Below are 72,089 nucleotides of genomic sequence, written 5' to 3'. Positions count from 1 at the left end.
ATGGTTCTGGCTTCAGTCTCAGTTTATTACCAATACTTTCTTCGACCTACATTCTTTTCCTTTCCTTTCCAATACGGATTGCCCAATACCTTGAAAAATATGTATCCATATTTTAAGATAGCTAGTCCGCTTTTCAGTCACTTCCGCTACAAACTGCTAGCTAGACCCTGATCAAAAATTAGACGGTTGTTGTTGTTGAAGCGATAAGGATACTCCCCGAAGCCCTTGGGGAGTGTTATCGATGTTGATGGTCCTTTGCCGGATGCAGATCCGGTACTTTCCAGTATCAAGCACCACTAAGGCACCAGCCCGACCATCTCGGGAACGATTTAGTATGACCACATTAAACCTTCCAGGCCATACCGCCCCCCTAGATCCATGAGGAACTTGGGGTCTCCAGAGCCGCGCTGTTAAAGTAACATGATTCGCCACGGGTAGGTGAGGTTGACAATTGGGTTGGATAAGCTATATTTTGCGCTGGCAACACCTTGAAAGGGTTGCGCTACACAACCCCTCAATTTAGTATTTTAGTCGCCTCTTACGACAGGCCCCCTAACCCGCTGGGGAAAACGGTCATAAACCTTTGCACAACACAGTCCATATATACACATATACATATATATATATATATATAAATTTTTTTCGATCCAAGAGTTGTTATATACAAGAACACGAGATTGGCGATGAGCCGCTGTGGCTCGGCTACTGGCGTTTTTCAGGTATTCCATAATGACTGGCAGAGAAAAAAATAAAGCCGAACATTCAGTTGCAGAAATAACTGAATACAGGAGCTTAGTCAAATACTGCGATATTACATTATACATTTTATGTTGTTGTTGTAACTGCAAAATTTGTCCCCAAAGACTTAGGGGAGTGTGCTGACTTCCGCTTTTTAGGTGCATAAAATGCTTACTGTAAATACTTACAAATGTACGTCATTTTAAATTCAAATAAAGTCTACTAACCTTTTCAATGTATTGCAATTTATCCTCTTTTGCCATACTCATCCACTCTTTAGCGCCACGTTTAATTGTTTCCACAGCGGAGAGTCCTGTATTACGTTGACGAAAATCGCTCACAAAATTCAAATATGGATTACGATGTATTGTTCCACTGGGATGTTGGCATTTGCCAATTTTCGTCTTGTGGATTGCAGTTTTGGAAACATTATACATTTTATGTTGTTGTTGTAACTGCAAAATTTGTCCCCAAAGACTTAGGGGAGTGTGCTGACTTACGCTTTTTAGGTGCATAAAATGCTTACTGTAAATACTTACAAATGTACGTCATTTTAAATTGAAATAAAGTCTACTAACCTTTTCAGTGTATTGCAATTTATCCTCTTTTGCCATACTCATCTACTCTTTAGCGCCACGTTTAATTGTTTCCACAGCGGAGAGTCCTGTATTACGCTGACGAAAATCGCTCAAAAAATTCAAATATGGATTACGATGTATTGTTCCACTGGGACGTTGGCATTTGCCAATTTTCGTCTTGTGGATTGCAGTTTTGGAAACGCCTTTATTGGTTTTCGTGGGGGGGCGTGAAGTTAATGACGGTTTCATTATCTCCATTAATGACTATCGTTAAATTTTTTAATGGTTAAAAAAATTATTCTTTGCGTTGGGACGCACTAATTTAGATTTGGCTTAGTAATATTTAAATAATAACTATAGAGTTAATAGAAATTCCAGTGTTTTTGCAAATACAGCTAATTTTTGTAAAATTAATGAATTTTAATCTTTTCGACTTGAATTTGTAATGATTGGAAAAATTCTATAAACTCGACAGGTTTACGAAATTATTGAAACTATTTCCAAAAGCTTTTGTGGTAAATGAAATATGAAAGTATTCAGTGTTAAATATGTAAAGTGTAATAATAAGTTACATGAAACCAAGGCGAATTCAGTACCAGTTGTTGTTATCCCAACTGCTGATTGCTTCTTCTAGATTATTTTCCATACAACGCGTGGTACTAAAATATGTCAGTTAATCGAAATCAATAAACATTTTCTTTTGACTTGACATTCTTCTGCACGGCGAATTAGTCGAATTCGCTTTGCCACCACCTGGTATGGATTCGCCTTGCATGAAAATAAGCCTTGTACAAGTAGAGTTTGATGTAATGATCCAGAAATTCGCCACCACCAACAAGCGATAAGGCAAGGCAGACTCTCCCATCTAGTAGCGTGACTCTTAATCCCTTCATGATATGGATTAAAAAATCTGAGGAGGTACTCAAATACATTAAAAGCCTCCACACACAGCAATAGACTGACTGAAAGGTCAAGAACGATGGATCAAAATAAAGATAGCAGTGCATCGAGGCGGGTTAGGGGGTTAGAATATACCCGCGGTAGGTATGCCTGTCGTAAGAGGCGACTAATATACCAAATAGACAGGTTGCCAGCGCAATATATAGCTTCTCCAAAAACCCAATTGTCAACCTCAGCTATCTGTGGCGAATCCTGTTTCATTTACAGCCGAGGCTCTGGCGACCCCGAACTCCTCATGGATGTAGGGGGTGGTAGGGCGGTATGGCCTAGAATGTCGCATGTGGTCATAACAAATCGTTCCCGCGATGGTCGGGCTTGGTACCGGATCTGCATTAGGCATGGGACCATCATCTCGATAACACTCCCCAAGGCCTTCGGGCAGTGTCCTTATAGCTACAACAACAACATCAACAACACCGAGGCCTTATAATAATAATAATAATAAATACAATTTAAGTTTGGCCAAGGTCACTTTCGATTCAGATTTAAATTTCATGTTTGACTGAGAAATCGATTTTGTCAGTATCAATTTTGGTTTCAACTTTGATTATGATTTCAGTTTTCGCTATGGTTTCCGTTTCTGCTCGGGTTTCGCCAATGACTTATTTTCTCCCTTATATTTCTGATTTACCTATTTTGTTTCAATATCAGTCTTGGGTTTGACTCGAGTTCGGTCATTGTTTCAGTTCTCGTTTCTGACGGGGCATAGCTTGGGTTTTGGTTCCACATCCGATCTGGGTTTGGTTATGGTTTCGCTCTGTTATGTGTTCGTGTTTCGATCCCGGTATCGGTCTAGGTTTCAGATTTGGTTCTGGTTTCAGAAATCCGTTTTAGCTTCTGCTTTGGTTTCTAGATTTAAATTCGGCTCCGAATTCGTTATGGCTCGGATCGGCCCAGTTTTGGTTACAGGCATGGTTCTGGCTTCAGTCTCAGTTTATTACCAATACTTTCTTCGACCTACATTCTTTTCCTTTCCTTTCCAATACGGATTGCCCAATACCTTGAAAAATATGTATCCATATTTTAAGATAGCTAGTCCGCTTTTCAGTCACATCCACTACAAACTGCTAGCTAGAGCCTGATCAAAAATTAGACGGTTGTTGTTGTTGAAGCGATAAGGATACTCCCCGAAGCCCTTGGGGAGTGTTATCGATGTTGATGGTCCTTTGCCGGATGCAGATCCGGTACTTTCCAGTATCAAGCACCACTAAGGCACCAGCCCGACCATCTCGGAAACGATTTAGTATGACCACATTAAACCTTCCAGGCCATACCGCCCCCCTAGATCCATGAGGAACTTGGAGTCTCCAGAGCCGCGCTGTTAAAGTAACATGATTCGCCACGGGTAGGTGAGGTTGACAATTGGGTTGGATAAGCTATATTTTGCGCTGGCAACACCTTGAAAGGGTTGCGCTACACAACCCCTCAATTTAGTATTTTAGTCGCCTCTTACGATAGGCCCCCTAACCCGCTGGGGAAAACGGTCATAAACCTTTACACAACACAGTCCATATATACACATATACATATATATATACATTTTTTTCGATCCAAGAGTTGTTATATACAAGAACACGAGGTTGGCGATGAGCCGGTGTGGCTCGGCTACTGGCGTTTTTCAGGTATTCCATAATGACTGTCAGAGAAAAACATAAAGCCGAACATTCAGTTGCAGAAATAACTGAATACAGGAGCTTAGTCAAATACTGCGATATTACATTATACATTTTATGTTGTTGTTGTAACTGCAAAATTTGTCCCCAAAGACTTAGGGGAGTGTGCTGACTTACGCTTTTTAGGTGCATAAAATGCTTACTGTAAATACTTACAAATGTACGTCATTTTAAATTGAAATAAAGTCTACTAACCTTTTCAATGTATTGCAATTTATCCTCTTTTGCCATACTCATCCACTCTTTAGCGCCACGTTTAATTGTTTCCACAGCGGAGAGTCCTGTATTACGTTGACGAAAATCGCTCAAAAAATTCAAATATGGATTACGATGTATTGTGCCACTGGGACGTTGGCATTTGCCAATTTTCGTCTTGTGGATTGCAGTTTTGGAAACGCCTTTATTGGTTTTCGTGGTGGAGCGTGAAGTTAATGACGGTTTCATTATCTCCATTAATGACTATCGTTAAATTTTTTAATGGTTAAAAAAATTATTCTTTGCGTTGGGACGCACTAATTTAGATTTGGCTTAGTAATATTTAAATAATAACTATAGAGTTAATAGAAATTCAAGTGTTTTTGCAAATACAGCTAATTTTTGTAAAATTAATGAATTTTAATCTTTTCGACTTGAATTTGTAATGATTGGAAAAATTCTATAAACTCGACAGGTTTACGAAATTATTGAAACTATTTCCAAAAGCTTTTGTGGTAAATGAAATATGAAAGTATTCAGTGTTAAATATGTAAAGTGTAATAATAAGTTACATGAAACCAAGGCGAATTCAGTACCAGTTGTTGTTATCCCAACTGCTGATTGCTTCTTCTAGATTATTTTCCATACAACTCGTGGTACTAAAATATGTCAGTTAATCGAAATCAATAAAAATTTTCTTTTGACTTGACATTTTTCTGCACAGCGAATTAGTCGAATTCGCTTTGCCACCACCTGGTATGGATTCGCCTTGCATGAAAATAAGCCTTGTACAAGTAGAGTTTGATGTAATGATCCAGAAATTCGCCACCACCAACATGCGATAAGGCAAGGCAGACTCTCCCATCTAGTAGCGTGACTCTTAATCCCTTCATGATATGGATTAAAAAATCTGAGGAGGTACTCAAATACATTAAAAGCCTCCACACACAGCAATAGACTGACTGAAAGGTCAAGAACGATGGATCAAAATAAAGATAGCAGTGCATCGAGGCGGGTTAGGGGGTTAGAATATACCCGCGGTAGGTATGCCTGTCGTAAGAGGCGACTAATATACCAAATAGACAGGTTGCCAGCGCAATATATAGCTTCTCCAAAAACCCAATTGTCAACCTCACCTATCTGTGGCGAATCCTGTTTCATTTACAGCCGAGGCTCTGGCGACCCCGAACTCCTCATGGATGTAGGGGGTGGTAGGGCGGTATGGCCTAGAATGTCGCATGTGGTCATAACAAATCGTTCCCGAGATGGTCGTGCTTGGTACCGGATCTGCATTAGGCATGGGACCATCATCTCGATAACACTCCCCAAGGCCTTCGGGCAGTGTCCTTATAGCTACAACAACAACATCAACAACACCGAGGCCTTATAATAATGATAATAATAAATACAATTTAAGTTTGGCCAAGGTCACTTTCGATTCAGATTTAAATTTCATGTTTGACTGAGAAATCGATTTTGTCAGTATCAATTTTGGTTTCAACTTTGATTATACTTTCAGATTTCGCTATGGTTTCCGTTTCTGCTCGGGTTTCGCTAATGACTTATTTTCTCCCTTATATTTCTGATTTACCTATTTTGTTTCAATATCAGTCTTGGGTTTGACTCGAGTTCGGTCATTGTTTCAGTTCTCGTTTCTGACGGGGCTTGGCTTGGGTTTTGGTTCCACATCCGATCTGGGTTTGGTTATGGTTTCGCTCTGTTATGTGTTCGTGTTTCGATCCCGGTATCGGTCTAGGTTTCAGATTTGGTTCTGGTTTCAGTTATCCGTTTTAGCTTCTGCTTTCGTTTCTAGATTTAAATTCGGTTCCGAATTCGTTATGGCTCGGATCGGCCCAGTTTCGGTTACAGGCATGGTTCTGGCTTCAGTCTCAGTTTATTACCAATACTTTCTTCGACCTACATTCTTTTCCTTTCCTTTCCAATACGGATTGCCCAATACCTTGAAAAATATGTATCCATATTTTAAGATAGCTAGTCCGCTTTTCAGTCACTTCCACTACAAACTGCTAGCTAGAGCCTGATCAAAAATTAGACGGTTGTTGTTGTTGAAGCGATAAGGATACTCCCCGAAGCCCTTGGGGAGTGTTATCGATGTTGATGGTCCTTTGCCGGATGCAGATCCGGTACTTTCCAGTATCAAGCACCACCAAGGCACCAGCCCGACCATCTCGGGAACGATTTAGTATGACCACATTAAACCTTCCAGGCCATACCGCCCCCCTAGATCCATGAGGAACTTGGAGTCAACAGAGCCGCGCTGTTAAAGTAACATGATTCACCACAGGTAGGTGAGGTTGACAATTGGGTTGGATAAGCTATATTTTGCGCTGGCAACACCTTGAAAGGGTTGCGCTACACAACCCCTCAATTTAGTATTTTAGTCGCCTCTTACGACAGGCGCCCTAACCCGCTGGGGAAAACGGTCATAAACCTTTGCACAACACAGTCCATATATACACATATACATATATATATACATTTTTTTCGATCCAAGAGTTGTTATATACAAGAACACGAGGTTGGCGATGAGCCGCTGTGGCTCGGCTACTGGCGTTTTTCAGGTATTCCATAATGACTGTCAGAAAAAAAAGAAAGCCGAACATTCAGTTGCAGAAATAACTGAATACAGGAGCTTAGTCAAATACTGCGATATTACATTATACATTTTATGTTGTTGTTGTAACTGCAAAATTTGTCCCCAAAGACTTAGGGGAGTGTGCTGACTTACGCTTTTTAGGTGCATAAAATGCTTACTGTAAATACTTACAAATGTACGTCATTTTAAATTGAAATAAAGTCTACTAACCTTTTCAATGTATTGCAATTTATCCTCTTTTGCCATACTCATCCACTCTTTAGCGCCACGTTTAATTGTTTCCACAGCGAAGAGTCCTGTATTACGTTGACGAAAATCGCTCAAAAAATTCAAATATGGATTACGATGTATTGTGCCACTGGGACGTTGGCATTTGCCAATTTTCGTCTTGTGGATTGCAGTTTTGGAAACGCCTTTATTGGTTTTCGTGGTGGAGCGTGAAGTTAATGACGGTTTCATTATCTCCATTAATGACTATCGTTAAATTTTTTAATGGTTAAAAAAATTATTCTTTGCGTTGGGACGCACTAATTTAGATTTGGCTTAGTAATATTTAAATAATAACTATAGAGTTAATAGAAATTCAAGTGTTTTTGCAAATACAGCTAATTTTTGTAAAATTAATGAATTTTAATCTTTTCGACTTGAATTTGTAATGATTGGAAAAATTCTATAAACTCGACAGGTTTACGAAATTATTGAAACTATTTCCAAAAGCTTTTGTGGTAAATGAAATATGAAAGTATTCAGTGTTAAATATGTAAAGTGTAATAATAAGTTACATGAAACCAAGGCGAATTCAGTACCAGTTGTTGTTATCCCAACTGCTGATTGCTTCTTCTAGATTATTTTCCATACAACTCGTGGTACTAAAATATGTCAGTTAATCGAAATCAATAAAAATTTTCTTTTGACTTGACATTTTTCTGCACAGCGAATTAGTCGAATTCGCTTTGCCACCACCTGGTATGGATTCGCCTTGCATGAAAATAAGCCTTGTACAAGTAGAGTTTGATGTAATGATCCAGAAATTCGCCACCACCAACATGCGATAAGGCAAGGCAGACTCTCCCATCTAGTAGCGTGACTCTTAATCCCTTCATGATATGGATTAAAAAATCTGAGGAGGTACTCAAATACATTAAAAGCCTCCACACACAGCAATAGACTGACTGAAAGGTCAAGAACGATGGATCAAAATAAAGATAGCAGTGCATCGAGGCGGGTTAGGGGGTTAGAATATACCCGCGGTAGGTATGCCTGTCGTAAGAGGCGACTAATATACCAAATAGACAGGTTGCCAGCGCAATATATAGCTTCTCCAAAAACCCAATTGTCAACCTCACCTATCTGTGGCGAATCCTGTTTCATTTACAGCCGAGGCTCTGGCGACCCCGAACTCCTCATGGATGTAGGGGGTGGTAGGGCGGTATGGCCTAGAATGTCGCATGTGGTCATAACAAATCGTTCCCGAGATGGTCGTGCTTGGTACCGGATCTGCATTAGGCATGGGACCATCATCTCGATAACACTCCCCAAGGCCTTCGGGCAGTGTCCTTATAGCTACAACAACAACATCAACAACACCGAGGCCTTATAATAATGATAATAATAAATACAATTTAAGTTTGGCCAAGGTCACTTTCGATTCAGATTTAAATTTCATGTTTGACTGAGAAATCGATTTTGTCAGTATCAATTTTGGTTTCAACTTTGATTATACTTTCAGATTTCGCTATGGTTTCCGTTTCTGCTCGGGTTTCGCTAATGACTTATTTTCTCCCTTATATTTCTGATTTACCTATTTTGTTTCAATATCAGTCTTGGGTTTGACTCGAGTTCGGTCATTGTTTCAGTTCTCGTTTCTGACGGGGCTTGGCTTGGGTTTTGGTTCCACATCCGATCTGGGTTTGGTTATGGTTTCGCTCTGTTATGTGTTCGTGTTTCGATCCCGGTATCGGTCTAGGTTTCAGATTTGGTTCTGGTTTCAGTTATCCGTTTTAGCTTCTGCTTTCGTTTCTAGATTTAAATTCGGTTCCGAATTCGTTATGGCTCGGATCGGCCCAGTTTCGGTTACAGGCATGGTTCTGGCTTCAGTCTCAGTTTATTACCAATACTTTGTTCGACCTACATTCTTTTCCTTTCCTTTCCAATACGGATTGCCCAATACCTTGAAAAATATGTATCCATATTTTAAGATAGCTAGTCCGCTTTTCAGTCACTTCCACTACAAACTGCTAGCTAGAGCCTGATCAAAAATTAGACGGTTGTTGTTGTTGAAGCGATAAGGATACTCCCCGAAGCCCTTGGGGAGTGTTATCGATGTTGATGGTCCTTTGCCGGATGCAGATCCGGTACTTTCCAGTATCAAGCACCACCAAGGCACCAGCCCGACCATCTCGGGAACGATTTAGTATGACCACATTAAACCTTCCAGGCCATACCGCCCCCCTAGATCCATGAGGAACTTGGAGTCAACAGAGCCGCGCTGTTAAAGTAACATGATTCGCCACGGGTAGGTGAGGTTGACAATTGGGTTGGATAAGCTATATTTTGCGCTGGCAACACCTTGAAAGGGTTGCGCTACACAACCCCTCAATTTAGTATTTTAGTCGCCTCTTACGACAGGCGCCCTAACCCGCTGGGGAAAACGGTCATAAACCTTTGCACAACACAGTCCATATATACACATATACATATATATATACATTTTTTTCGATCCAAGAGTTGTTATATACAAGAACACGAGGTTGGCGATGAGCCGCTGTGGCTCGGCTACTGGCGTTTTTCAGGTATTCCATAATGACTGTCAGAAAAAAAAGAAAGCCGAACATTCAGTTGCAGAAATAACTGAATACAGGAGCTTAGTCAAATACTGCGATATTACATTATACATTTTATGTTCTTGTTGTAACTGCAAAATTTGTCCCCAAAGACTTAGGGGAGTGTGCTGACTTACGCTTTTTAGGTGCATAAAATGCTTACTGTAAATACTTACAAATGTACGTCATTTTAAATTGAAATAAAGTATACTAACCTTTTCAATGTATTGCAATTTATCCTCTTTTGCCATACTCATCCACTCTTTAGCGCCACGTTTAATTGTTTCCACAGCGGAGAGTCCTGTATTACGTTGACGAAAATCGCTCAAAAAATTCAAATATGGATTACGATGTATTGTTCCACTGGGACGTTGGCATTTGCCAATTTTCGTCTTGTGGCTTGCAGTTTTGGAAACGCCTTTATTGGTTTTCGTAGTGGAGCGTGAAGTTAATGACGGTTTCATTATCTCCATTAATGACTATCGTTAAATTTTTTAATGGTTTAAAAAATTATTCTTTGCGTTGGGACGCACTAATTTAGATTTGGCTTAGTAATATTTAAATAATAACTATAGAGTTAATAGAAATTCCAGTGTTTTTGCAAATACAGCTAATTTTTGTAAAATTAATGAATTTTAATCTTTTCGACTTGAATTTGTAATGATTGGAAAAATTCTATAAACTCGACAGGTTTACGAAATTATTGAAACTATTTCCAAAAGCTTTTGTGGTAAATGAAATATGAAAGTATTCAGTGTTAAATATGTAAAGTGTAATAATAAGTTACATGAAACCAAGGCGAATTCAGTACCAGTTGTTGTTATCCCAACTGCTGATTGCTTCTTCTAGATTATTTTCCATACAACTCGTGGTACTAAAATATGTCAGTTAATCGAAATCAATAAAAATTTTCTTTTGACTTGACATTTTTCTGCACAGCGAATTAGTCGAATTCGCTTTGCCACCACCTGGTATGGATTCGCCTTGCATGAAAATAAGCCTTGTACAAGTAGAGTTTGATGTAATGATCCAGAAATTCGCCACCACCAACATGCGATAAGGCAAGGCAGACTCTCCCATCTAGTAGCGTGACTCTTAATCCCTTCATGATATGGATTAAAAAATCTGAGGAGGTACTCAAATACATTAAAAGCCTCCACACACAGCAATAGACTGACTGAAAGGTCAAGAACGATGGATCAAAATAAAGATAGCAGTGCATCGAGGCGGGTTAGGGGGTTAGAATATACCCGCGGTAGGTATGCCTGTCGTAAGAGGCGACTAATATACCAAATAGACAGGTTGCCAGCGCAATATATAGCTTCTCCAAAAACCCAATTGTCAACCTCACCTATCTGTGGCGAATCCTGTTTCATTTACAGCCGAGGCTCTGGCGACCCCGAACTCCTCATGGATGTAGGGGGTGGTAGGGCGGTATGGCCTAGAATGTCGCATGTGGTCATAACAAATCGTTCCCGAGATGGTCGTGCTTGGTACCGGATCTGCATTAGGCATGGGACCATCATCTCGATAACACTCCCCAAGGCCTTCGGGCAGTGTCCTTATAGCTACAACAACAACATCAACAACACCGAGGCCTTATAATAATGATAATAATAAATACAATTTAAGTTTGGCCAAGGTCACTTTCGATTCAGATTTAAATTTCATGTTTGACTGAGAAATCGATTTTGTCAGTATCAATTTTGGTTTCAACTTTGATTATACTTTCAGATTTCGCTATGGTTTCCGTTTCTGCTCGGGTTTCGCTAATGACTTATTTTCTCCCTTATATTTCTGATTTACCTATTTTGTTTCAATATCAGTCTTGGGTTTGACTCGAGTTCGGTCATTGTTTCAGTTCTAGTTTCTGACGGGGCTTGGCTTGGGTTTTGGTTCCACATCCGATCTGGGTTTGGTTATGGTTTCGCTCTGTTATGTGTTCGTGTTTCGATCCCGGTATCGGTCTAGGTTTCAGATTTGGTTCTGGTTTCAGTTATCCGTTTTAGCTTCTGCTTTCGTTTCTAGATTTAAATTCGGTTCCGAATTCGTTATGGCTCGGATCGGCCCAGTTTCGGTTACAGGCATGGTTCTGGCTTCAGTCTCAGTTTATTACCAATACTTTCTTCGACCTACATTCTTTTCCTTTCCTTTCCAATACGGATTGCCCAATACCTTGAAAAATATGTATCCATATTTTAAGATAGCTAGTCCGCTTTTCAGTCACTTCCACTACAAACTGCTAGCTAGAGCCTGATCAAAAATTAGACGGTTGTTGTTGTTGAAGCGATAAGGATACTCCCCGAAGCCCTTGGGGAGTGTTATCGATGTTGATGGTCCTTTGCCGGATGCAGATCCGGTACTTTCCAGTATCAAGCACCACCAAGGCACCAGCCCGACCATCTCGGGAACGATTTAGTATGACCACATTAAACCTTCCAGGCCATACCGCCCCCCTAGATCCATGAGGAACTTGGAGTCAACAGAGCCGCGCTGTTAAAGTAACATGATTCGCCACGGGTAGGTGAGGTTGACAATTGGGTTGGATAAGCTATATTTTGCGCTGGCAACACCTTGAAAGGGTTGCGCTACACAACCCCTCAATTTAGAATTTTAGTCGCCTCTTACGACAGGCGCCCTAACCCGCTGGGGAAAACGGTCATAAACCTTTGCACAACACAGTCCATATATACACATATACATATATATATACATTTTTTTCGATCCAAGAGTTGTTATATACAAGAACACGAGGTTGGCGATGAGCCGCTGTGGCTCGGCTACTGGCGTTTTTCAGGTATTCCATAATGACTGTCAGAAAAAAAAGAAAGCCGAACATTCAGTTGCAGAAATAACTGAATACAGGAGCTTAGTCAAATACTGCGATATTACATTATACATTTTATGTTCTTGTTGTAACTGCAAAATTTGTCCCCAAAGACTTAGGGGAGTGTGCTGACTTACGCTTTTTAGGTGCATAAAATGCTTACTGTAAATACTTACAAATGTACGTCATTTTAAATTGAAATAAAGTCTACTAACCTTTTCAATGTATTGCAATTTATCCTCTTTTGCCATACTCATCCACTCTTTAGCGCCACGTTTAATTGTTTCCACAGCGGAGAGTCCTGTATTACATTGACGAAAATCGCTCAAAAAATTCAAATATGGATTACGATGTATTGTTCCACTGGGACGTTGGCATTTGCCAATTTTCGTCTTGTGGGTTGCAATTTTGGAAACGCCTTTATTGGTTTTCGTGGTGGAGCATGAAGTTAACGACGGTTTCATTATCTCCTTTAATGACTATCGTTAAATTTTTTAATGGTTAAAAAAATTATTCTTTGCGTTGGGACGCACTAATTTAGATTTGGCTTAGTAATATTTAAATAATAACTATAGAGTTAAATGAAATTCCAGTGTTTTTGCAAATACAGCTAATTTTTGTAAAATTAATGAATTTTAATCTTTTCGACTTGAATTTGTAATGATTAGAAAAATTCTATAAACTCGACAGGTTTACGAAATTATTGAAACTATTTCCAAAAGCTTTTGTGGTAAATGAAATATGAAAGTATTCGGTGTTAAATATGTAAAGTGTAATAATAAGTTACATGAAACCAAGGCGAATTCAGTACCAGTTGTTGTTATCCCAACTGCTGATTGCTTCTTCTAGATTATTTTCCATACAACGCGTGGTACTAAAATATGTCAGTTAATCGAAATCAATAAAAATTTTCTTTTGACTTGACATTCTTCTGCACGGCGAATTAGTCGAATTCGCTTTGCCACCACCTGGTATGGATTCGCCTTGCATGAAAATAAGCCTTGTACAAATAGAGTTTGATGTAATGATCCAGAAATTCGCCACCACCAACAAGCGATAAGGCAAGGCAGACTCTCCCATCTAGTAGCGTGACTCTTAATCCCTTCATGATATGGATTAAAAAATCTGAGGAGGTACTCAAATACATTAAAAGCCTCCACACACAGCAATAGACTGACTGAAAGGTCAAGAATGATGGATCAAAATAAAGATAGCAGTGCATCGAGGCGGGTTAGGGGGTTAGAATATACCCGCGGTAGGTATGCCTGTCGTAAGAGGCGAATAATATACCAAATAGACAGGTTGCCAGCGCAATATATAGCTTCTCAAAAACCCAATTGTCAACCTCACCTATCTGTGGCGAATCCTGTTTCATTTACAGCCGAGGCTCTGGCGACCCCGAACTCCTCATGGATGTAGGGGGTGGTAGGGCGGTATGGCCTAGAATGTCGCATGTGGTCATAACAAATCGTTCCCGAGATGGTCGGGCTTGGTACCGGATCTGCATTATGCATGGGACCATCATCTCGATAACACTCCCCAAGGCCTTCGGGCAGTGTCCTTATAGCTACAACAACAACATCAACAACACCGAGGCCTTATAATAATGATAATAATAAATACAATTTAAGTTTGGCCAAGGTCACTTTCGATTCAGATTTAAATTGCATGTTTGACTGAGAAATCGATTTTGTCAGTATCAATTTTGGTTTCAATTTTGATTATGATTTCAGTTTTCGCTATGGTTTCCGTTTCTGCTCGGGTTTCGCTAATGACTTATTTTCTCCCTTATATTTCTGATTTACCTATTTTGTTTCAATATCAGTCTTGGGTTTGACTCGAGTTCGGTCATTGTTTCAGTTCTCGTTTCTGACGGGGCTTGGCTTGGGTTTTGGTTCCACATCCGATCTGGGTTTGGTTATGGTTTCGCTCTGTTATGTGTTCGTGTTTCGATCCCGGTATCGGTCTAGGTTTCAGATTTGGTTCTGGTTTCAGTTATCCGTTTTAGCTTCTGCTTTCGTTTCTAGATTTAAATTCGGTTCCGAATTCGTTATGGCTCGGATCGGCCCAGTTTCGGTTACAGGCATGGTTCTGGCTTCAGTCTCAGTTTATTGCCAATACTTTCTTCGACCGACATTCTTTTCCTTTCCTTCCCAATACGGATTGCCCAATACCTTGAAAAATATGTATCCATATTTTAAGATAGCTAGTCCGCTTTTCAGTCACTTCCACTAAAAACTGCTAGCTAGAGCCTGATCAAAAATTAGACGGTTGTTGTTGTTGAAGCGATAAGGATACTCCCCGAAGCCCTTGGGGAGTGTTATCGATGTTGATGGTCCTTTGCCGAATGCAGATCCGGTACTTTCCAGTATCAAGCACCACTAAGGCACCAGCCCGACCATCTCGGGAACGATTTAGTATGACCACATTAAACCTTCCAGGCCATACCGCCCCCCTAGATCCATGAGGAACTTGGAGTCTCCAGAGCCGCGCTGTTAAAGTAACATGATTCGCCACGGGTAGGTGAGGTTGACAATTGGGTTGGATAAGCTATATTTTGCGCTGGCAACACCTTGAAAGGGTTGCGCTACACAACCCCTCAATTTAATATTTTAGTCGCCTCTTACGACAGGCCCCCTAACTCGCTGGGGAAAACGGTCATAAACCTTTGCACAACACAGTCCATATATACACATATACATATATATATACATTTTTTTCGATCCAAGAGTTGTTATATACAAGAACACGAGGTTGGCGATGAGCCGCTGTGGCTCGGCTACTGGCGTTTTTCAGGTATTCCATAATGACTGTCAGAGAAAAAAAGAAAGCCGAACATTCAGTTGCAGAACTAACTGAATACAGGTCAAAATACTGCGATATTACATTATACATTTTATGTTGTTGTTGGAACTGCAAAATTTGTCCCCAAAGACTTAGGGGAGTGTGCTGACTTACGCTTTTTAGGTGCATAAAATGCTTACTGTAAATACTTACAAATGTACGTCATTTTAAATTGAAATAAAGTCTACTAACCTTTTCAATGTATTGCAATTTATCCTCTTTTGCCATACTCATCCACTTTTAGCGCCACGTTTAATTGTTTCCACAGCGGAGAGTCCTGTATTACGTTGACGAAAATCGCTCAAAAAATTCAAATATGGATTACGATGTATTGTTCCACTGGGACGTTGGCATTTGCCAATTTTCGTCTTGTGGATTGGAAACGCCTTTATTGGTTTTCGTGGTGGAGCGTGATGTTAATGACGGTTTCATTATCTCCTTTAATGACTATCGTTAAATTTTTTAATGGTTAAAAAAATTATTCTTTGCGTTGGGACGCACTAATTTAGATTTGGCTTAGTAATATTTAAATAATAACTATAGAGTTAAATGAAATTCCAGTGTTTTTGCAAATACAGCTAATTTTTGTAAAATTAATGAATTTTAATCTTTTCGACTTGAATTTGTAATGATTGGAAAAATTCTATAAACTCAACAGGTTTACGAAATTATTGAAACTATTTCCAAAAGCTTTTGTGGTAAATGAAATATGAAAGTATTCAGTGTTAAATATGTAAAGTGTAATAATAAGTTACATGAAACCAAGGCGAATTCAGTACCAGTTGTTGTTATCCCAACTGCTGATTGCTTCTTCTAGATTATTTTCCATACAACGCGTGGTACTAAAATATGTCAGTTAATCGAAATCAATAAAAATTTTCTTTTGACTTGACATTCTTCTGCACGGCGAATTAGTCGAATTCGCTTTGCCACCACCTAGTATGGATTCGCCTTGCATGAAAATAATCCTTGTACAAGTAGAGTTTGATGTAATGATCCAGAAATTCGCCACCACCAACAAGCGATAAGGCAAGGCAGACTCTCCCATCTAGTAGCGTGACTCTAAATCCCTTCATGATATGGATTAAAAAATCTGAGGAGGTACTCAAATACATTAAAAGCCTCCACACACAGCAATAGACTGACTGAAAGGTCAAGAACGATGGTTCAAAATAAAGATAGCAGTGCATCTAGGCGGGGTAGGGGGTTAGAATATACCAGCGGTAGGTATGCCTGTCGTAAGAGGCGACTAATATACCAAATAGACAGGTTGCCAGCGCAATATATAGCTTCTCCAAAAACCCAATTGTCAACCTCACCTATCTGTGGCGAATCCTGTTTCATTTACAGCCGAGGCTCTGGCGACCCCGAACTCCTCATGGATGTAGGGGGTGGTAGGGCGGTATGGCCTAGAATGTCGCATGTGGTCATAACAAATCGTTCCCGAGATGGTCGGGCTTGGTACCGGATCTGCATTAGGCATGGGACCATCATCTCGATAACACTCCCCAAGGCCTTCGGGCAGTGTCCTTATAGCTACAACAACAACATCAACAACACCGAGGCCTTATAATAATGATAATAATAAATACAATTAAAGTTTGGCCAAGGTCACTTTCGATTCAGATTTAAATTTCATGTTTGACTGAGAAATCGATTTTGTCAGTATCAATTTTGGTTTCAACTTTGATTATGATTTCAGTTTTCGCTATGGTTTCCGTTTCTGCTCGGGTTTCGCTAATGACTTATTTTCTCCCTTATATTTCTGATTTACCTATTTTGTTTCAATATCAGTCTTGGGTTTGACTCGAGTTCGGTCATTGTTTCAGTTCTCGTTTCTGACGGGGCTTGGCTTGGGTTTTGGTTCCACATCCGATCTGGGTTTGGTTATGGTTTCGCTCTGTTATGTGTTCGTGTTTCGATCCAAGTATCGGTCTAGGTTTCAGATTTGGTTCTGGTTTCAGTTATCCGTTTTAGCTTCTGCTTTCGTTTCTAGATTTAAATTCGATTCCGAATTCGTTATGGCTCGGATCGGCCCAGTTCCGGTTACAGGCATGGTTCTGGCTTCAGTCTCAGTTTATTACCAATACTTTCTTCGACCTACATTCTTTTCCTTTCCTTTCCAATACGGATTGCCCAATACCTTGAAAAATATGTATCCATATTTTAAGATAGCTAGTCCGCTTTTCAGTCACTTCCACTACAAACTGCTAGCTAGAGCCTGATTAAAAATTAGACGTATGTTGTTGTTGAAGCGATAAGGATACTCCCCGAAGCCCTTGGGGAGTGTTATCGATGTTGATGGTCCTTTGCCGGATGCAGATCCGGTACTTTCCAGTATCAAGCACCACTAAGGCACCAGCCCGACCATCTCGGGAACGATTTAGTATGACCACATTAAACCTTCTAGGCCATACCGCCCCCCTAGATCCATGAGGAACTTGGAGTCTCCAGAGCCGCGCTGTTAAAGTAACATGATTCGCCACGGGTAGGTGAGGTTGACAATTGGGTTGGATAAGCTATATTTTGCGCTGGCAACACCTTGAAAGGGTTGCGCTACACAACCCCTCAATTTAGTATTTTAGTCGCCTCTTACGACAGGCCCCCTAACCCGCTGGGGAAAACGGTCATAAACCTTTGCACAACACAGTCCATATATACACATATACATATATATATACATTTTTTTCGATCCAAGAGTTGTTATATACAAGAACACGAGGTTGGCGATGAGCCGCTGTGGCTCGGCTACTGGCGTTTTTCAGGTATTCCATAATGACTGTCAGAGAAAAAAAGAAAGCCGAACATTCAGTTGCAGAAATAACTGAATACAGGAGCTTAGTCAAATACTGCGATATTACATTATACATTTTATGTTGTTGTTGTAACTGCAAAATTTGTCCCCAAAGACTTCGGGGAGTATGCTGACTTACGCTTTTTAGGTGCATAAAATGCTTACTGTAAATACTTACAAATGTACGTCATTTTAAATTGAAATAAAGTCTACTAACCTTTTCAATGTATTGCAATTTATCCTCTTTTGCCATACTCATCCACTCTTTAGCGCCACGTTTAATTGTTTCCACAGCGGAGAGTCCGGTATTACGTTGACGAAAATCGCTCAAAAAATTCAAATATGGATTACGATGTATTGTTCCACTGGGACGTTGGCATTTGCCAATTTTCGTCTTGTGGATTGCAGTTTTGGAAACGCCTTTATTGGTTTTCGTGGTGGAGCGTGAAGTTAATGACGGTTTCATTATCTCCATTAATGACTATCGTTAAATTTTTTAATGGTTGAAAAAATTATTCTTGGCGTTGGGACGCACTAATTTAGATTTGGCTTAGTAATATTTAAATAATAACTATAGAGTTAATAGAAATTCCAGTATTTTTGCAAATACAGCTAATTTTTGTAAAATTAATGAATTTTAATCTTTTCGACTTGAATTTGTAATGATTGGAAAAATTCTATAAACTCGACAGGTTTACGAAATTATTTAAACTATTTCCAAAAGCTTTTGTGGTAAATGAAATATGAAAGTATTCAGTGTTAAATATGTAAAGTGTAATAATAAGTTACATGAAACCAAGGCGAATTCAGTACCAGTTGTTGTTATGCCAACTGCTGATTGCTTCTTCTAGATTATTTTCCATACAACGCGTGGTACTAAAATATGTCAGTTAATCGAAATCAATAAAAAATTTCTTTTGACTTGACATTCTTCTGCACGGCGAATTAGTCGAATTCGCTTTGCCACCACCTGGTATGGATTCGCCTTGCATGAAAATAAGCCTTGTACAAGTAGAGTTTGATGTAATGATCCAGAAATTCGCCACCACCAACAAGCGATAAGGCAAGGCAGGTAGCGTGACTCTTAATCCCTTCATGATATGGATTAAAAAATCTGAGGAGGTACTCAAATACATTAAAAGCCTCCAAACACAGCAATAGACTGACTGAAAGGTCAAGAACGATGGATCAAAATAAAGATAGCAGTGCATCGAGGCGGGTTAGGGGGTTAGAATATACCCGCGGTAGGTATGCCTGTCGTAAGAGGCGACTAATATACCAAATAGACAGGTTGCCAGCGCAATATATAGCTTCTCCAAAAACCCAATTGTCAACCTCACCTATCTGTGGCGAATCCTGTTTCATTTACAGCCGAGGCTCTGGCGACCCCGAACTCCTCATGGATGTAGGGGGTGGTAGGGCTGTATGGCCTAGAATGTCGCATGTGGTCATAACAAATCGTTCCCGAAATGGTCGGGCTTGGTACCAGATCTGCATTAGGCATGGGACCATCATCTCGATAACACTCCCCAAGGCCTTCGGGCAGTGTCCTTATAGCTACAACAACAACATCAACAACACCGAGGCCTTATAATAATGATAATAATAAATACAATTTAAGTTTGGCCAAGGTCACTTTCGATTTCATGTTTGACTGAGAAATCGATTTTGTCAGTATCAATTTTGGTTTCAGCTTTGATTATGATTTCAGTTTTCGCTATGGTTTCCGTTTCTGCTCGGGTTTCGCTAATGACTTATTTTCTCCCTTATATTTCTGATTTACCTATTTGGTTTCAATATCAGTCTTGGGTTTGACTCGAGTTCGGTCATTGTTTCAGTTCTCGTTTCTGACGGGGCTTGGCTTGGGTTTTGGTTCCACATCCGATCTTGGTTTGGTTATGGTTTCGCTCTGTTATGTGTTCGTGTTTCGATCCGGTATCGGTCTAGGTTTCAGATTTGGTTCTGGTTTCAGTTATCCGTTTTAGCTTCTGATTTCGTTTCTAGATTTAAATTCGGGTCCGAATTCGTTATGGCTCGGATCGGCCCAGTTTCGGTTACAGGCATGGTTCTGGCTTCAGTCTCAGTTTATTACCAATACTTTCTTCGACCTACATTCTTTTCCTTTCCTTTCCAATACGGATTGCCCAATACCTTGAAAAATATGTATCCATATTTTAAGATAGCTAGTCCGCTTTTCAGTCACTTCCACTACAAACTGCTAGCTAGAGCCTGATCAAAAATTAGACGGTTGTTGTTGTTGAAGCGATAAGGATACTCCCCGAAGCCCTTGGGGAGTGTTATCGATGTTGATGGTCCTTTGCCGGATGCAGATCCGGTATTTTCCAGTATCAAGCACAACTAAGGCACCAGCCCGACCATCTCGGGAACGATTTAGTATGACCACATTAAACCTTCCAGGCCATACCGCCCCCCTAGATCCATGAGGAACTTGGAGTCTCCAGAGCCGCGCTGTTAAAGTAACATGATTCGCCACGGGTAGGTGAGGTTGACAATTGGGTTGGATAAGCTATATTTTGCGCTGGCAACACCTTGAAAGGGTTGCGCTACACAACCCCTCAATTTAGTATTTTAGTCGCCTCTTACGACAGGCCCCCTAACCCGCTGGGGAAAACGGTCATAAACCTTTGCACAACACAGTCCATATATACACATATACATATATATATACAATTTTTTCGATCCAAGAGTTGTTATATACAAGAACACGAGGTTGGCGATGAGCCGCTGTGGCTCGGCTACTGGCGTTTTTCTGGTATTCCATAATGACTGTCAGAGAAAAAAAGAAAGCCGAACATTCAGTTGCAGAAATAACTGAATACAGGAGCTTAGTCAAATACTGCGATATTACATTATACATTTTATGTTGTTGTTGTAACTGCAAAATTTGTCCCCAAAGACTTAGGGGAGTGTGCTGACTTACGCTTTTTAGGTGCATACAATGCTTACTGTAAATACTTACAAATGTACGTCATTTTAAATTGAAATAAAGTCTACTAACCTTTTCAATGTATTGCAATTTATCCTCTTTTGCCATACTCATCCACTCTTTAGCGCCACGTTTAATTGTTTCCACAGCCGAGAGTCCTGTATTACGTTGACGAAAATCGCTCAAAAAATTCAAATATGGATTACGATGTATTGTTCCACTGGGACGTTGGCATTTGCCAATTTTCGTCTTGTGGATTGCAGTTTTGGAAACGCCTTTATTGGTTTACGTGGTGGAGCGTGAAGTTAATGACGGTTTCATTATATCCATTAATGCCTATCGTTAAATTTTTTAATGGTTAAAAAAATTATTCTTTGCGTTGGGACGCACTAATTTAGATTTGGCTTAGTAATATTTAAATAATAACTATAGAGTTAATAGAAATTCCAGTGTTTTTGCAAATACAGCTAATTTTTGTAAAATTAATGAATTTTAATCTTTTCGACTTGAATTTGTGATGATTGGAAAAATTCTGTAAACTCGACAGGTTTACGAAATTATTGAAACTATTTCCAAAAGCTTTTGTGGTAAATGAAATATGAAAGTATTCAGTGTTAAATATGTAAAGTGTAATAATAAGTTACATGAAACCAAGGCGAATTCAGTACCAGTTGTTGTTATCCCAACTGCTGATTGCTTCTTCTAGATTATTTTCCATACAACGCGTGGTACTAAAATATGTCAGTTAATCGAAATCAATAAACATTTTCTTTTGACTTGACATTCTTCTGCACGGCGAATTAGTCGAATTCGCTTTGCCACCACCTGGTATGGATTCGCCTTGCATGAAAATAAGCCTTGTACAAGTAGAGTTTGATGTAATGATCCAGAAATTCGCCACCACCAACAAGCGATAAGGCAAGGCAGACTCTCCGATCTAGTAGCGTGACTCTTAATACCTTCATGATATGGATTAAAAATCTGAGGAGGTACTCAAATACATTAAAAGCCTCCACACACAGCAATAGACTGACCGAAAGGTCAAGAACGATGGATCAAAATAAAGATAGCAGTGCATCGAGGCGGGTTAGGGGGTTAGAATATACCCGCGGTAGGTATGCCTGTCGTAAGAGGCGACTAATATACCAAATAGACAGGTTGCCAGCGCAATATATAGCTTCTCCAAAAACCCAATTGTCAACCTCACCTATCTGTGGCGAATCCTGTTTCATTTACAGCCGAGGCTCTGGCGACCCCGAACTCCTCATGGATGTAGGGGGTGGTAGGGCGGTATGGCCTAGAATGTCGCATGTGGTCATAACAAATCGTTCCCGAGATGGTCGGGCTTGGTACCGGATCTGCATTAGGCATGGGACCATCATCTCGATAACACTCCCCAAGGCCTTCGGGCAGTGTCCTTATAGCTACAACAACAACATCAACAACACCGAGGCCTTATAATAATGATAATAATAAATACAATTTAAGTTTGGCCAAGGTCACTTTCGATTTCATGTTTGACTGAGAAATCGATTTTGTCAGTATCAATTTTGGTTTCAACTTTGATTATGATTTCAGTTTTCGCTATGGTTTCCGTTTCTGCTCGGGTTTCGCTAATGACTTATTTTCTCCCTTATATTTCTGATTTACCTATTTTGTTTCAATATCAGTCTTGGGTTTGACTCGAGTTCGGTCATTGTTTCAGTTCTCGTTTCTGACGGGGCTTGGCTTGGGTTTTGGTTCCACATCCGATCTGGGTTTGGTTATGGTTTCGCTCTGTTATGTGTTCGTGTTTCGATCCCGGTATCGGTCTAGGTTTCAGATTTGGTTCTGGTTTCAGTTATCCGTTTTAGCTTCTGCTTTCGTTTCTAGATTTAAATTCGGTTCCGAATTCGTTATGGCTCGGATCGGCCCAGTTTCGGTTACAGGCATGGTTCTGGCTTCAGTCTCAGTTTATTACCAATACTTTCTTCGACCTACATTCTTTTCCTTTCCTTTCCAATACGGATTGCCCAATACCATGAAAAATATGTATCCATATTTTAAGATAGCTAGTCCGCTTTTCAGTCACTTCCACTACAAACTGCTAGCTAGAGCCTGATCAAAAATTAGACGGTTGTTGTTGTTGAAGCGATAAGGATACTCCCCGAAGCCCTTGGGGAGTGTTATCGATGTTGATGGTCCTTTGCCGGATGCAGATCCGGTACTTTCCAGTATCAAGCACCACTAAGGCATCAGCCCGACCATCTCGGGAACGATTTAGTATGACCACATTAAACCTTCCAGGCCATACAGCCCCCTAGATCCATGAGGAACTTGGAGTATCCAGAGCCGCGCTGTTAAAGTAACATGATTCGCCACGGGTAGGTGAGGTTGACAATTGGGTTGGATAAGCTATATTTTGCGCTGGCAAAACCTTGAAAGTGTTGCGGTACACAACCCCTCAATTTAGTATTTTAGTCGCCTCTTACGACAGGCCCCCTAACCCGCTGGGGAAAACGGTCATAAACCTTTGCACAACACAGTCCATATATACACATATACATATATATATACATTTTTTTCGATCCAAGAGTTGTTATATACAAGAACACGAGGTTGGCGATGAGCCGCTGTGGCTCGGCTACTGGCGTTTTTCAGGTATTCCATAATGACTGTCAGAGAAAAAAAGAAAGCCGAACATTCAGTTGCAGAAATAACTGAATACAGGAGCTTAGTCAAATACTGCGATATTACATTATACATTTTATGTTGTTGTTGTAACTGCAAAATTTGTCCCCAAAGACTTAGGGGAGTGTGCTGAATTACGCTTTTTAGGTGCATAAAATGCTTACTGTAAATACTTACAAATGTACGTCATTTTAAATTGAAATAAAGTCTACTAACCTTTTCAATGTATTGCAATTTATCCTCTTTTGCCATACTCATCCACTCTTTAGCGCCACGTTTAATTGTTTCCACAGCGGAGAGTCCTGTATTACGTTGACGAAAATCGCTCAAAAAATTCAAATATGGATTACGATGTATTGTTCCACTGGGACGTTGGCATTTGCCAATTTTCGTCTTGTGGATTGCAGTTTTGGAAACGCCTTTATTGGTTTTCGTGGTGGAGCGTGAAGTTAATGACGGTTTCATTATCTCCATTAATGACTATCGTTAAATTTTTTAATGGTTGAAAAAATTATTCTTGGCGTTGGGACGCACTAATTTAGATTTGGCTTAGTAATATTTAAATAATAACTATAGAGTTAATAGAAATTCCAGTGTTTTTGCAAATACAGCTAATTTTTGTAAAATTAATGAATTTTAATCTTTTCGACTTGAATTTGTAATGATTGGAAAAATTCTATAAACTCGACAGGTTTACGAAATTATTTAAACTATTTCCAAAAGCTTTTGTGGTAAATGAAATATGAAAGTATTCAGTGTTAAATATGTAAAGTGTAATAATAAGTTACATGAAACCAAGGCGAATTCAGTACCAGTTGTTGTTATCCCAACTGCTGATTGCTTCTTCTAGATTATTTTCCATACAACGCGTGGTACTAAAATATGTCAGTTAATCGAAATCAATAAAAACTTTCTTTTGACTTGACATTCTTCTGCACGGCGTATTAGTCGAATTCGCTTTACCACCACCTGGTATGGATTCGCCTTGCATGAAAATAAGCCTTGTACAAGTAGAGTTTGATGTAATGATCCAGAAATTCGCCACCACCAACAAGCGATAAGGCAAGGCAGACTCTCCCATCTAGTAGCGTGACTCTTAATCCCTTCATGATATGGATTAAAAAATCTGAGGAGGTACTCAAATACATTAAAAGCCTCCACACACAGCAATAGACTGACTGAAAGGTCAAGAACGATGGATCAAAATAAAGATAGCAGTGCATCGAGGCGGGTTAGGGGGTTAGAATATACCCGCGGTAGGTATGCCTGTCGTAAGAGGCGACTAATATACCAAATAGACAGATTGCCAGCGCAATATATAGCTTCTCCAAAAACCCAATTGTCAACCTCACCTATCTGTGGCGAATCCTGTTTCATTTACAGCCGAGGCTCTGGCGACCCCGAACTCCTCATGGATGTAGGGGGTGGTAGGGCGGTATGGCCTAGAATGTCGCATGTGGTCATAACGAATCGCTCCCGAGATGGTCGGGCTTGGTACCGGATCTGCATTAGGCATGGGACCATCATCTCGATAACACTCCCCAAGGCCTTCGGGCAGTGTCCTTATAGCTACAACAACAACATCAACAACACCGAGGCCTTATAATAATGATAATAATAAATACAATTTAAGTTTGGCCAAGGTCACTTTCGATTCAGATTTAAATTTCATGTTTGACTGAGAAATCGATTTTGTCAGTATCAATTTTGGTTTCAACTTTGATTATGATTTCAGTTTTCGCTATGGTTTCCGTTTCTGCTCGGGTTTCGCTAATGACTTATTTTCTCCCTTATATTTCTGATTTACCTATTTTGTTTCAATATCAGTCTTGGGTTTGACTCGAGTTCGGTCATTGTTTCAGTTCTCGTTTCTGACGGGGCTTGGCTTGGGTTTTGGTTCCACATCCGATCTGGGTTATGGTTTCGCTCTGTTATGTGTTCGTGTTTCGATCCCGGTATCGGTCTAGGTTTCAGATTTGGTTCTTGTTTCAGTTGCGCATCCAATGCACTCAGCCACAAATACAACATACATAATAATTTGGATAAACAAAGATCAGCAGTAAAAGTCGCCAAACTAAGCGCCGCTACTAATTGGGACTTTTCTCTACATACTTACGTACAAGCATACGACACACCAACGCACGCGCTAAGCAGAAGCCGAAAGCATCAAACGAGGCCAACGCACCATCAAAACCAAGTGACAGCGAACATACGCATAAACATAAATGATCGAATTCGATAGGTAAAGCAAAGACTGGAAAACACGGCAGGCATACAACAAGCGTACGTACGAGATTTGGCACATTGTTCGCTATGTATAGTAGGGCTCCCTAAAATTGGGATATGAAATGCCGGGATAGCGGATCGCCATACATGATCGAAAATATGCATATATGTATATATACCGATATACCACCATTTGTATGATAATGGAAAGAGGGAAAACGCATGTTAGCATGTAAGCGTATGTATGTACCAATAGAATACAGCGAAAGTAGCGTTAAACTAGAATTCGATTTTGCATTTCCAACTTTTATAATTGTTATTGTAAAATTACTGACTGCCTGTGTGCAGTCCTACATAATTTTATAACTGAGGAATTATTACAATGAATTGTTTTTAGGAAATAACTGTCCACCGGCGTACAAAATCGTATATAAGGGCGGCAAATTAGCTTGTAAGATGAGAAGCTAGGAGATAGGCATACGAGTCAGTGGGCTTCTACCACTGACCAACACGACCTGAAGGTTTCTACTTCATTTCGTGAATTATTTTATATTCAGTAGGAGGTTTCTACTCCAACTGACGGAGAGCTAGCAGAGGGGTTCTACCTCAGCTATTCTTATTTAGACAGGGACAAAGAATAGGAGTAGCTCTTAAGGGCATTGAATTTTTTAAATAAACTTTATAACGTTTTTCAGAACTCCTTTGTCTATTTATTTTCATCGGAATAGGTTCTCCCACCAAATATAGGAACCCTGGACGGACTGGGCATACCTCAGCAGGAATAAGTCCGTCACACTACCCCCGAACGAATGGCGTTTGGGACGGGTAATCACTTTACACCCTGGATCGGATAACCATGTTCGAGTTGTGGAACTCAAAACACAAAACGGACTAATAACCCGAAATATTGCCAAACTGTGCGTGCTACCAACTGCCTAGCAGTGCCAACCCTACCTCTGGTACCCTCTGCTTCATGCCCCTAGCAATCTACATATAAGCTACCCTCCCCAACGTATTTTTCTAGAAATGCGGGCTATGTGGGCAGCGACACGCGCTAAGGCAGTGCCGGGCGTTCCTCGCAATGAAGCCTGAGGAGCGCTACGAGTGCGCGAGGAACCACCGGTACTGCACCAACTGCCTGGCAGTGTCACACAGCACCGGGGCATGTGACTCCCCGTCCAGCTGCCGAAAATGTGCCCTCGGCCACCACACGCTGTCACACAGGGCTCGACGCCAGAGCAACAACGCGGGACGCCATGAACACAACCCTCAACGCCGAGATCGGGCAACCCGCGAGCACGCGCACAAATCCGCCAGAGAGCAACACAAACCCGATGGGCTCGTCAAAAGGAGGAGAAGCTAAGGCAACTAGTAACCGAGGCCCGCGCGGCCTTGGACACGGTTTACACCGCCCTTAACCCATCAACTCGCCGGGCGGGGGGGGGGGGGGGGGGGGAGCATGTAGAAGACATAATCCAATTTTCGGACTAAGTCCGCCCCCTCCGTCTGGCAACACCCGGCCAGTGCGGCCAAGCGCAGGCAGTGCAGCTCAGCTGTGGCTTGCCAACCACCACCGCGCTCACTCACAAATCAGTTGTCATTAAACTACCGAATCGCCCACACGCATTAATCGTGCCCGCATCGCATTCGTTTTTTTTCTCCCGCCCGCCGTCACGCAGTTTATTTAAAATTTTAAATTCATTTTTTATTTTATTATAAATTATAATAACTCAAGGTGAATTGTGAGTGATAAACGATAGCTACAAATCGACTATCTCCGTAATCTTCCCAGTTAGTCCATTACAGTTTAACTGCAGAATTCTGAAGTGCATGAGGGGTGACGCCGCCACTCTAGGGGTAAGTGACGGGTGACTACGCCTAGGTTGTGGAAGGCCAGGACGCAATTGCTGGTGTGGCCTTGGGACTGGGCGCCCTTGGGCAAGCATTGGGGTACCCGGATGATTTGGGTTTGCGACCTGGCAACATGGCGCGATGAAACCCGTCGAGGGGTTGCCGTCGCGGAGACCAGAACATCTAGGAAAGTGGCACCACCCAAGGCAGGAGCTGCATTGAGCGGATGTCGCAAACCTTTATATTCTGTGCTGGCAGGCGGTGCAAACGGAGGTAGGGATTAAGAGTCTGTTTCCCTGACCTGCATGATTGCTGCCAGAAAACAGGGGGGGAGAAGAAGACGGGGGCAGGGGCTGATGCTCAGCATTGCTACCAGCTCTACTACGAAGGTAGTAGTTATGAGTGGTTACAGCTGTTTGAGTTGTTGGCGCCGCGGGGCGCGAGCAGCAGCGGGTACTTGTTGTGGCTTGCTGAGCAGCGAGGCTGCTGGAAGGTAGTGGGGGGGGGGCGCTTAGGCGTAGACTACGGGACGCCCTTGGGCGTGAGCAGCAAAGAGCCACAAAAGATTTATAAAAGTTACGTGGACGTCGGGTTTTGGGATCAAGCCCAGAACAACATGTCCGATGCAACCATCCCTTGCACGATACACACTGAACAGAGTATGACCGTCCTAAAAAGATTCTTTTCTGGCAAATGCAGCAAAACCATTTCTCAGGACCGGGGTCAGGACACGGACCCGGATTGGGTTCGATACCTTCCCGGAGTAAGAGAATATGTAGCAGTCCTGCTGCAAGGAGCTGCTGGGAGGATGACAATTTGTGGGAGGGACGAAACAAATTAAATGGGGTCACACAGAAATGACAGTCCTTGGTCGGGAAAAATCCCGAGTCGCTCCGGTACATAGAACCGACTGCCTGGCAGTCGTTGAAGATATCATGATGAAATTTGACAGGAACGTTACTCCTATTACTATGTGTGCTAAACAAAAATTTGCAAAATCGGATGACGATCACCCACATTTAAAAAAAAAATTTAAGTCAAATTTTAACAAAAAATTGAATATCTTTGCAGTATGTATATATGTAAGTAAATTCTGTCAACATTCAACTCCAGTAATGATATGGTGCAACAAAATACAAAAATAAAAGAAATTTTCAAAATGGGCGTGGCTCCGCCCTTTTTCATTTAATTTGTCTAGAATACTTTTAATGCCATAAGTCAAAAAAGAAAGAAATAAACCAATCCTTGTGAAATTTTGTAGGAGCATCGATTCTATGACGATAACTGTTTTCTGTGAAAATGGGCGAAATCGGTTGAAGCCACGCCCAGTTTTTATACACAGTCGACCGTCTGTCCTTCCGATCGGCCCTTAACACGATAACTTGAGCAAAAATCGATATATCTTTACTAAACTTAGTTTACGTACTTATCTGAACTCACTTTATCTTGGTATTAAAAATGGGTTGAATCGGACTGTGACCACGCCCACTTTTTCGATATCGAAAATTTGGAAAAATGAAGAAATGCCATAATTCTATACCAAATACGAAAAAAAGGATGAAACATGGTGATTGGATGGTTTTTTGACGCAAAATATAATTTTGGAAAAAGTTTATAAAATGGGTGTGACACATACCATATTAAGTAGACAAAAATGAAAAAGTTCTGCAGGGCGAAATCAAAAACCCTTGGAATCATGGCAGGAGTACTGTTCGTGGTATTACATATATAATTAAATTAACGGTACGCGACAGATGATGTTCTGGGTCACCCTGGTCTACCTTTATGGCGATATCTAGAAACAAACACATTCCAGGGTTACCCTTGGTCCATTTTCCTACATGGTAATTTTCCCTTATTTGGTCTCCAAAGCTCTCAGCTGAGTATGTAATGTTCAGTTACACCCGAACTTAGCCTTCCTTATTTGTTTTTGTTAGTTTTCTGTACCTTTTTAAACGTTTTTATTTAGCTTGACTCTGTGTAGCGAGTTGTTAACGAATTTTGTAATTAAAATTTAAGTAACTTTCCGATAAGCTATAAGCTTGAAACTTGGAATATAGTTCAAAACCCGATGACAATACAATAATAAGAAAAAAATCCAATAGGTGGCGCATGGATCGAAATATTTCAAAAAATCGTCCGATTTGGCTCATATTTGGAACAATTATTACATATAGTCCGGTAGATGTGACATCAAAATACTATGGAGTTCGAGGAGGGACAAGCATACGTGGCGCTCAGTCGAGTAAAGTCTTTGGAAAGATTATGTATTGAGGACTTAGATTGTAACAAATTGTCTTACTTTCATTAAGTAATAATAATACTAAAATCTAGAAAATAATTAGGTAGGTCCTAGGTACTAGTTATCACACTCCTCATCAATATAGGACGTTGATCAGACAATTAAATAAAAGCGTTGGACGCGTCAAATTTCTAAAAATATGAGGCGTAGCGTAACCTAATTAAGGTTCAGTTGGTCTTACTTTTACTATCAATAGAAATTTCTAAATGTAAGTATTGTTTTCAATAAAACCGTTTAACATAAAAACATTTTTTAAATTATTTTATTTATAACTTTGTTTAAGTTTGATTTGAAATAAGTGTTAAAACTTACATTGAAAAAATACATATACTTTTAGCTCTTTTTGCAATGGGTTTCGGATTTTCTTGAAGAATTTTGGCTTGACAAAAATTGGAAATCGAGTTAGCTTTTTACGCCCTCACTAGGGTAGGCACCTTGTCGTTGGTGCGAGGGCTTAGCCGATCTCCATAACGCCCGACTATGAGGCGGAGCTGTTTAGGAGTGGCATCAACGCCGTTTCGCCTCATAGGAGGGCGGCGGGATGTCGGTGACCAAAAACTGCCAACCCCCTAATCCAGGGTTATGCGGACCGTGCCTATTGTACGATTAGCAGCCGGGGGATAAATTCGGCTGTATTCGAACGGAACCTTCCCGATACCGGGCCGCCTCGGAAAGTATTGATGGCCTTACCACAGTAAGGGGCGCTGCTGTGACTGGCGGTTCTTTCCCTGTATATAATACTGGACCGCTGAGCCCGCCTTGTCGGGCAGGTGGTCGTACGACCAAGATGAACGACTCATTACCAAATAGTAATAAGGAGGATGATAAGAGGAGTACTGAGTCGCAAGCCAAGGACGACAAATACGCATTAAGCGATGCGTCGGACTCAATGAACTCCGTGCTGGAAAAGCACACAAATGAAAACGGAGTAGTAGAGTGGAGAAGGGTACGGCGCAGTGGAAGTGAAAGAGCTCTCTCGCAGTAACGTGCAGCACTAAGAATTGTCCAACGCCTGGGAGCAGTGGCCGACCCAACAGAAGTGGTGATCGAGCGCTTGGAATGGGCCCATGAGGCGGTAGAAGTAGGTAGAAGGCAGTTCAAAAGGTTTGCTGCTAGAAACCCTCGGTTATGCAACCGGTACGAGGAGGAAGAAGCGTCGAATGGCAGAATCAAGAGGCAACGTTCGGCGGAAGGCGACAAGCCTGCTTTCAAGAGGCAGAAAAAACCCAGTCCCAGAGCAGCGAGGCACGGCATTCGCATAGACAAGACAAGTATGCCCAAATCTGTAAGACAGATGGGCCCCAATAGCGAGGTAGCAACTACCTCGAAAGCTGCGGGTCAGAGGGAAGTTCCAACTACGGAAGTAGGAGATAAGCCAAAGGGAGATAACGCTAAGACTCCGGCTTTCTCGGAGGTACCAAATGGAGTTAACACTAAGGCGCCGGCTTTTCCCGAGAAGATGAGTGATGTGGCAAAGCAGTCACTGACTGTGGCGCTGTTTGATCGTAGCAGTCCTTTCGGACAGATGACTAGCAAAGGTGGAGATCTGTTGAAAGGGAGCTTATTAGCTTAATGCTTAATATGATGCGGGAACAACCAAGTAAGCCCCTTCCAACCTTTGATTCGGGTGGATGGTATAATGGTGTGAAGATGATAGCATGCGACAACATCGCGAGCTTGCGGTGGCTGGAGGAAGTGGTTCCAAACCCGCAAAGGCAAGGCACGAACGCACGGTTTGAAGTGGTGGATAAAGCGCAAATCCCCACGGTACCAAAACATAAGGTATGGATACCATGCGTGATAAAGTCGGAGGATACACTGCGACTTCTGCAGAATCAGAATCCGAACATACCGACACAGGATTGGAAGGTACTTACTGTATCTCGGCATACGGAGGAAGGTCAGTTCTACATCCAAAGAAACAAGCAGGCGGAGGATATATTGTACACGCAGCTTGGAAAAATATCCTTTGGTACAGGCAAAATTTATATGCGACTCAGGAAAAGAAGTCCCGATGATAAAAATCCTAACACGCTGGAAGTGGGCGAAGTCCGAAAAGGACCACAAAAGCCTAAGGGAAAAAAGACAGTTGGAGGCAGCCGACGTGACCACGAAGGTGTTAGAAGAGGACCAACAGCCAGATGGTGCTGTGAGTCGCACAAGGGAATACCCGGCACAACAGTTACAAGAGGCTGAAGGGGGCTTCGAATACTCTAAACAAAAATGGCAAGGGGAAGACGATGACGTCATGACGAAGGTGCTGGAGGGGGACAAACAGCCCAATGGTGCTGCGAGTCCTACAGATAAACCTCCAGCACAGTAAAGTGGCGTCGAGCGAACTCATAAACCTTGAGGAGGGTTCGTTTGGCGTGGAGCTGATCCAGGAGCCTTGGCTCTCATCGGGAGGAAAGGTTTCTGAACTTAGCGCGCGCGGATTTGCCGTTTACTATGCGCAAACGGAAGGACGGGTGCGAGCTGTAGTAATGGTAAGGAAACAGCTGCATTCATATATGCTGCCTAATTACACTACTGAGGACCTCGTAGTGGTGGCCGTTGAGCAAAGGAATAAGCAGGCACTTATCCTGGCATCTTTCTACATGGCCCATGCTGCGGAGGTTTCACCGATGGAGTGCAAGAGGCTAGTACAGGACAAAGAGCGCAAAGGGCGGTCATAGGCGCGGATGCAAATGCGCGCCACAATGCGTGGGGAGGAGCAGATACGAACGAGAGAGACGAATGACTCTTTTGCAGATAGCCAACAGAGGAAATGTCCCTACATAAATTGGTCCAACATCCAGCAATGTTTTAGATATTACATTGAGCTCCGAACGTGATATATCAAGGTATGATTGGATGGTTCTTGATAGACCATCCTTCTCCGACCATGCGTATATCAGCTTCAGCATCCCCATAAAGAGGGTAGAGCAGGGATGAACCTTTAGAAACCCTAGGTCATGTTGTTGTTGTAGCGATAAGGTTGCTCCCCGAAGGCTTTGGGGAGTGTTATCGATGTAATGGTCCTTTGCCGGATACAGATCCGGTACCACAGCACCATTAAGGTGCTAGCCCGACCATCTCGGGAACGATATATGTGGCCACATTAAACCTTCAGGCCATCTCCTCCCTCCCCACCCCCAAGTTCCATGAAGAGCTTGGGGTCGCCAGAGCCTCGTCTGTTAGTGAAACAGGATTCGCCGCGGATAGGTGAGGTTGACAATTGGGTTTGGAGAAGCTATATATTGCGCTGGTCACCTGAAGGGTTGCGCTACATAGCCCCTTGAATCTGGTATTTTAGTCGCCTATTACGACAGACATGCCTACCGCGGGGATAATCTGACCCCCTAACCCCCTAACCCCTAACCCTAGGTCATCAAACTGGAATAAATTCCAGAAACAGGTAGAAACGAAACTGGGATAACCCAAAGATGTTGCCAATGTGGAAGAACTGAGGAGTCTAATGAATTCCCAACAAGGACGCTTATGACTGCGTATAAGAAAGCTTGGCCTCTAAGAAGACTCAGAGGAAAGCAAAGCCGCCATGGTGGAGAAATGTGCTGAGTCTTCTAAGAAGACAGGTAAAAGAAATGTTTAAGCTAGCAAAGACCGCGGAAAGCGTAGCGTGTCGGGACGAGTACAGGGATCTACTGAGGATGTACAGGGGTGAAATTTGCAGGGCGAAGAAAACCTCACGTAAAAATTTCTGTACGGACATAGAGTGCTCCAGCGAAACGGCACGGTTGAGAAAAGTCTCAGCAAGGGAAAATATAGTCCAGGGACTAATAAAGAAAGAGAACGGGGAACGGTCACGTAATAGTGAGGAAACCCTTGAGGTGCTTCTCGATACACATTTCCCATCGGGAGATGGTTTAGAAGAGCCAGCAGACAGTACTCACACTTCTATCACGGAGCGGGTAGTGTCGGGCTTGGTGACCGATACCAAGATCGAATGGGCAGTGAAGACGTTTAAAATCGCCGGGCCCAGATGGTATATCCCGGCCATACTACAACTGCACTCTTGAAAACTACAAGTGTAGCTTTCCTATCAAAGGCAGGGAAGATCGGTCACGTATATCCCAAAGACTATAGACCCATTAGCTTAACACCATTTCTGCCCAAAACCTTTGAGAGGCTGATAGATGTGTACATAAAGTCCAACGTGGATGAAAAGCTGCTCTCCACAACACAACATGCGTACACCAAAGGCAAGTCGTTAGACACCGCATTGCATAGGATGGTAATAGGCATAGAGAAAGCCCTGGAATATAAGGAATATGCTCTAGGAATCTTCTTAGACATTGCCGGGGCTTTCAATAATGTTTCTAAATGGGCGATTATGGATGGCCTTAATTACATTAAAGTACATCCAGCCTTAAAGATGGATCGGCTGCATTTGCAGGAAGATTGCATCACAATGGATATTGTACGAGGCCACGAAATCAGGACAGCGGAACGCCGCAGGGAGGGGTGCTATCACATCTGCTGTGAACGCTGGTCATCAACCAACTGCTCAGGCGATTTGATGGGGGACCTGTAAAACTTACGGCTTACGCGGATGACGTTGCAATTGTCATAAGTGGAAAGTGCCTTCCAACGATTAGCTCGCTGATGGATCGGGCGCTTCGGGATATTCATACCTGGGCATCAAATGTCGGGTTGAAAGTCAACGCAGATAGGACGGATATGGTCTTGTTTACAGATAGGTACAACGTCCCAAATTGGATCAGGGCCAAGTTGGGAGAGGTGACCCTACAGGAGAAACATTGCACAAAGTATCTAGGAATCATCCTAGACAGTAAGCTGTCATGGAAGCTCAATGTGGAGGAGAGGGTGAAGAAGGCTTCAACGGCACTTTATGCATGTAAAAGAATGCTGGGGTGTATGTGGGGATTACCGCCTCTCTTTCTCATTGGCTTTTTACAGCGATTGTAAGCCCTATCCTATACCATGGAGTTCTTGTTTGGTGGAAAGCTACACAAAAAGCAACCTACCTCAAAAAATTTGAGGAGGTATGCAGACTATCAATGCTTAGCATTACGGGAGCCCTGAAAACAATCCCGACAGCTGCACTGTATGCCATTCTGCACATTCAACCTGTAGACCTGGTAGCAAAGAACATAGCGTTAACAACTGCAACCAGGCTCGGTGCCTGGGGGCAGCTTGAGCGCTGACTATACGGCCATAGTAGTATAGCGGCATCAATCACAAGACGAACAGACTACCTGATTCCCTATCTGCGCTTCGAGGGCGATCTTAAGGCCACAGTAGAGGGGGACGGTTGGCGCAAGGGTGCTCAAATGGCGGACGAGGCGATACATGTGTACACAGATGATTCCAAAGTAGTGGAAGGAGTAGGGTATGCGGTATACTGTGCTGATCCGGAAATAAACAGATCCTACAGGCTGACGGATTACTAGTGGAAGGAGTAGGGTATGCGGTATACTGTGCTGATCCGGAAATAAACAGATCCTACAGGCTGACGGATTACTGTAGCGTTTTCCAAGCGGAAATAGTAGCCGTAACCAAAGCAGTAGAAACCCTGGAAGAAAATAGCCCAAGCAATCGTGTTAACTTTTATATTGATAGTCAAGCAGCATCTAAGGCAATAATCTCGCACAACACAGCGTCTAAATGCGTGTTAAAGTGTAAGCAGTCCCTGGAGAGAATCGGGACAGGGAGAAGCATAAATCTATATTGGGTCCCAGGACATATGGGAATAGATGGGAATGAAAAAGCGGATGAACTAGCTAAGAAGGGCGCATCCCTTGAAACTTGCTCTGTAGACGTCCCAATTAGACTGGGCGAAATTAAGCGAAGGTGAGAGGTGCACATGATCGACCAGGCAGGAAAGGCGTGGGTTCAAGTGCGGCGCTGTAAAGTGTCGGAAATTATGAGCAGGTCTTACAACCTTAGACTAACAAAGTTGCTTCTATCATTAAAAAGAGAGGACTGTAGACTCATGACGGGTATTCTGACTGGACACTGCCTTCTGGCGTCACATGCCTTTAAATTAGGCTTGGTCAGTGATAGCAAATGTAGGAAGTGCGGGCTGGAGAAAACGATCGAGCACGTTCTGTGCTCTTGCCCTGCGCTTGCCAGGCTAAGACTCCAGCTATTAGTAGTGATACAGCTGTCAGATCTAGAAGCAGCAAGTGGCTTAAATCCTAGGAAGCTTCTAGTATTTGCCAAGAGGACGGAGTTATTTTATAACATATGTCCTGGTTTTTGATAGGGTTTTTCAGTTTGGTCACTAAAACAAACTTCTGGTTACGGACATATTCAGTCTATGTGAGGTCCTCATGGACCGGCCAGTTCAACCTAACCTAACCTAGCTTTTTACGCAGTAAATTAAATTTCGGTTGCTCTCATACAATTTATATGTGATGAGAAATTTTTGACAGAAAACTGCCGCAGGGCGTTTTTATTAGGTTGGCATGCAAGACTTCAAAATATCTCTATGCTAAAGAGCTGTAACATGACATGGTATATGAACTCTTCCATATGTTTACCGACTCAGAGGTCTGGTTCACGGATGGATGACGGAGTAACGGGAGCTGGCGTCCATGGGGCGAACTTCAAGAAATCAATACCAATGGAACACTACCCAACTATTTTCAGGCAGAAATTCATGCAATATACATATCTTCGATGAGTATCCTCATTATAACTTCTAAGCTAGTGGATGAATGCATTTCATTTTATCTGAGAGTCAAAAACAAGGTTTTTTTACGATGGGTTACCGGGCATCAGCGACATAGAAATAATGACTACCTAGCCCAGCTGGGTGATTTAGCAGCTTTCAATGGTCTAAAGCCCACAAGTAAATGGGAAAAAAACAGTTCTGACAAAACTGGATTGAATACCCACGGCAAAGGCAGGCCGAATTGTTTATATTCCCCGCAACGAGAGTATCAGTCAAACTCATTAATCTAAGCAGGGAGGCATACGAACTCTTACTGGGTACTATACGGGACGCTGTAGTCTACTATATAACCTTACTTAGTTAAATTCATCCCATACACAAATGTCGTTTTTGTTAGTTGGAGGATGAAACGCTATAAGATACCCTGGCAATATTTACGCTAGGTTAGGTTAGGTTGAAGCGGCCGATCCATGAGGAGCTCACATAGACTGAATGAGTCCGTAGTGTTACCAGAATTTTGTTTTAACGACAAAACTGAGAAACCGTATCAAAAACTAATGCCTATGTTATAAAACAACTCCATCCTCTTGCCAAATACTAGAAGCTTCCTAGGACTTAAGCCACTTGTACCTATCTGTAAACAAGACCATATCCGTCCTATCTGCGTTGACTTTCAACCCGACATTTGATGCCCAGGTATGAATATCCCGAAGCGCCCGATCCATCAGCGAGCTAATCGTTGGAAGGCACTTTCCACTTATGACAATTGCAACGTCATCCGCGTAAGCCGTAAGTTTTACGGGTCCCACATAAAATCGCCTGAGCAGTTGGTTGATGACCAGCGTTCACAGCAGAAGTGATAGCACCCCTCCCTGCGGCGTTCCCCTGTCCTGATTTCTTGGCCTCGTACAATATCCATTGTGATGCAATCTTCCTGCAAATGCAGCCGATCCATCTGGTTAAGGCTGGATGTACTTTAATGTAATTAAGGCCATCCATAATCGCCCATTTAGAAACATTATTGAAAGCCCCGGCAATGTCTAAGAAGACTCCTAGAGCATATTCCTTATATTCCAGGGCTTTCTCTATGCCTATTACCATCCTATGCAATGCGGTGTCTAACGACTTGCCTTTGGTGTACGCATGTTGTGTTGTGGAGAGCAGCTTTTCATCCACGTTGGACTTTATGTACACATCTATCAGCCTCTCAAAGGTTTTGGGCAGAAATGGTGTTAAGCTAATGGGTCTATAGTCTTTGGGATACACGTGACCGATCTTCCCTGCCTTTGATAGGAAAGCTACACTTGTAGTTTTCAAGAGTGCAGTTGTAGTATGGCCGGGATATACCATCTGGGCCCGGCGATTTTAAACGTCTTCACTGCCCATTCGATCTTGGTATCGGTCACCAAGCCCGACACTACCCGCTCCGTGATAGAAGTGTGAGTACTGTCTGCTGGCTCTTCTAAACCATCTCCCGATGGGAAATGTGTATCGAGAAGCACCTCAAGGGTTTCCTCACTATTACGTGACCGTTTCCCGTTCTCTTTCTTTATTAGTCCCTGGACTATATTTTCCCTTGCTGAGACTTTTCTCAACCGTGCCATTTCGCTGGAGCACTCTATGTCCGTACAGAAATTTTTACGTGAGGTTCTCTTCGCCCTGCAAATTTCACGCTTGTACATCCTCAGTAGATCCCTGTACTCGTCTCGACACGCTACGCTTTCCGCGGTCTTTGCTAGCTTAAACATTTCTTTTACCTGTCTTCTTAGAAGACTCAGCACATTTCTCCACAATGGCGGCTTTGCTTTCCTCTGAGTCTTCTTAGAGGCCAAGCTTTCTTATACGCAGTCATAAGCGTCCTTGTTGGGAATTCATTAGACTCCTCCAGTTCTTCCACATTGGCAACCTCCTTGGGTTATCCCAGTTTCGTTTCTACCTGTTTCTGGAATTTATTCCAGTTTGATGACCTAGGGTTAGGGGTTAGGGGGTTAGGGGGTCAGATTATCCCCGCGGTAGGCATGTCTGTCGTAATAGGCGACTAAAATACCATATTCAAGGGGCTGTGTAGCGCAACCCTTCAGGTGACCAGCACAATATATAGCTTCTCCAAACCCAATTGTCAACCTCACCTATCCGCGGCGAATCCTGTTTCACTAACAGACGAGGCTCTGGCGACCCCAAGCTCTTCACGGAACTTGGGGGTGGGGAGGGAGGAGATGGCCTGAAGGTTTAATGTGGCCACATATATCGTTCCCGAGATGGTCGGGCTAGCACCTTAATGGTGCTGTGGTACCGGATCTGGATCCGGCAAAGGACCATTACATCGATAACACTCCCCAAAGCCTTCGGGGAGCAACCTTATCGCTACAACAACAACATGACCTAGGGTTTCTAAAGGTTCATCCCTGCTCTACCCTCTTTATGGGGATGCTGAAGCTGATATACGCATGGTCGGAGAAGGATGGTCTATCAAGAACCATCCAATCATACCTTGATATATCACGTTCGGAGCTCAGTGTAATATCTAAAACATTGCTGAATGTTGGACCAATTTATGTAGGGACATTTCCTCTGTTGGCTATCTGCAAAAGAGTCATTCGTCTCTCTCGTTCGTATCTGCTCCTCCCCACGCATTGTGGTGCGCATTTGCATCCGCGCCTATGACCGCCCTTTGCGCTCTTCGTCCTGTACTAGCCTCTTGCACTCCATCGGTGAAACCTCCGCAGCATGGGCCATGTAGAAAGATGCCAGGATAAGTGCCTGCTTATTCCTTTGCTCAACGGCCACCACTACGAGGTCCTCAGTAGTGTAATTAGGCAGCATATATGAATGCTGCTGTTTCCTTACCATTACTACAGCTCGCACCCGTCCTTCCGTTTGCGCATAGTAAACGGCAAATCCGCGCGCGCTAAGTTCAGAAACCTTTCTTCCCGATGAGAGCCAAGGCTCCTGGATCAGCTCCACGCCAAACGAACCTTCCTCAAGGTTTATGAGTTCGCTCGACGCCACTTTACTGTGCTGGAGGTTTATCTGTAGGACTCGCAGCACCATTGGGCTGTTTGTCCTACTCCAGCACCTTCGTCATGACGTCATCGTCTTCCCCTTGCCATTTTTGTTTAGAGTATTCGAAGCCCCCTTCAGCCTCTTGTAACTGTTGTGCCGGGTATTCCCTTGTGCGACTCACAGCACCATCTGGCTGTTGGTCCTCTTCTAACACCTTCGTGGTCACGTCGGCTGCCTCCACCTGTCTTTTTTCCCTTAGGCTTTTGTGGTCCTTTTCGGACTTCGCCCACTTCCAGCGTGTTAGGATTTTTATCATCGGGACTTCTTTTTCTGAGTCGCATATACATTTTGCCTGTACCAAAGGATATTTTTCCAAGCTGCGTGTACAATATATCCTCCGCCTGCTTGTTTCTTTGGATGTAGAACTGACCTTCCTCCGTATGCCGAGATACAGTAAGTACCTTCCAATCCTGTGTCGGTATGTTCGGATTCTGATTCTGCAGAAGTCGCAGTGTATCCTCCGACTTTATCACGCATGGTATCCATACCTTATGTTTTGGTACCGTGGGGATTTGCGCTTTATCCACCACTTCAAACCGTGCGTTCGTGCCTTGCCTTTGCGGGTTTGGAACCACTTCCTCCAGCCACCGCAAGCTCGCGATGTTGTCGCATGCTATCATCTTCACACCATTATACCATCCACCCGAATCAAAGGTTGGAAGGGGCTTACTTGGTTGTTCCCGCATCATATTAAGCATTAAGCTAATAAGCTCCCTTTCAACAGATCTCCACCTTTGCTAGTCATCTGTCCGAAAGGACTGCTACGATCAAACAGCGCCACAGTCAGTGACTGCTTTGCCACATCACTCATCTTCTCGGGAAAAGCCGGCGCCTTAGTGTTAACTCCATTTGGCACCTCCGAGAAAGCCGGAGTCTTAGCGTTATCTCCCTTTGGCTTATCTCCTACTTCCGTAGTTGGAACTTCCCCCTGACCCGCAGCTTTCGAGGTAGTTGCTACCTCGCTATTGGGGCCCATTTGTCTTACAGATTTGGGCATACTTGTCTTGTCTATGCGAATGCCGTGCCTCGCTGCTCTGGGACTGGGTTCTTTCTGCCTCTTGAAAGCAGGCTTGTCGCCTTCCGCCGAACGTTGCCTCTTGATTCTGCCATTCGACGCTTCTTCCTCCTCGTACCGGTTGCATAACCGAGGGTTTCTAGCAGCAAACCTTTTGAACTGCCTTCTACCTACTTCTACCGCCTCATGGGCCCATTCCAAGCGCTCGATCTCCACTTCTGTTGGGTCCGCCACTGCTCCCAGGCGTTGGACAATTCTTAGTGCTGCACGGTACTGCGAGAGAGCTCTTTCACTTCCACTGCGCCGTACCCTTCTCCACTCTGCTACTCCGTTTTCATTTGTGTGCTTTTCCAGCACGGAGTTCATTGAGTCCGACGCATCGCTTAATGCGTATTTGTCGTCCTTGGCTTGCGACTAAGTACTTCTCTTATCATCCTCCTTATTACTATTTGGTAATGAGTCGCTCATCTTGGTCGTACGACCACCTGCCCGACAAGGCGGGCTCAGCGGTCCAGTATTATATACAGGGAAAGAACCGCCAGCCACAGCAGCGCCCCTTACTGTGGTAAGGCCATCAATTCTTTCCGAGGTGGCCCGGTATCGGGAAGGTTCCGTTCGAATACAGCCGAATTTATCCCCCGGCTGCTAATCGTACAATAGGCACGGTCCGCATAACCCTGGATTAGGGGGTTGGCAGTTTTTGGTCACCGACATCCCGCCGCCCTCCTATGAGGCGAAACGGCGTTGATGCCACTCCTAAACAGCTCCGCCTCATAGTCGGGCGTTATGGAGATCGGCTAAGCCCTCGCACCAACGACAAGGTGCCTACCCTAGTGAGGGCGTAAAAAGCTAACTCGATTTCCAATTTTTGTCAAGCCAAAATTCTTCAAGAAAATCCGAAACCCATTGCAAAAAGAGCTAAAAGTATATGTATTTTTTCAATGTAAGTTTTAACACTTATTTCAAATCAAACTTAAACAAAGTTATAAATAAAATAATTTAAAAAATGTTTTTATGTTAAACGGTTTTATTGAAAACAATACTTACATTTAGAAATTTCTATTGATAGTAAAAGGAAGACCAACTGAACCTTAATTAGGTTACGCTACGCCTCATATTTTTAGAAATTTGACGCGTCCAACGCTTTTATTTAATTGTCTGATCAACGCCCTATATTGATGAGGAGTGTGATAACTAGTACCTAGGACCTACCCAATTATTTTCTAGATTTTAGTATTATTATTACTTAATGAAAGTAAGACAATTTGTTACAATCTAAGTCCTCAATACATAATCTTTCCAAAGACTTTACCCGACTGAGCGCCACGTATGCTTGTCCCTCCTCGAACTCCAAAGTATTTTGATGTCACATCTACCGGACTATATGTAATAATTGTTCCAAATATGAGCCAAATCGGACGATTTTTTGAAATATTTCGATCCATGCGCCACCTATTGGATTTTTTTCTTATTATTGTATTGTCATCGGGTTTTGAACTATATTCCAAGTTTCAAGCTTATAGCTTATCGGAAAGTTACTTAAATTTTAATTACAAAATTCGTTAACAACTCGCTACACAGAGTCAAGCTAAATAAAAACGTTTAAAAAGGTACAGAAAACTAACAAAAACAAATAAGGAATGCTAAGTTCGGGTGTAGCTGAACATTACATACTCAGCTGAGAGCTTTGGAGACCAAATAAGGGAAAATTACCATGTAGGAAAATGGACCTAGGGTAACCCTGGAATGTGTTTGTTTCTAGATATCGCCATAAAGGTGGACCAGGGTGACCCAGAACATCATCTGTCGGGTACCGTTAATTTAATTATATATGTAATACCACGAACAGTACTCCTGCCATGATTCCAAGGGTTTTTGATTTCGCCCTGCAGAACTTTTTCATTTTTGTCTACTTAATATGGTATGTGTCACACCCATTTTACAAACTTTTTCCAAAATTATATTGTGCGTCAAAAAACCATCCAATCACCATGTTTCATCCTTTTTTTCGTATTTGGTATAGAATTATGGCATTTCTTCATTTTTCCAAATTTTCGATATCGAAAAAGTGGGCGTGGTCACAGTCCGATTCAACCCATTTTTAATACCAAGATAAAGTGAGTTCAGATAAGTACGTAAACTAAGTTTGGTAAAGATATATCGATTTTTGCTCAAGTTATCGTGTTAAGGGCCGAGCGGAAGGACAGACGGTCGACTGTGTATAAAAACTGGGCGTGGCTTCAACCGATTTCGCCCATTTTCACAGAAAACAGTTATCGTCATAGAATCTATGCTCCTACGAAATTTCACAAGGATTGGTTTATTTCTTTCTTTTTTGACTTATGGCATTAAAAGTATTCTAGACAAATTAAATGAAAAAGGGCGGAGCCACGCCCATTTTGAAAATTTCTTTTATTTTTGTATTTTGTTGCACCATATCATTACTGGAGTTGAATGTTGACAGAATTTACTTACATATTTACATACTGCAAAGATATTCAATTTTTTGTTAAAATTTGACTTAAATTTTTTTTTTAAATGTGGGTGATCGTCATCCGATTTTGCAAATTTTTGTTTAGCACACATAGTAATAGGAGTAACTTCCTGTCAAATTTCATCATGATATCTTCAACGACTGCCAGGCAGTCGGTTCTATGTACCGGAGCGACTCGGGATTTTTCCCGACCAAGGACTGTTATTTCTGTGTGACCCCATTTAATTTGTTTCGTCCCTCCCACAAATTGTCATCCTCCCAGCAGCTCCTTGCAGCAGGACTGCTACATATTCTCTTACTACGGGAAGGTATCGAACCCAAGCCGGGTCCGTCTCCTGACCCCGGTCCTGAGAAATGGTTTTGCTGCATTTGCCAGAAAAGAATCTTTTTAGGACGGTCATACTCTGTTCAGTGTGTATCGTGCAAGGGATGGTTGCATCGGACATGTTGTTCTGGGCTTGATCCCAAAACCCGACGTCCACGTAACTTTTATAAATCTTTTGTGGCTCCTTGCTGCTCACGCCCAAGGGCGTCCCGTAGTCTACGCCTAAGCGCCCCCCCCCCCCACTACCTTCCAGCAGCCTCGCTGCTCAGCAAGCCACAACAAGTACCCGCTGCTGCTCGCGCCCCGCGGCGCCAACAACTCAAACAGCTGTAACCACTCATAACTACTACCTTCGTAGTAGAGCTGGTAGCAATGCTGAGCATCAGCCCCTGCCCCCGTCTTCTTCTCCCCCCCTGTTTTCTGGCAGCAATCATGCAGGTCAGGGAAACAGACTCTTAATCCCTACCTCCGTTTGCACCGTCTGCCAGCACAGAATATAAAGGTTTGCGACATCCGCTCAATGCAGCTCCTGCCTTGGGTGGTGCCACTTTCCTAGATGTTCTGGTCTCCGCGACGGCAACCCCTCGACGGGTTTCATCGCGCCATGTTGCCAGGTCGCAAACCCAAATCATCCGGTTACCCCAATGCTTGCCCAAGGGCGCCCAGTCCCAAGGCCACACCAGCAATTGCGTCCTGGCCTTCCACAACCTAGGCGTAGTCACCCTTCACTTACCCCTAGAGTGGCGGCGTCACCCCTCATGCACTTCAGAATTCTGCAGTTACACTGTAATGGACTAACTGGGAAGATTACGGAGATAGTCGATTTCATGAAGCGGCACAACATCCGCATTGCTGCGTGTTTAAAATAATTCTACTGCACTACACTTTAGGTATGCTATATATATTTGTAGCTATCGTTTATCACTCACAATTCACCTTGAGTTATTATAATTTATAATAAAATAAAAAATGAATTTAAAATTTTAAATAAACTGCGCGACGGCGGGCGGGAGAAAAAAAACGAATGTGATGCGGGCACGATTAATGCGTGTGGGTGATTCGGTAGTTTAATGACAACTGATTTGTGAGTGAGCGCGGTGGTGGTTGGCAAGCCACAGCCCCCCCCCCCCCCCCGCCCGACGAGTTGATGGGTTAAGGGCGGCGTAAACCCTGTCCAAGGCCGCCCGGGCCTCGGTTACTAGTTGCCTTAGCTTATCCAGAGGTAGGGTTGGCCCTGCTAGGCAGTTGGTAGCACGCACAGTTTGGCAATATTTCGGGTTTTAGTCCGTTTTGTGTTTTGAGTTCCACAACTCGAACATGGTTATCCGATCCAGGGTGTAAAGTGATTACCCGTCCCAAACGCCATTCGTTCGGGGGTAGTGTGACGGACTTATTCCTGCTGAGGTATGCCCAGTCCGTCCAGGGTTCCTATATTTGGTGGGAGAACCTATTCCTATGAAAATAAATAGACAAAGGAGTTCTGAAAAACGTTATAAAGTTTATTTAAAAAATTCAATGCCCTTAAAAGCTACTCCTATTCGTTGTCCCTGTCTAAATAAGAGTAGCTGAGGTAGAACCCCTCTGCTAGCTCTCCGTCAGTTGGAGTAGAAACCTCCTACTGAATATAAAATAATTCACGAAATGAAGTAGAAACCTTCAGGTCGTGTTGGTCAGTGGTAGAAGCCCACTGACTCGTATGCCTATCTCCTAGCTTCTCATCTTACAAGCTAATTTACCGCCCTTATATACGATTTTGTACGCCGGTGGACAGTTATTTCCTAAAAACAATTCATTGTAATAATTCCTCAGTTATAAAATTATATAGGACTGCACACAGGCAGTCAGTAATTTTACAATAACAATTATAAAAGTTGGAAATGCAAAAATCGAATTCTAGTTTAACGCTACTTTCGCTGTATTCTATTGGTACATACATACGCTTACATGCTAACATGCGTTTTCCCTCTTTCCATTATCATACAAATGGTGGTACATCGGTATATATACATATATGCATATTTTCGATCATGTATGGCGATCCGCTATCCCGGCATTTCATATCCCAATTTTAGGGAGCCCTAATATACATAGCGAACAATGTGCCAAATCTCGTACGTACGCTTGTTGTATGCCTGCCGTATTTTCCAGTCTTTGCTTTACCTATCGAATTCGATCATTTGTGTTTATGCGTATGTTCGCTGTCACTTGGTTTTGATGGTGCGTTGGCCTCGTTTGATGCTTTCGGCTTCTGCTTAGCGCGTGCGTTGGTGTGTCGTATGCTTGTACGTAAGTATGTAGAGAAAAGTCCCAATTAGTAGCGGCGCTTAGTTTGGTGACTTTTACTGCTGATCTTTGTTTATCCAAATTATTATGTATGTTGTATTTGTGGCTGAGTGCATTGGATGCGCAAAGGGTTGGTTGACCGGCATAATTTTATGTTTTGTGCGTTTCCCTTTTCCTTCCAAATGTTTTAGTGTATGTTAGGGTGACCTATATTTGAACCTTATGTGGGCGAAAAATGTAAATAATGTGCTTGCGTGCAAAAGTGCGCAAGTCTGGTTTATCCTTCAATTTAGTAAATAATAATTCAATATGCAACCGCATGTATGTGTTTTGACGTGTAATTCATAAATATATAATTCATGTTATAAAAATGTACAAATGTTAAATTCGGAGTTAAGTTCAATCATTGTATAACATGTAAAAAAATGAGAAAATAGATATATGTTGTGAGAGTACAAACCCTCGGTTTTGGGGTCCTCACACTCCCCCCTCACCTACCGCAGCGAAGCTTACGGTCACCGTGCCGGTGCGTGTGATCCGTACTCGGAAGTAGTGTTCGCTCACACTGCCTTCGTCGTCGCCGTCGTCATGGTTGTCGTTGCTGCTGTTGATGCTACCACTGGCCTCGCTGGCCATCAGGCTCAATATGTCGCTGTTGTTGTCGTTGAGGCTGTCGTTGACCTCGCTGGCCATACGGTTTAATATTTCACTGTCGTCGTTGTGTTCGTTGCTGGCGTTTCGCTGCCCTTCCCGTCGGTGGTGTGTTTGATGCCAGCCTATATGTAAATGAAAAACTGGTGGATTTTCCTTAGGGTGCTCTCACCGTTTTCGGTGGATTTTTTTTTTTTTTTTTGTGTAAAAACGTGGTATGTAATGGGCCTAGTTAAGGAGTACATTTATGTGATTATGTAATTGTGGTTAGAGTTTACCGGGCTTTAGTGGTTGATTCGAAGTCCGGGTACTTCTTGAAATGAAATTTCTTCGTGTATGATTTGATACTGTTGCGGTTGGGCGTGTACGTTACTACCGATTTGATTCGAGTTGCAGTAGAATCTCACGTAATAGTCCGTTATTCCGGAGTTGTCTCTGGGTGTGTGTTCAATTAGGGCTGCTATAGCAAACTGTCTTCCTAGGTGTAATCTTGCTCCAGGTATCCGTCCTCTGGCGATCTGTACTTGGGTTCCTCGAGCGACCTGTACCTGATTTCCTGGAAATGTTCGTACCTGATTCTCCGTATTGTTTTGCACTTGAGCGTCTCTGTATATTATCAGTTGTTGGTTTGTACTTTGGTTCTCTCCTCGTTGCCTCCCGGTCTCTTCTCTGGCTCGTGTGAGCGTACCACAGATGGCTACCTCGCTGTTCTCTCTCTGTTGTTGTACCTCGGGGATATTGTTTGTTGTTCGATTGGACGATGTTGACGGGATTTGATCTTCACTAGCGTTCTTCTTGTTACCCTGTTCATTCCTTTGGTTTATGGATTCATTGTTGGCGGGGTCGGTTGCGTGGTATGCTTTCAGCTCACTTAATTGGGCTGCCCTCCTCCTTCCTCTGAAAACTTTGTCTAGCTCTACGATCACTGGTGATACAAAGTTCGTTATCCGATGGGGTCCACTGTACCTGGGCGCTAGTTTGGCTGCAAAGTTATCCACCGCTTTTGACAGCTGATGCTCCTTTACCAGCACTAGGTCGCCTATAGCCGGTCGCCATTGCCTTCTTCATAAATTATAATGCTTTGCTGGCTCTGCTGATGCTCGCTCTTGCTTCCGTCGTACCATCTCGAATATCTCCTTCATCTTCATTGATTTCTCGGCTGGATTAGCTACTCTCTCACCTGTACCGAATGTATGCTCGTCGTAAAGGCTATTGGGAATCCTTGGTTCTCTGCCTTGTACTACATATGCTGGACTGTACCCTGTCGAATCGCATACGCTTGTGTTTAATGCGAGTGTTATCTCTGGTATCAGTTCGTCCCATGTTCTCTGCTCATTCCCTGAAAACTGTGCTATCATCCTCTTGATGTTGCGGTTCGCTCTTTCTGTCGGGTTCTCCTGCGGTGTGTATGGTGCTGTCAGCTGGTGTTTTACGCCAAGCTCCTCCAAATACTTCTTAAAACGTTTGCTCACGAACTGCGCTCCGTTGTCTGTGATTAATACCTTTGGAATGCCAAATCGTGCCAAAATTCTCTTTCTAAATCCTCGTACTACGCTTTCTGTTGTTGCCTTTCTAATTGCCATTATCTCCACCCATTTTGAAAATCTGTCAACGAAAACTAATGCCATTGTATTACCATGTTTTGAACGTGGCATTGGACCAATAAAGTCTGCACACACTGTTGCACATGGTTCTTCTGGAATTTTAGTTAACATCTTACCCGCGGCCTGTTGTTGACTAGGTTTGTATACCTGACATCCATGACATTGTTGTACGTACTTCCTTACATCTCTGAACATTCCGGGCCAGTAATATCGTGTCGTCGCTCGTGCAATAGATTTTCGAACGCCCATGTGTCCTGCGCTTGGTGTGTCATGAATTTCCGCCAGCACTCTGCGTCTCTGTGGGGTCGGTACACATAGCTTCCACGGTACTGCGTCTTCACCATCAACTTGACTCTATATTCTCCTGTAGAGCTTTCCGTCCTCGATCACATAGTCTGGGAATTTCTCCGGAGCCTTTCTTACCTCTGTAATCTTCGCTTTTAGCCACTTGCACTCGTCTTTGCCTTGCTCTACTGTCAACGTAGTTAGTTGCTCGTCCATCGGCTGTCTCGAAAGTGCATCTGCCACCACGCATAGCTTTCCTTTCCGGTACTGTACGTCGAATGAGTATTGTTGTAGTTCTAGTGCCCATCTAGCAATCCGTCCCGTCGGACTGTCTATTGCGTTTAACCATTTTAGAGCTAGGTGGTCTGTGATTACCGTGAACGTGTATCCCTCTAGGTAGGGTCTCATCTTCCTTATCGCCCACACTATTGCCAAACATTCTTTCTCTGTCGGGGAATAATTTGTTTCTGCCTTGTTAAGTCGGCGACTCGCATAAGCAACCACTCGTTCTTCGCTGTCTGATCCTTGGGTGAGCACTGCTCCGAGGCCAAAATCGCTTGCATCCGTCTGTAGGCAAAACTTCTTCGAAAGATCTGGGCAAGCTAGTACAGGTGCTTGGGTGAGTGCGGCTTTTAAAGCTTCGAATGCCGACTGCTGCTCTTGCGACCACTTCCACTTCTTTCCTTTCTTTAGCATTGACGTCAACGGGTGTGAAACTTGTGAAAAGTCTGAGACGAATCTCCTGTACCACGATACCACTCCTATGAATCTCCGTAGTTCGCGTAAATTGTTTGGCGGTGTCAACTCTTTGATGGCTGCTATCTTGTCCGGGTCCGTGTGAATGCCTTCCTCGCTAACGACATGACCTAGATACTTTAAACTTTTCTTAAAAAACTCACATTTTTCCGGGTTTATCTTAAGGTTTGCTCTTCGCAGCCGTTGAAATACTTCCGCCAGGTGTCTTATGTGTTCTTCCAATGTTTTGCTCGTAATGATGATGTCATCTAGATATGCGAATGCGTAAGGTTCCAACTCTGATCCTATAACGTGATCGAGTGCTCTCTGGAAAGTTGCTGGGGCTGAGTGCAGACCGAACGGCATTACTTTCCATTGATATAGCCCACGTCCGGGTACAGTGAATGCGGTGTATTGTTTGCTGTTTTCTTCCATGGGGATTTGCCAATATCCGTTTTTTTAAATCGAGGCTGCTGATAAACCGAGCACTTCTCAATCTATCCAGGATGTGTTGGATACGGGGTAACGGGTATGCGTCTGCTACTGACCTTGCGTTTAGTTGGCGGTAATCTACGCATAATCTCCACTTACCATTTTTCTTCCTTGCGAAAACTATTGGTGCGCTGTGCGGACTTCTAGAAGGTTCGGTGCAACCTTTCTCGATAAGCTCATCGATTTCCTTATTAATAATCTCTTGCATCTTGGGATTCTTCGGGTAATACCTTTGTTTTATGGGACGATCGTCTCTCATCACTATCTTGTGCGTGGCCACGTTGGATACACCTGACATCTCCTGGAACATCTGTAATTCTTTGTTGAGAAATTTACTCACCGACTCGTCTGTGTTTGCAACTTTTAGGCTGTTATCTTTGTGACTACTTCCATTTCTACTTTCGACCATTGTTGTACAAGTGACCGCATCGTCTTCCTGATTGTCTGTGTTCAAGGTTAGCGTTTGTTCTCCGCATCTCATCTCCATGTTCACCTTCGCTAGGTAATCCGTTCCAAGCACCACTTCGTCGACTAGTCCTGGTAGGATTAGCATTTCATTTTGCCGCACTTGGTTACTCATTCCCACTTCTACATCTACCGCTTCTATGATCGTCTTCGGTTTGCCATCTCCCAGTATCACTCGTGTTTCTATCGCTTTGAATATACCTGTCTTCAGCCTTCTTGCCAATGTTCCACTCACAAAGCTTCACGTCGCCCCTGTGTCGATTGCTGCTACTACCTCTTCGCCATTCACCGTAATATTCGCCAAGATCCGGCCCTTTGTATGTCTTAACTTGTTTAGTTTTCCCGAGGTTGCGTTTGGGGAGACCCCACTCCTCGGTGCCAATGAGGTCTCGGGCCGTTTCCCTGCGTTCGTCTACAACAATTTCGTGTGAGTGTGCCTACTTTTCCGCATGTCCAGCAGAATTCGATGCGAGCGCTACGGCAACCGTATGCGACATGGCCGCCTCCTCCGCATCGTCTGCACGCCGTGTTTGTATCGATGTATCTTGGTGCCGGGTCTGATTTCTGGGATGGTTGTTTCTCTGTCTGCTGTTCCCGCTCCTCCGCCTGTATATATTGGTAACGTTCTTCTGGGCGCCTTGGTACAAATGGTCTTGCCGTTGGTCGCATCGCATCTCTGTCAGGGGTAATATTTTCATAATCTTCTACCAAACTTACCAATTCTTCCAGGCTGCTGATCTCGCCTCTTTTAACATACAGCTGTATTTCTCTGCGGGAGTTCCTGTATATGCGGTTTAGCTTTTTGTCTTCGGTGTAGGCGGCATGTCGCATCAGCCCTTGTAGTGCTAGCACATAATCCTTGAACTTCTCTCTTGGTCTTTGCATGCGTGTTCGTATCTCGTCGTCCAACTGTTCAAAATATCTGGAGCTGAGGAAAAATTTTAGGAAGTCTTTCTTGAATGAGTCCCACTCTTTCCAACTCCGGTTGTTATTTCGGTACCAAACCAACGCTTTGTCTTTGAGTAACTCCGGCAATGCTCTTGGTATCGAGTTGACGTTTATTTCGTATCCTTCTGCCAGTTCTTGCACGCGTTCTATGAACCCTAGAGGATCCTTGCCCCCGTCGTATTTCAAGCCCCATTTTCTTACCCGATCCATAGTGGTTGCGTATGTGCCTGGTTGTTGCATCGTATATCGTTGTTTTGACTTGATTTCCGTATGTCGCTGTTACCTTCCTTTGAACATCCTTTATGTAAAGCCTTGTTGATTTCCTTGATCTTCCTTAAGTCTGCTTAGGTGCCATATGTGTTTTTATTTATAAGCCTGCTCGGGCGCCATATGTGACGGACTTATTCCTGCTGAGGTATGCCCAGTCCGTCCAGGGTTCCTATATTTGGTGGGAGAAACTATTCCGATGAAAATAAATAGACAAAGGAGTTCTGAAAAACGTTATAAAGTTTATTTAAAAAATTCAATGCCCTTAAGAGCTACTCCTATTCTTTGTCCCTGTCTAAATAAGAGTAGCTGAGGTAGAACCCCTCTGCTAGCTCTCCGTCAGTTGGAGTAGAAACCTCCTACTGAATATAAAATAATTCACGAAATGAAGTAGAAACCTTCAGGTCGTGTTGGTCAGTGGTAGAAGCCCACTGACTCGTATGCCTATCTCCTAGCTTCTCATCTTACAAGCTAATTTGCCGCCCTTATATACGATTTTGTACGCCGGTGGACAGTTATTTCCTAAAAACAATTCATTGTAATAATTCCTCAGTTATAAAATTATGTAGGACTGCACACAGGCAGTCAGTAATTTTACAATAACAATTATAAAAGTTGGAAATGCAAAATCGAATTCTAGTTTAACGCTACTTTCGCTGTATTCTATTGGTACATACATACGCTTACATGCTAACATGCGTTTTCCCTCTTTCCATTATCATACAAATGGTGGTACATCGGTATATATACATATATGCATATTTTCGATCATGTATGGCGATCCGCTATCCCGGCATTTCATATCCCAATTTTAGGGAGCCCTAATATACATAGCGAACAATGTGCCAAATCTCGTACGTACGCTTGTTGTATGCCTGCCGTGTTTTCCAGTCTTTGCTTTACCTATCGAATTCGATCATTTGTGTTTATGCGTATGTTCGCTGTCACTTGGTTTTGATGGTGCTTTGGCCTCCTTTGATGCTTTCGGCTTCTGCTTAGCGCGTGCGTTGGTGTGTCGTATGCTTGTACGTAAGTATGTAGAGAAAAGTCCCAATTAGTAGCGGCGCTTAGTTTGGCGACTTTTACTGCTGATCTTTGTTTATCCAAATTATTATGTATGTTGTATTTGTGGCTGAGTGCATTGGATGCGCAAAGGGTTGGTTGACCGGCATAATTTTATGTTTTGTGCGTTTCCTTTTTCCTTCCAAATGTTTTAGTGTATGTTAGGGTGACCTATATTTGAACCTTATGTGGGCGAAAAATGTAAATATTGTGCTTGCGTGCAAAAGTGCGCAAGTCTGGTTTATCCTTCAATTTAGTAAATAATAATTCAATATGCAACCGCATGTATGTGTTTTGACGTGTAATTCATAAATATATAATTCATGTTATAAAAATGTACAAATGCTAAATTCGGAGTTAAGTTCAATCATTGTATAACATGTAAAAAAATGAGAAAATAGATATATGTTGTGAGAGTACAAAACCCTCGGTTTTGGGGTCCTCACAGTAGTAAATCATCCTTTACCACGACTAAATCTCCAACTTGAATATTGCGTTGAGGGCATTTCCATTTGTACCGCTTATGCAGCTCCTTGAGGTACTCGTTCTTCCATCGTGTGCTGAACTGGTGGTGAAGCACTTTCAGTTTCTGCCATTTGTTGACCAAGGTGAGATGCTCTGCAGTTGGCTCCGGTAACGACAAGAGCGGCGCGCCACGTAGGAAATGCCCTGGGATCCATTGGAGCTTCGGACCTAGGGGAGAGCGGTCGGGAGTTGAGGACCTCCTCTATGCGTACTAAGAGGGTAGTAAGCTCTTCGAGGGAGAACTTCTGGTTTCCTGCTACTTTCGTAAAGTGTATCTTGAAACTTTTCACGGCCGCTTCCCATAGCCCACCCATGTGTGGAGCGTATGGTGGGATGAATTTCCATGAGAATCCGTGAGTTGCACACTTTTCGGCGACGTCTATAGCGACTTCCTTGAGGAATGTGGTGAATTCTCTTTGTAATCCGCGTTTTGCGCCGACGAACGTCTTTCCGTTGTCAGAATATATCTGGTGGGGTAGGCCACGGCGGCCAGTAAATCGGGCAAAGGCTGCGTTGAAGGCATTCGTGGTGAGATCAGACACACTTCTAAATGAACAGCCTTTGTGGAAAAACAGACGAAGACACAAACGTATGCTTTGACATACGAAGTTCGGCGAAGGGGAGAAGTTTTTACCATAAATGGTTTAGCAAAGTCGACTCCCGTTGTATGAAAGGGTAGGGAATACGTTGACCTCTCGGGTGGCAAAGCTGCCATTATCTGCGTTTTCATCTGCTGTTTATAGATGGTGCAGGTTTTGCAGTGGAAGACGAGCTTTTTGACCTTTTGCTTCAAACGTGGAATGTAGTACTGTTGCTGTACCATTCGGATCATCAGCTGTTTGTCGGCGTGCAGCAGGTGCGAATGGAGGAAGTCTAACAGAAGAGAACAAAATCGAGAGTTTTCGGGTATGATAATTGGGTGCCGCTCATTAAAGCTATATGTGGCATATGCTAATCTTCCAGAAACTCGCACCATTCCTGAGTCATCTAGCATGGGGTTTAATCAGAAGGGTGTTCTTTTGGGGTAAGGGTCCTGACGTTTGAAGCAGCTCTATCGTGTCTCCGTAATGATTCCGTTGTGTTTGAATGATGATTTTGATTTTGGCATCATTCGCTTCCGCGTGGGTGAGGTTAAGCGTGGCTGGAACTTTCAGTTTCCTTGCTTTCTTGATAAACCGCAACATATAGGTCACGACTCTAAGCGCTTGAGAAAACGACGAAAACCGGTCGAGTATGTCTATATTTTCTTCCTGCAGGGTGTGGAATACGTCCACATGTCGTTGTTCGGGGGGAGTTGGGTGATGAGAAATATCCTTTGGCCACGAAGTTGATGGGTTGATAAGCCAATTAGGTCCTTCCCACCATAATGGACATTGGACTAAATCCTGAGGCTTGCAGCCTCGAGTGCCCAAATCCGCTGGGTTTTCCTTACTGGAAACGTGCCTCCAAGTGGCGTTGTCGACGTTCTTAAGAATTTCAGAGGTTCTGTTGGCGACATACGTTTTCCAGGTATGGGGTGGTTTTTCTAACCAGGCCAGTACGATGGCAGAATCGCACCAGAGAATGAGTTCGTGTTGGGGTAGATTCAGCTCACTTCGCAGCTGTTTCACTAACTTGGAGAGTAAAACTGCTCCACAGAGTTCCAATCGTGGAAGACGCACGGTTTGGAGGGGTGCTACTTTGCTTTTAGCAGCTAGCAAATGGGATGAAAACTTATTTTCATGGGTTTGTACTCGGAAATATATACAGGCACAAAATGCTTTTTCTGAAGCATCTGAGAATCCATGCAGCTGGATTAGTTTATCGGGGGAATACTGTACCCACCTGGGGATTTTAATGTCTCTGATATGAGGTAAATTTTCATAAATTGAGGTCCATTTTTGGAGAGCTCCGGGCTTCACGTCTTCGTCCCAATCCGTTCCTTCCATCCAGAGTTGTTGCAGCAACATTTTGGCAAGAATCATTATTGGTGAAAGCCATCCTGCGGGGTCAAATAGTTTTGCAACTGCTGATAAAATTTGCCTTTTTGTAGTCGTGTTTTCTGCTGATGGTGGATCATACGTGTAGGTGAAGGTGTCGGTTAGCGCGTTCCACTGAATTCCAAGGGTTTTTGTGGAACTCGAATCATGGAATTTAAGGAAGTCGACGTCTAGCAAATCAGGGTCGGGAACGGGTTTTAAAATTTCAGGGTGATTTGCCGACATCTTCCTCAAAGGGAACCCTGCCGATTTTAAGGCTTCGATAACTTGAGTCATAGAGTTCAAAGTGGTCTGTATATTATGACCGCCTGACAAAATATCGTCAACATATGTTTCGTTTAATAAAATGTTTTTAGCGAGCGGATATTCGTCTTGCCAATCGTGGGCGAGTTGGTGTAGGTTTCAAATCGCCAAATATGGCGCGCAATTTACACCAAAGGTAATTGTTTTCAGTCGAAAATCTTGTATCGGCAGAGTTGGGTGTTTTCGAAAAACGATTCGATGAAAATCTTTATCTTCTTCTTGGATGAGTATTTGGCGATACATTTTCTCAATATCGCCGTTGAAAACAAACTTATAAAGTCGCCATTTAAGTATGATGAGCATTAAGTCATTTTGTAGAATGGGGCCTGTATGAAGCACGTCGTTCAACGAGTTGCCAGAATGCGACATTTTTGATGCGTTGAAGACGACTCGCACCTTTGTGGTTTTGCTGTCGGGTTTTATGACAGCATGATGGGGTAGACAAAATGATAAATATTTACCATCTCTAATTATATCTTGTTGGGAGGCGGGTTCCATATGATCCATGGTTAAATATTCATTAAGGACTTCAAAATATTTGTCTCTTAATTCGGGTTTTCTTTCGAGCGTGCGTTCGATGCTGATGTACTGCTGTTGTGCTGCGGGTCGTGAATGACCGAGTGCCAGATTGGCTGGAAATTCCGATTTGAAGGGTAGTTTTACTCTGTAGCGTCCATCTTCCTCACGAATTGTGGTTGTCCGGTAGAGTGCTTCGCAGTATTCAACATCTGCTGATCGTTGTTGGGTTTGGTGAACTTCTTCCTGTTCCCAAAATTGTCTCAAAAGCTGACTGATGGGGTCATCGGTGCATTCCGTGACATGAGTGCTGAAAGTTGATACCTTTTCAGCTATAGGGCCGCTTAATATCCATCCGAATATTTTGTTTTGGGCAAGTAATGTTCCACTCACATTTCGTAGGAGCCCTTCGGTGAGGATTTGCGGGGTGATATCGCTGCCGATTACCACATCGATTTTCGATGGTATCGAATACTGTGGATCGGCTAACGGTAAATGGGACAGTTCTTCGAGATCGATGCTTGAAACTCTGACTGTGGGCAAGAACTTAGTTAGATTCGGCAAAATTATTGCTTGTGCGTCTATCATTTGGGTTAAGTCTGCTGAACAGAATGTTATCTGGCAGACTTTATTGGCATTTTTCACAACCGTTCCACCCATTCCAGATATCTGGTGGAGAGACTCTTTTGTGGGTAGACCAAGAACCATTTGTATACGGGATGATACAAAGGTTTTTTGTGAACCTTGGTCTATTAGGGCACGAATTTTATGAAATTCGCCAACAAAGTAGACTGATACTATTGCTGTGGGTAGTAGGGTGGTTCCATGATTACTCGAGAAGAGTGAAGAAACCGGGTTTTTGTCTTGAGACTGTAGGGAGGAGGTGGCTCTTGCGGCGGTTTTCGATGTTGAGGCTCGCTCATCGTCCGTTCTCCTAGGGGTGCCGGCTTGGGCATTTTGAGCTCTGGGGATTTGTTGTCATTATTGGGGTTTGGGCTGCAAATGCAGTAGCGAATGATGACGCTTTTGGCAATAAACGCACGTGAAACTTCTTTTACATTCGTTCTTGGGGTGTGACGTTGATAAACAGTTTTCGCAGTAACTATTTTCTCTCACAAATTTGATTCGGTTTGATACCGATAAATTCCTCAACCTGACGCAAGATTTGACTGCGTGGTATTGGTTGCATAATCTACACGAAGCCGTTTTATTGAACTCGGTGTGATATGCACGGGTTTTATTATTTTTGGGTTGGGTCGAGTTTTGATTCACCGTTCGTGGCGTAAAACTCGAAAATTGGGGTTTCGCCTTGCCTGGTCTATAGGTACTTAGTCTTTCTACTACCTCGTATCTACTGGTGAGGAATTTATTCATGTCCTCCCATAGGGGCAGCTCCTTCCGCGAGCTGAGGGATTGTTCCCATAGTGAAAGACTTTCAGTGGGCAGCTTTGATGAGCACAGATAAACGAGGATCGGGTCCCAGTCCGTTGTCGGGATTCCTTGGGTGTTTAAAGTTGACATGCAATTGTTGATTGTTGTCTGCATCTTCTGTATTTGTTCTCCGCATTCTGCGAATATTGTGGGTAGGTTGAACAGCGTCTTCAGTTGGTTGTCGACGAGTATCCTTTTGTTCTCGTACCTAGATCTGAGCGCTTCCCAGGCAAGCTCGAAATTATTATCGCTCAGTGGGTATTGTTTTACAATAAGCCCAGCTTGTCCTTTTGTTTTCAGGCGTAGGTGATATAATTTTTGAGCGGGTGATAATTTAGGGTGGTTTTTATAGACTGCCGTGAACATATCTCTAAAGGATGGCCAGTCTTCGTATCCACCATGAAATACTTCGGTGTCGCATGGTGGTACTTTTAAATAAAAACCGTTTGCGTCTGAATTGTTTATTGGGTGGGCGGGTATTTGTTGTTGGTTGGTGCTATTAAAAAGCTGTAAAGCTTCTAAAATTCCTGATTTGCATGTTTGGTAAGTTTCCAAGCATTTAGCGAATTTTTGCTCAACCGAGCCGCTAACATCTGTGTAATTATCTGAGAAACTTACTTCTCGATGGGACTCTAGCACCTTTGCCCATATTTTATCAAGGTCTTCTAATTTGACCTTAAGCATACACTCTGATAAATCGGTAGCTTGGGAGGGTGACCATCTTGAGCAGTAAACCTCTACTTGGTTACCGTCATATATGAATTTCTGCAGGCATTTATCTGCAGGGGTCAATTTTTGGGTTTCGTCCGACGATTTCGGCATTATAAATTAGTTTGGTTTTTTACGAAATGGGAGCTTTTATTAAGCTGTGAAAATGGAAAAAATTTTGTCAAAAGTGCAAAAAAAATTTTTTTGAAAACAGCCTAATGTACGCTTGGTTTTTAATACGGGCTTGTCTCAGCGCTTCTGAGTACAAGTAATGTGAGTATATAATAATATAAATATTATAATATTTGTGTTCACTGGGATTTTATTTTTTAATTTTTGAGACCGGCCTAATGTGTACCGGCGTTTTGTTATATGTACTTGTCTCAGCGCGTCTGAGCACAAGTAATATGGGTATATAGTACGTATGTATGTATATATATAAGTGGGTGAAATATATTTGCCGACAAACTGTGGTGTACCAACAACCTTTTGTTTGCCGTGCCAATGCACTTGATCTGTATTGACAAAGTAAATGTATGCAAAATATGTAACCGATGATCTTCTTTGTTGATTCCTTCTATTATGTTGTTACGTATGCTCATGAAATTACTTTGTTGAGGGTGGGTTTTTGGCTTATGCAAAAAGATATACAAATGCGTGTGGGTATTATGGGTGCATATAATTGTAGGTTTGTATGCAAAATTAATATTGGATGCACCGGTAAAAATAAACTTATGGAAAAGTGACAAAAATTTGGCAAAGTTTGTTGCTATGGGTTTTTTATAAAATATATATTATGTAATATATGTATATAAGGGTAAACTGGGCAGCGGTGCTTTTCACGCTGGAGAAATATGTAGCTCGGGTAATATTACCGAGCTAAGTGGGTATATACATATATTACATATATACGTATATATTTTTATAATTATGTAGATATTTAGCGCAACGAACTTATTGGGTATATAGAACCGGGCAGTGGATTTTCCGTTGGTACGGGAATGCAAATTTACTTGTTGAAAAATTTATATGGGTTTTTTGATGGGACTGTACCTGTTGGTAACAGTGAGTAAGCCAATGAAATATTTTGCCGTTTAGGCTTTTTGATTTGGGTTATATACCCAGGGTCCGGATCTTTAGATCGGAGGGGTATATAAATTTTGGGATTTTAGATTTGGGGTCCGTACGTTAGACGGAGGGAATATATATGGGAATATATTGGGTCACGAGAGTACTTACTCAGACATTTTTATGTGAACTGTGTGTGACTTTTTGGTTTTGTGTTATCCTTTAACTTTGGTTGTAATGTGCTCCTCGTTGATATACTGTGTTGTAATGTTGTACCTCCTTTATGTTGTATGTCTTTTGTGTAATGGTGTAATTGTAATATATGTCTTTCTTTCTTAATTAAGTTTTAACAAAAAAATTTTTTCCAAAATGTATTTTTTCTTTTTCCAAAACCTTTTTTCTTCTGTATATTTTAATGAAATTTTTGTTGCACTAAGCACTTTTATATTTTTTCTTTTGTTTTGCGGGCAAAAATATTTGAAAAATTCCCACTTTCTTTTTTCGTTATTTTCCAAAAAAAAACTCTTTTTTCCAAATAATTATATTTTTCTTTTCCTTAAAAATTTTTTTGTTGTTTTTTTTTTTACCAAACTTTTTTCCAGCACTTTATTCTTTAGTTTTTCTCCGTTGTTTTCACCAAATTTTGGGTTTTGTTTTAAATAAAATTAAAATTTTATCAATTTACCCTTTTTTTGCTCGTATTTCAGATTTTGTTAACTTTTATGTTGTATTTGTATGTAAAATTTTTCCTTTATGTTTTATTAAATTTTTTGATCTCTCAAATTTATTTTTTTTTTTCACACACCTTAATGCATGTTAATTGTATGTGCACTATTGTTCAATTTTTTTCTCAAATAAAATTTTGTTAAGCACTTTTATAGTTTTGTGGCCTTACCGAACCGCGTTTTTATGTAAAAATTGTTTTTGTTTTACTTGTTTTTATTATATTTGTGTTTTTTTTCTCACTTTTTGCTTTTTTCTTCTTTTGCCGCTGGTTTACCTTTTTAGCACCAAAGGACCATGTTTAAAATAATTCTACTGCACTACACTTTAGGTATGCTATATATATTTGTAGCTATCGTTTATCACTCACAATTCACATTCACCTTGAGTTATTATAATTTATAATAAAATAAAAAATGAATTTAAAATTTTAAATAAACTGCGCGACGGCGGGCGGAAGAAAAAAAACGAATGCGATGCGGGCACGATTAATGCGTGTGGGCGATTCGGTAGTTTAATGACAACTGATTTGTGAGTGAGCGCGGTGGTGGTTGGCAAGCCACAGCTGAGCTGCACTGCCTGCGCTTGGCCGCACTGGCCGGGTGTTGCCAGACGGAGGGGGCGGACTTAGTCCAAAAATTGGATCATGTCTTCAACACTGCGATTCAAGAGACTCTGCATTGCAGACCTGCTCTGGTTATAATGTCCACAGGAAAGACCGCGAGAGCGGAAATGGAGGCGGCCTCGCGTTTATTATACACCACTCTGTGCAATATTATATATTTGATCCTGGCATCGACGTCATAGAACGTCAAGGCCTATTTGTTCGGTCAGGCGATGCAAATCTAGAAATCATCAACATCTACATCCCTCCTGTCACCTGTTGCCCCAGTGGATACCGCCCTAATCTCGAGGCCTTACTCACTGGCAACAATCGCATTATCTTAGGCGATTTCAATGCCCATCACGACCTATGGCATTCAAACTTGCGGGCGGACAGTAGGGATGAGATGTTGGCGGATCAAATAGAAGAAACGACGTTCTGCACAATAAACGGAGACGCCCCCACACGTATGGTAGGAAGCTGTCATAGCTCGCCAGATATCTCAATCGTGAGCGCAGAACTCGTAAACTGCGTCAACTGGCAGCCGATGGTAACATTGGCATCCGACCAACTGCCCATACTTATTTCGTTCGAGCGTACCGCCGACTTCATAGTCACCGAAAAACGCACTTTCATAAACTTCAAAAAAGGAAAGTGGGAAGAATATAAATCTGCAACAGACAGCAGCTTTGCTGCCCTCCCTATCCCGACTGATGCCCGCCAAGGGGAGGGTGCCTTCCGTAAGGTCATTGAATCCGCCTCGGCACATTTCATTCCCGCCGGGAGAATTCCCGAAATCCGGCCCCACTTCCCGGCGGAGGCCGCGAGCTTAGCGAGGGAACGCGACCTTATACAGCTTGATCCAGGCGACCCCAAATAAGGGATATAAACCAGTAAGATTGCTTGTGGACGAACACAAGCGGGCGAAATGGGAAGAGCACCTAAGAGGTTGTAACCTCTCTACCGGTGTAGTTTAACTTTGGTCCACCGTAAAGTCCCTATCGAATCCGACTAAGCACAAAGACAAAGTTTCCATCGCCTTTGGCGATAAGGTGCTGTCGGATGCGAAAAAATGCGGGAGCGCTTTCTGCCGACAATATATAATGCATCCTACGGTTGACAAAGATAGACGAAGAGCCAATAGACACGCACATAAACACAAATTCAGCGCGTCACCAGTCACCATCACCGCTAGAGAGGTTGAGGACGCCATTGGTCGCGCTAAAACATCCAAAGCAGTGGGCCCAGACGGCATAGCCATGCCGATGCTTAAAAACCTAGGGAAAGAGGGTTTCAAATATTCAGCGCATGTCTTCAACCTGTCTCTTTCCACCTTTGTCATACCCGAGAAATGGAAAATGGCCAAGGTGGTCCCGCTACTAAAGCCTGGGAAACCAGCTAACATAGGTGAGTCATATCGTCCGATATCTCTCCTATCGCCAGTGGCAAAGACGCCTGAAGCCATCTTGCTCCCTTATTTCCAAGCACATTTGCAGCTAGCCCCTCATCAGCATGGCTTCAGAAAACACCATAGCACTACCTCCGCGCTAAATGTCATTGGCACCCAGATAAATTGCGGTTTGAATCAATACCCCCACCATAGAACAGTACTCGTAGCGCTAGACCTATCAAAAGCCTTTGATACGGTCAACCATGGCTCGTTACTGCAAGACCTGGAAGGGTCTACCCTTCCCCCATGTCTTAAAAGGTGGACCGCAAATTATCTGGATGATCGGTAGGCATCGGTGCAATTCAAAAACGAAACATCAAAACCAAGGAGAATTAAACAGGGGGTGCCACAGGGTGGTGTCCTATCCCCACTTTTGTTTAATTTCTACATATCTAAGCTACCTTCACCACCGGAAGGAGTCACAATCGTTTCCTACGCCGATGACTGCACAATAATGGCCACAGGCCCAGGCCCAGAGATCGATGAGCTATGCAATAAAATAAACGGCTATCTCCCTGATCTCTCCAGTTTTTTCGCCTCGCGAAACCTGGCATTGTCACCGACTAAATCTTCCGCGACCTTATTTATAACATGGACGCCCCAAATGGCGACCACATTGAACATCCACGTCGATGGCACTACGCTACCGACTGTCCTACACCCCAAAATCTTGGGTGTGACGTTTGATCAGGATCTACATTTTGGTGCGCACGCAACCGCAATTGTTCCGAGAATTCAGAGCCGTAATAAAATCCTCAAATCCCTTGCTAGCAGTACCTGGGGAAAAGATAAAGAAACGCTCATGACCACATACAAAGCAATTAGCCAGCCGATTACGTGCTACGCGTCACCCATATGGTCCGCCCCAGAACACCATCTGCATAATGAGGCGAGAATACTCCCCACCAGGGAGAGAAATGAGATGCTTACCAAACAGTTTCTGTTGAATACCCAGAAACCTGGGCATCCCAACAGACATCTGATTGACGAACCAGCACTGCCTAGGGGCCCAAGGAGTCATCTCCGTAAGCATTTTGAGGAAATACGGCACCTGAGAACCCAGCCGAATGAAGCGAAAAAACACAAGCAGGTCCTTGGTGAACTCCATAGACAGGCGTCGGACCTTTATGTCGGGAATTGCCCGGTGAATCCAGTACTTGAAGAAAAATATCCAGAACTCGCGGAAGAGGAACGCATACTCCCCAGGGAAACGCGTGTCACTCTTGCTCAACTTCGTTCTGGATACTGTAACAGGTTAAACTCTTACCTATCCAGAATCAACCCCGACATACAAAATGTATGCCCCGCTTGCAATGTGTCCCCACACGACACCAACCATCTCTTTAATTGTAATGTGGAACCAACGCCTCTAACACCCCTTTCCTTATGGTCCACCCCTGTTGAAACGGCAAGTTTCCTTGGACTCCCGTTAGAGGATTTTGATGACAATTTGTGATCGGTCGCGGCTATTAGGTGGGGCGAGCATTGCTACAACAACAACAACAACTGCCAGATAACAGCTTGCAAAACTTTTAAATTACCTTCTTTTAAAAGTGGGCGGTGCCACGCCCATTGACTAAAATTTTACTAATTTTTTATTCTGCGCCTTAAGGTTAACCCACCTACCAAGTTTCATCGCTTTATCCGTCTTGGGTAATGAATTATCGCACTTTTTGGTTTTTCGAAATTTTCGCTTTCGAAAAAGTGGGCGTGGTTAGAGTCCGATTTCGTTTATTTTAAATGGTGATCTGAGATGAGTGCCAAGGAACTTACATACCAAATTTCATTAAGATACCTCAAAATTTACTCAAGTTATCGTGTTTACGGACGGACGGACATGGCTAAATGAATTTCTTTTTTCGCCAAGATCATTTTGATATATAGAAGACTATATCTATATCGATTAGTAAGAAGTATTTTCCACAGTAGGGTAGAGGGGGGAGGCTTCTACAGGTTAAGAGAAAATGATTTTTTTAAGAAACTAGAATGAGAAATAGATAACTCCTTTCATAATTACTGATGCCATGTATGTTTATGACACTTTGGATTTGTAGTTAATATTCCACATGTTTTTTTTTAAGTTATAATCAAATAACCAGAAACAAAAAATATGACGAAACCTCCCTTTCTCAGGGAGGCTTCGTCAGTCATCTGGGTGGCTTCGACATTGGGTGGGAGGTTTCGACATTTATCAAATAGAGAAATTTAACCAGTAAAATAAAAAAAGGATGTTGGAAAAAACTCTAAATACGATTTTAATTCATATTTGATTTTATTTATTTCAATACAGTAACAAATTTTTCGAACAAAAACATAAAAAATGTAAGCATAAAATAAAGTATAACTGTACTCTTAACGAACATCTAAATTTGAAAAATCAAAGTTAAAAATAAACTTGCTTTGCGTGCGGGCAATATGCGTATTATATCCTTCTTTGAAACCAAGTGTCTGTCTTCTACAATCGGAGGAATTTCGCGACGCACGTTGAATTTTCAACTTCCACGACTACACCAGTGTAAAAGAAATGTCTTTTGTCAGTTAACATAAAAACAAAACAAAAACGAATCGTCTAGCCAAGTCATACGTCAATTCATGATGGAGATTTGAACATTTCTTGAAGTAAACCGTTAATTCTTTTTCTTGGGCAGCTGTAAGTACTTGATTGGAAGAAAACTTCGACTGAAAATCTTTAACAGTTCCAAGATTTGTTTGCTATTTTGAAATTCGAAATATTAGTGTTGTCCGCTTCAAGTTATATTTCCGAGCAGCGCTTGATGGTGTTTCTTTTTTTTTCTCCTCGAAGGCTTTTTTCATTTTGTCTTCGTTGATGATCTTTTCAGGGAACTTTCTTTTGTAGATATTGATGGCTGTAATATATTACTTGCTAAGTAAAAAAACTAATTGTCGAAGCCTCCCAAAACATATTGTCGAACCCTCCCCCGTGCACTTATTTCAGATTTTTCGCTCCAAAAAATATATTTTAGTGTTATTGAAAAAGTCTTTAAAAGCAATAAATCTTAATTTTATTGCAATATTAATGGGTAGAAAACTCATGTTGTATATTCTATATTGTACACTTTACACGCGAATACTTACCAGCAATTTTTACATCAACACTTTTCAAAAATAAAAAATCTCGTCTGCATACTATCGCCGTTGAAAAAGCACTGAATAACTTTCATGACAGCGTCACACTCAATTTGGTTACTGTTTATTGGTGGAATAAGAACAATGGCAGTAATAACGGCGGCCAAATTTGAAAAAGTCGAAGCCTCCCTCATGTCGAAGCCCCTACCCTTCTACCCTACTATAATCACGGCACGGCTATAGGTTCGACAAAAACACGACTTTCCAAAATGTTGGCCGATGAAAATTAATTAAAATTTGTTCTAATTTTCTTATTCAATTTTTGATGTCCTACGGGTGTACGAATCACCATTGAAATACACGTGTGCGATATTCAAGTTTATGTTGGGACAATATATGTTTGAAGAGCCTTAGACTTCAAAATCTATGATTTCGTCCTCAGAGGATGAATTATTATTTGTGCTACACTCATAAATATTTTTTGTGCTCATTAATTATACTCAGCTGAGCAGAGCTTACAGAGTATATTAATTGTGTTCGCATAACGGTACCCCGTAACGGCATAAACTAATCGAGATAGTTATAGACTTCTATATATCAAAATGATCTGGGCGAAAAAAGAAATTAATTTAGCCGTTTCCGTCCGCCCGTATGTCCGTGAACACGATAACTTAAGTAAATTTTGAGGTATCTTAATGAAAGTTGGTATGTAATTTCATCTCGGACTATAACCAGTTTTTCGATATCGAAAATTTCGAAAAACCGTAAAAGTGCGATAATTAATTACCAAAGACGGATAAAGCGATGAAACTTTGTACGTGGGTTAACCTTATGACGCAGAATAGAAAATTAGTAAAATTTTGGGCAATGGGCGCGGCACCGCCCACTTTTAAACGAAGGTAATTTAAAAGTTTTGCAAGTTGTAATTTGGCATTTCGATCCATGCGCCACCTATCGGAGTTTGTATTTCTTATTATTGCATATTCATCGGGTTCTGAACTATATTCCAAGTTTCAAGCTTGTAGCTCATCGGAAAGTTACTTAAATTCCAAGTACAAAAATTCGTTCACAACGGCCGTCCAGCCGGCCTGTCAAGTCAAGCTAAATAAAACGGCTTCAAAAGGGCTAGATCTGGCTCCAAAAGCACCAAAATGGCAACACTGGCCCCAGCGGGTTATGGGGCTTAGAATATAGCCGCGGCAGGTATGCCTGTCCGTAAGAGGCGAGTAAAACACCAAATTGATTCAAGGGGTTGTGTAACGCAACCCTTTCAAGGGATTGACAGCGCAATATATAGCATAACTGTATTATTATATTGTAACGAATTTTGGGAAATTCCGTTTATTTGCAACCTTCTACTAACGTTTGAATAAATAACTCCACTATTCAATAATGCAAAATGGTCTTCATTAAAGTACTTCAAAATAACACCTTCTACTTCTCAACAGATAGCATGCTTAAATCAAACTGATTCGTCGTGCCTCAGCTGCTGCTTTTATACTCTTTGGTTTCCTCGTTGACAAATTTCTAGGCGTTTCTATTTCTAGAATTTGCTACTTGTTTACCAGCTATAACTCACATGCACGTTATAGCTTCTCATATACGCGTGTATATGTGAGTAATACTTCCACAGATGATTACCTACTTTTGGGAGTATCTCAGATATATGCATGTGTTTGTGCTCTCCGCTGCTTGAATGGACATATGTATAGACATAATGATTGACTTGTTGATGTGCATACAAGTCACTGCTTAGTATTGGCATAGAGATGATAGTATTCCTTAGCGTTGCTAATATTCGTCACACTGCCCTCCACCTAGGTCTGATCGTCCCGATCAGACAAATCTCTCGATCTAAACGCTGCCAGCCTTTCCAAATGAACCACTTTCATTTTGGTTCGTGGTTTGCCAATGGTTTGTATGCGGTACACTACATCGTTGATCCGTTTTACAACTTTATATGGGCCTTCCCTTTTACACTTCAATTTCGGGGACAAACCTTTTTTTCGTTGTGGGTTGTATAACAGCACCAAATCTCCTGCCTGAAAACCTTCCGAATTAATTGCTTTATCGTATCTGGCTTTCATCTTGTCACTGATAATCTTTGTTCGTTGCCTTTCTCTCAGCTCTTCTTCCAAAACACCAGTGGATTTCTTGACATTTCTCTCCGCATCGGTATCTATCCCAAACTTCAAATCAGCTGGCAGTCGAAGATCATTGCCAAAAATTACATTTGCGGGAGTTTGGCCCGTTGTCTCATGTACTGCCGATCGGTAAGCCATAAAGAATAATGATATGTTGGTATCCCACTCCTTATGGTACTTGTCTACTACTTTCCTTAAATGCTCCTCCAATGTTCTATTGAAACATTCCACCATACCATCGCACTAAGGATGCAATGCAGTTGTCCGTTTTTCGAATGCCCAACTTCTTGCACATTTCTTGGAACACAGCTGATTCAAAATGCCTGCCTTGGTCAGAATGTAACTCCATTGGTACACCATACCTTGCAACCCCATCGTTTGTAACCACTTCTGCTACTGTTTCCACTTCTTGGTTTGGGATTGGGTATACCTCTGGCCATTTATTGAAATAATCCATAAAGACCAGCACGTATTTTTTTCCGCGGTTGCTATTAGGAAATGGACCTGCAACATCCATAGCGATCCTTTCAAATGGCGCACCTGAGTTATATTGCTTCATCTGGCCATGACTTCGGGTTTTGCGCCCTTTCGCTCTGCTGCAAACCTAGCAGTTCGCAATCCACTTAGTGACCGACTGACGGCAACCAACCCAATAGAATCTCTGTTTAATCTTCTCGAGCGTCTTCGTGATTCCAAGATAACCTCCGCTTGTACCATTATGCAGCTCGCTGAGCACGTCAGGAATCCTCTTTCTGGGAACAACTATCAGTTTCTTCTTGCATTGACCATCCTCACTCGCCCGTACTCGATACAAGCAACCGAATATCAATTCTAAACTGTTCCAATGTGCCCAATATGACTTCGCAATGAGACTCTCTGCTGACATCTCTCTATTTGGTATTTCGTTTCGTTCGAGCCCTTGCATAACTTGTGTCAGATCTGTATCCTCTAGCTGACACTTCCTTAGTTGTCCCTTTTCCCATTCATCTGTACATGTTGTAGTCAATATCCGGACATCTATAATGTCTTCTTTAGCCTCGCTCTTTGAACAGTGCTTGCATTCCAAACTACATGGTCTTCGTGACATAGCATCAGCATTTCCATGGGTACTATCTTTTCGATGCTCAATGGAAAAGTCATAGCTTTGTAGTCGCTCGATCCACCGTGCCAATTGTCCTTCTGGATTACGGCACTGCAAGAGCCATTTCAACGCTGCGTGATCTGTTCTGACGCGGAATCGCTGGCCGTAGAGGTACTTGTGAAAATGTTTAATGCACTCTACCAATGCCAACAGCTCTCTCCGTGTAACGGAATAGTTCCTCTGGTTTTCCAATTGAACGGCTGTAATATGCAACTACCTTCTCCTGTCCTTCGACCAGTTGCGATAAAACGCTTTTTAGCAAAAGGTGGACAAACGAAAATTTTTCCTGGAGAAACGTGGACAAACGATGGACAAACGAATGAGATATGGTTTTTTAAATACTCGCAAATGGAGGTGCCAACTTCACACGATTTTATTTTTTTTTTTTCAAATAACTTTTTAACAGAAGGTGGACAAAAGAAAATTTTTCCTGAACAAACGAACGAGATATGGTTTTTTAAATACTCGCCCAAGTAGGTGCCAACTTCACAGAGCTAGCGCCAGCTATTCTCTGGAAAACTTCCTCCAAGTTTTAAAGATGTTCATCAAAGTTCTTGCCCAATACGATGATGTCGTCCAGGTATACCAAGCATGTTTTCCAATGTAGTCCTTTCAATACCTGATGCATGAGTCTCTCAAAAGTAGCTGGTGCATTACAAAGTCCAAAAGGCATAACTGTAAATTGCCAAAGACCATCTCCGACGCTGAAGGCTGTTTTTTCTTTGTCTTCGTCCTTCACCTACACTTGCCAGTAGCCACTTTTCAAGTCCAGTGTGGAAAACCATTTCGTAGCAGAGCGCGAGTCCGGAGTGTCGTCAATTCTCGGCAATGGGTAGCTATCCTTTTTCGTGATGTCGTTCAACTTGCGGTAGTCCACGCAAAACCTCATTTTCCCATCCTTCTTCTTCACAAGTACCACCGGCGAGCTCCATGGACTAGCTGATGGTTCGAAGACGCCGCTGTCGCTCATTTCTTGTACGATTTGACTCACAACTTCCCGCTTCGCCAGTGGAACACTACGAGGAGCTTGACGTATCGGCCTCGCGTCACCAGTGTTAATTTGATGTTTAACACCATTGGTGCGGCGTGGTTTAGAACCATCCTGGTCAAATATGTTTGCGTACTTTAGGAGCAGTTGCTTTGCCTTACTCTGATAATCTTGATCTAGCCCCTCCGTCCATGCCGTGATGTCATTTGGAATATTAGGCTTGCTAGTTGAAACGTGTTGCGCGAGCTGTTCACAGTTAATAATACTTCAGCCTCTTGGCATCTTCCCAATATATATAGCTCCTTTTGTCAGTTTGAGTGGTGACTTGAACTAATTGAGTACTCTTACCGGAATACGTCCATCCTGTTTTGTCATAGCCAGGATTTTTCCTACAAGTACGTTCGGTGTTGATCTGTTTGCTGCCTCGACAACCCACAATTTGTTTGTCCCACAATCTCCATCAACCTTTGCCCAGATGACTGCTTCTAATTTTGCTGGTATTTGCTGACATTCTTCCACCAGCACTCGTTTACTGCTGTAGCCTTTCTCGTAGCCGAAATTAAGTGGCACATCCATGTTCTTATATCGCACCGTCTTGCTTTGCATGTCGATCTTGATGCCTTGGTCGATTAAGAAGTCCATTCCAATCATGATTTCGTCAACAATCTCTGCCACTATAAAATTGTGTAGTACCATGACGTTCCTCTCGTGGGTGTCCTCTCTCGTGGCTGTACGTAATCTTGCTCCAAGCAATGGTCTTCTTCTTGTTAACTAAATCTGATCGAATGATGGAATGAGATGCACCCGTATCTACAGTCAGTAAACGTCGTTTCCATCCACATGTCCTCCGACAGTAAGATTGTTTGACCTTCTTCCAATTTGCGAGATAGAGATTATGGGGCATTCAGTTGAGGGAGCCAGCTGACGCCCCTTGCGGCTCACTTGCTTTAGTTTAACGATTGAGTGGACTTGGAGATTTGCTCATCTCCCTCAGCTCTGCGTTTACGGCCACCCACATTGTTGGAACTGTTAGGGTTGATACTGAAATAACGTGCAATGTGCCCTGGCTTTCCACACTTAAAGCATTTGACGGCACCATCGTTTTTCTGCTGCGTTCCTTTTAATGCTTCCAAAATTGTGTCTACCCAGTCTGGCTTTCCACTTCAACGCGATGCGCTTTATATGGGGGCTTACTCAAAAGTGACGCTGTTTCCGGAGTCAGTACATAGGATACCGTTTCGCTAATGTTAGCTTTGGGTTTGCGTATGTACCTCGCTTCGTTTCCACGTCCCGTATGCCATTTATAAAACTGAATTTTTACCCTCTCGGTGTATTCCACGAGTGCGTCGGCATTTGCTAGATGGGCCAGCCTTTCGATATCCGATGCGAACTCCTGCAAAGTCTCATTCGATTTTTGGTAACGGTTTTGCAACTCAATTTGGTATATCTGTTTCCTGTTCGCTTCCCTATCGTCTCTCTAGAGCGCTCATCAATGTTTCATAGTTGTTCCGTTCGTACTCTGGAATCGTCTGCAAGATTTCAGCTGCAGGCCCTTTCACTGCCACTCACAGTGTAGCAACTTTATCTTCAGAATTCTCAAACTGAAGCTTAAACACCTGGAAAGGAACAGAACCGTCAAAGGATGTTGTTTTTACCTTTGGATTACTCGCTGAAACTGCTGGGCGATTTAGTTGCAACTCCTGTATACGACCTCTCAATGTTTCAATCTCGGCATCGATTTTGTCCTCGAGTTGTGAAATTTTTGTATCCTGCGCCTCCAACTTCAAGGAAATACGTCCTTCTTGCTCTTCCAGTTGCGCAGGGATCTGTGATGATATCTGTGCTGAAATTTGCGTCGACATTTCGGATATTTGTATTACTTGTGCTTCAATCTTTGATGTTATGTGTGTCTCCTGCGATTCCAGTTGGGATGCCATATATGTCTTCTTTTCGGCCAGTTGAGTTGTTATCTTTGTCGTTTATTCTTCCAGTTGAGATGACATATCGGTTGATATTTGTGACGACATTTGCATCAACACTGCTAGTATCGCGTTAGTGTCAACACTTGCCAATGGATTCGGAGTCTATTATCTTCTCCTCCATTTTAGTCGCTGGCTCTTCCAGATCAGGATAAAAGACATACTCGTCCACATTAATTCCTTCCAACTCCAATACCTCCTAGCCGTGCTTGAAGTTCGATCTTATTGCAGGTTGTATTCAATCCTCGGTTCTCCAACTCTTTTTCCAGTTGCTGGATCCTTAATTCACTTAACTTTGCCATGTTCAAGTTGTATTCTGGAATTTATTCAACAATTCCTCTTCTGACACCAACTAACGTTCGAATCACTAAACTGTTGAATAAATAACTCCACTATTCAATAATGCACAATGGCCTTTATTAAAGTACTTCACAACAACACTTCTACTTCTCAACAGATAGCGTGCTTAAATGAAACTTATTCGTCGTGCCTCAGCTGCTGCTTTTATACTCTTTGGTTTCCTCGTTGACATATTTCTAGGCGTTTCTATTTCTAGAATTTGCTTCTTGTTTACCAGCTATAACTCACCAGCTATAACTCAGATGCACGTTATAGCTTCCCATATGCGCGTGTATATGTGATTGATACTTCCACAGATGATTGCCTACTTTTGGGAGTATCTCAGATATATGCATGTGTTTGTGCTCTCCGCTGATTGTATGGACATATGTATAGACATAATGATTGACTTGTTGATGTGCATACACGTCACTGCTTAGTATTGGCTTAGAGATGACAGTATCCCTTAGCGTTGCTAATATTCGTCACAATATTATATTCTAAGCCCCTAACCTGCTGGGGGGGGAAAATACAACCCACTATACCACGGTGATTAAGCACTCCCCTCTTATAAACATGGCAACACCGGCAGGTAGATACTACTCTGAAATCAACCTACTATAATAAGAAACGAAAACTAAAACACAAAAAATATTAGTATTCATTGATTTTCTTAGTTAAAACATATTTTAGTGTGAAAGTCTAAATTTTCAATTCATAAAATTTTCCGT

This window comes from Eurosta solidaginis, unplaced genomic scaffold (genome assembly GCF_040869045.1).
Source record: "Eurosta solidaginis isolate ZX-2024a unplaced genomic scaffold, ASM4086904v1 ctg00001580.1, whole genome shotgun sequence".
Taxonomy (NCBI): Eukaryota; Metazoa; Arthropoda; class Insecta; order Diptera; family Tephritidae; genus Eurosta; species Eurosta solidaginis.
This window is presented reverse-complemented; position numbering follows the sequence as displayed.